Source organism: Paramacrobiotus metropolitanus, unplaced genomic scaffold (genome assembly GCF_019649055.1).
Source record: "Paramacrobiotus metropolitanus isolate TYO unplaced genomic scaffold, Prichtersi_v1.0 Parri_scaffold0000046, whole genome shotgun sequence".
In the NCBI taxonomy this organism is placed as follows: domain Eukaryota; kingdom Metazoa; phylum Tardigrada; class Eutardigrada; order Parachela; family Macrobiotidae; genus Paramacrobiotus; species Paramacrobiotus metropolitanus.
This window is the reverse complement of record NW_026570266.1, coordinates 505,056-574,740: the sequence shown is the minus strand read 5'-3', so window position 1 is coordinate 574,740 and position 69,685 is coordinate 505,056. Positions and strand designations below refer to the sequence as shown.

Sequence of the window (69,685 nt, the reverse complement as noted above, 5' to 3'; positions counted from 1 at the left end):
GCTGCATCGCCAGCCCATATCAAGCAGCTATTGTCACTGGGTATAGTAACTATCGCTACTTGAAATGGACTGGTATTATGTGATACCAAGGAACTGCATTTTTTAATCACGTCAGGGATCATCAGTTACTGACTTACTGTAAATGGCGAAATCGGTTGCTACCCTAGTATTTAGCTTATCGCTACCGTATAAAAGCATAAAGCAGGTTTATACCATTCAAGTTAAACTTTCAAAATTTTTAGCAGAAAAGTCCATAAACTGATTAGAGCGATGAAGGATACTTTTATTATAGGTTTATAGAACTGCAATCATAAATGTATTCCGATGATGATACCGTTGCACATCCATTACTATGCAGAAAACCTTTATTGTTATACAGTATAGACTCATTACGGAGAAAAGATTTTTTGCCTTCTACTCAGTTTTCGATGTCAACGAAAAGGAATGAGAAACGAACGAGTATCGCCGCGGAAATGCTTTTCTGCGATGCACGCGGTGAAAGCAGAATAACTAATAACTATCCTATCATCGACATTAAAAGCCATTTTGCTCGCCATGTATTTCGTGGCAGCACTTCACCGCGCACATTCATCGATCGGAACAGCAGAAAATTGCTAGTTAAGTAAAACAACCGCGCATTGGACTCCACCGGCTCCTAAAAAAATGGTTCAGTGTAGACGGTTGTTTAATCCTCAGAACGATTTTTACAGTCTACAGTACGAGACGTGCCGGGTCCATTACGAGCATTAATTGTGCGCGGGTGTTCAATGCAACCGAGTGTTTAAAATCACCGGTTTTCCTATTACTGCTTTACTGAGACGCTGTCGCAATTGGTCCTCGGTGTACAAAATCAAATTACAGTACTTGAAAACCATATTCAATGTCATGCTTTTGCCTGCTTTTGCGGAAACGTTTCCGTAGTAGTTAAGAAGGGAGGCGACCTCGGTAAACCAGGATAATGGAGTACAGCGAACAGCCTGTATGTCTGTGCATCGGTCCGTTAGATTCAACGCACAGCACAAATTACAAAACGCAAAGCGTTTTAATAAATCATGGACGTCACGGCAAATGATAAACGCTAGGATATGCTAGCATACGCTAAATGTTAGGGTAGCGGTTAGCTTTTACGAGTACAGTCTGCACGGCAGCATTTTTGCATGCCAGAAATTCAGCAGAGCTGAAAAGCACACAGATTACTGTGTCCGCAAAATGTATGTTTTGTCGCTTGCTTTAGGCGGCTCCTCCGCTTCCTCGTACTTTTCGCCAGAATTTTGCTGCAGTGCACACTGGTTTTGCTCTGAGGGTAGATGACGTGATGTACGAGTGCACGTACGAAATGTACGTACACGAGATTCTGCAGTTCTACCTACCAGCTCACACTAGACAAGGAAATTAGGATTTTTTAATGTTTCAACTTTTATTGACAAACTCATGTTACTTATCTGACAACGTCTTACTCGCATCGGCCATGAAAAATGACAATAAAAGTGAGAATGCATTTTACCGCATAAGCCATAAAACCTCGCTTGGAGGGTCGGAAGACACGGTACCGAAATCGACTACCTCGGTACTTTTTCTTGCTTTTACCGATAGCGTTTGGAAAACTACAAGGTACTCAAATGAATTAATTGGAAGTTAACAAAGAAACATTTCTTGGACTTCAATATCTGTAACGAAGCTGTGGAAAATTATGGTTAGATACTGTAGTATCGCGTGCGGTCATCGGGCGCTGTCCAGATAAAAGTCGACGGTACCATTGGCACGGTATGTTCCAGAAAATACTCGGCCATCATAGACTGGGCCTGTCTGCGGAAGAGGAGCTAGCAATGTTCGAATGTTGACCGGCAGTGCGCTGATGTTAACGGGCGATGTGGGGATGATGTGGGTTTGACGTCTTCGTCCTTCCGGGGATGCGGTGTCTTCCCATTGAAACCGAAGATGGATCTGACGGTTTGTAGCAGTCGTTGTCGGTGTCGTCACAACACTCGAGGCCGGTATCCACTGGCCACTGCCATCGCAGATAATTGTGTCACAGCTCCGGTATGTCCGGGCGTCGTTTTGATCTATTTTGCATCAATACTCTGGCAGACAGGGAAGCAGCAGTAGTACGATTTTGTGGTTTAAAGTAAACACATACGTGAGTAATTGAACTACTTCGTGATAAACTCACCTTGCGGAGTTAAAAGTGCGGTGGACATGTGTAGTAAGAATATACTGAACCCTGAAACTGCAAGATGGGATGGCTTAATTAGCTCGCGTAGGATCTGCGGCATGCTGATGTCACTTCGGAAATTATTCAAATAGAAATCCAAGGGAAGGTAGAGTGCAACCACGTACCCGACGCAGAGCCATCTGCATTTAATGAGTTTTGCAAGAGAGAGAAAATGCATTTTGCCCCAGGGACTATTTTGATTCGGCGCCTGCACTTTCTACGAGGAGATATTGTATAATTAGCCAATAAATGCCGAAGGAAACTAACCGTTTGCCGCTTATGACAGAACATGGATGTCTAAACATCGAATATCGGTTTTACCGGATTCCAAAATACTATCTTCCACAATTCAACACTGTATCACCGTACCACAATAGAAAGTACACGCATCGCAACAATACCGGTTGGCTGCTATTCTAGCCGCACATTAAGCCTAAATTAATTAAAATCACGCATATCGCGCATTCTAAGCCTTGCCGCATCCGTTACTGACAGTCAGCTTAATGTTAGGATGGTTCCGACCGTGCCAACCATTCCCTCAGACGACGGATCGCGGTTACACAAGATAGAAACGATTTAGAAAAAAATCAGATTGAAAAATCTTTAGACATCTTGAAGGCACATCTTGTTGTTCGTGTTATAATATTTTTCACAATACTGCACTTGTCGTTTGACCCTGAAAAACTTTTTCTTTATCTCCACACCTAAATGCCGGAATTTTGAAAATGAACGTCGTAAAATTTTGGAAATACTTTAGTACAGCTTTTAATGTGTACGATAACGAAATACGTAGCGAAGGTTAAGAAAGCGGCTTTGCGTAATTATGTAATAAGCGTTTTCAATTCATGGACTGGCATTCTGTAGTTTAGAGAAACATAACAATACCATCTTGAACAAACTTAGCTTTTTATTGAGACGGAATTACGGTATGTACGAAAACTACATGTATAGTCAAGTGACAACTAGAGTGGCATGCATACTCTTAGTTTCAGTACTGAACTACTGTAAGCGAAGTATCAAACTTGCACAACGGTTTTGGTGCAGGCACACTGAACCGATGGTGAGTTAAGGGTAGGAGTATTGTTGGGCTGTGGTGCAAGTGTCCTTCATGACTTTTTGTTCAACTTTTTGTTTCTTTTTTAAGAAATCGCATCAGTTGCAAGGTAGTTTTTGTTGAGCCAAACGGTAAAATACCATTTCTTCGTTACTTTTACAGATCGCTGGATGTATCTATGTCTTGTTAGACTAAATGAATTGCGGTACCTTTATCGCGGTACTCTGCATACCGGATTAATTAAACTTTTGTCAGAGACGGTAAATATAATTACCGGTCTCACTAATATGTGGATTTTTGTTTCCCTGCAATTCAATGCATGCAAAATCCCCAGTTTTGTTTGTTAAGAAACTTTTTCTTAACAAAGGGAGATGTGATGCATGGCAAGATATGCCACTACAATGTCGTACTACATACTTGTTGTATTTGTGTGCTTCTTGTCGTTTACGTATTTAGTTGAAGAATTATTAAAGAGTACGAAAATTCACGTCGTGACAGATTTGCTGGGCCGTCAGATAATGCGCGTCACCTGACAACTCACAACCCAGTATGGTCTGGTGACTCTGGTCTGTTTGACAATTGATCAGCTATGATTTGATCGTCTTCAGGTAAATTACCGACAAAAGAGTAAAATACCTCGTATATTAGCGTCTGCCCGTTGCCGTAACTCTACGTTGGAGTACAGAAAAACATTAGTCGATTTGCGGTGACAAACTGCTCTCACGAAATCCGATACATCCAAACAACTGACGTAGAGTCCGCTCAGAATTAGGCTTTATATATGCAAAATAATCGTCACCGTGACGTCACGTCACTGTTTGGATGTATCGATTTCGTGTATAGTAGATGCAGTTTGTCACCGCAAACCCAATATTCATTCCTCTCGTACTCTTAGAGCATTGCATTGGTCTGTCAATCAAAACATTATACTGAGTGCGTTCTCAGTCTCACTAAACGTTCCGAACAGAAGCCGAGAACAAAGCACTCATAATATTTTTTTTAATGTAGTACTTCTACTTTGAACTTTGTTTTCGCTGAATAACGATGTGCCCATCTCAGTTACTTAACTCCAAAGCAATCCATGTCACAAAACTAGAATAATATCATTCCCGTTTAGCTAACCTAAAGCAAAGGCAAAGGTATACGTCTTCGTTCTCTACAGTCTCACTAAACGTTCCGGTATGCAGACGTACAAGATCTTGATCCAGGCAGAAAATCAAAAACAAATATTATTATTAATTGGCAGTAAGACAAATTTTGGCGCCGTTGTAAAAGGAGAATATACATCACAAAGGCCTTTAGAATAAAGTAGCAAAAAAACTGATGGAAAAACAAACAAACGAGATACATCAGATGCGTTCAACAAACCTTTGTTAACCAAACCGGCTGTGTGTAAAAGTTAATACAGGTATAAGGGTTAATACAGGTACATGTGCCACTGTTACTATTTTATTCAAAAATGGTATATACCTAACGCCTCACAGCCTATACGGTAATACATGCTGATTATCTTAACAGTGTGCAGAATATAAAAAAGTATTATAAACATAAATGATTGGAAAACAGTTTTTCTTTGCGTAGAGTTGGTTTCTCCTGTCATAATTCTTTTTACTGAAAATATTATATTTGGTATATAGTACTGTATTTGTCACTTGTGAGTTGTGAGTAATTTTGCTCTTCATGTGTAGTATCATAGATAGGTATTTCTTGAGGTATCCATACCTGAACTTCCTCGCAAAGAATTTTGCGACGAACCACACGACGTCCAGCAGCGTGGTATGTTGGGGAAGTATGCCACGCATGATTTTATTAAGTGCTCCCAGTAAACACTTTTGTTTACACGGAGTCCTGACATTCTTTTGCTTGTCGAGAGCTCCTAGTATTGCTGACTTTTGCTGTTGTACTTGTAAGCAGAATTTAAAATTCTCCAAACCACTTCAGGCGTCGGTGATTCTGTTATATGCATTACTGTACAGTAGTTCTTGTCTGGTGTCCATGTGCGTTTTAGTCCGGCTCGTTTAGCTGTGCAGTCATGCGATTTTACAAAGTAACTTTGCTGATCAGTGAGAAATGTGCCCTATAAAATGCGTTGCTGATCTGCCCTGGACGTACTGTAGATCAACATTTTGATGTGCTTTTCGAAAATAATTTGTCCATTTCGATTGCCTGGGCAACAAATTGCTTACGTCAATGGCTACTGCTCGGTGCAACGGGAGCGGAAGACATGTACATACGTTCGGGTCGTTACTTGGGATGATCGTTGCTTTAGTGGCACTCTTCAACATGGTACGTTTTGCGGCAAGTGTTGGGCCATTCGTAATATTTGCGGGGGTTTGAAGTTCTTAACATTTCATAATTGGTCAACTGTTTCCGTTCACAGGTCCGGAATAGTAATGCTGCCGACGGATGTCGTTTCCATGAGACAAATGCGACCGGGTTTGAAACCGTGCTGCCCGGGTACCGCGCTATGTTGATCTTGATGAGAATGGATTCAGGACGTGCACGCAACCCCGCAATGGCCCAGATGACGACGACGATGAAACGGACAATACCAGTGGTATACCAGTCACCACCGTTGCAGTTAATGTCACCTCGCCGACAACACGCGGTCCAGCGATGTGCACCTCCTCTGGACAGAAGTGCGGACCTGCCATTTACGCACCGTGTTGCAGCGGACTGCAGTGTGAGAATGTAAAAGCCTCAGAACGACTATGGAATATGCCACAGGAGGGTTGGCGGTTTCGATTTAACTGATTCGGACTCCTCTTGTAATTTCAAATACTCCACGTGCTTCCCGTGTGCAACTCAAGAAACTGCTCCAAACGCTCTTTTGTCGGAGAAGCTGATTACTCTGGCCTAACAAAACCGTTCCTATAAATTCTGATGACGACTGGTGAGTATCAAATTTTGTAGGTAACGATATCACGAACGAGTACTGTAGTCCCGGTAGATATAGGGACAACATGCCAAAAATCTGTCCAAAATTATAATCGTATTATAACGTGGCGCAGGCGTACGGTATCTATTGCAGCTACAAAAGCTGCTTTGAGCCTCACCACATGCAAGCGTCCGCTGTGAATCGTGGCATAAATAATGCAGTACTTGCTTTAAAGCATCTATTTTGTAGATGCCTTTATATTTTCGCTTTAATTTGAAACTTCAGAGCGTTTGTAGTTTATAAATTGTAATGTTGCATTGTGGCATTTGTACAGGCAGTACATCCTGTTACTCACTCAATACAGCGGCACAAATTGCACAACCCAGTAGGAAAACGAGCTTTAGGTGATATTGTACCATTCCTGCAAAAGGCTGGCACAAATAGGTCACATACATAATAATTATTATGATAATACTGCATGTGTTATGATAACACTGTATGTATTATTGTGAAGGATTGTATTATGTATAGTTTACTGTTACATCAACTTAATACTTATTGTAGAGGCAGCCAGTATTCATACTGACTGCTTCGTACAGATGTACGTCACCACAGCACATAATTATTATCAGTAACCAAGTAATTCTGGAATTAGCAGGGTTGTGGTAAGGTACACGCGACCAGGGTCGTTTTATATAAGGGGCGAAAATAACGCGGTCCACCGTTCTAGTTGACGTCACCCGCATGGAGTGTAACGTTACGGCAGTACATATGGTTACATCAGGCGTGGTACATAAGCACCATGTTTAACCACAACGTGAAGCACCGGCCGGGTGACTGCAGCAGTACTGGGGAACTGTGGACCGTGTCTGGTTTTGCCCCTATTTCACCACATTTATCATGATTTATGTACCAGTCTGACGAGAAAGTGAGCACACGTAAATAAAGCTTGTCACGTTGAGCTTGTATGTAGGACTACACTGTTCATACCGCTATTTGATATTCTACACGTTGCCTGTTTTTGTCTTATCAGACAAATGGGAGATACTGAAGATCCATCAGGCTATGGATGCCATACAGGAACTAACTGCTGGGTGTGTTCGATTCGCTGAACGCAAAAAAGTTAAGCCTGAGAAGGATTTCGTCACATTTGGCAAAGACGAACAGTTAAGATCACAGCGTTATAACATGCCGTTGGAACGCTTGTGACGAATATGTATGTGATTGCTTAACTAGATGCTCGGCGCAACTCGGGCGCGTTGGTGGTCGGCAAGATATTACTTTTACCTCTGAATGTTTAAAAGATCGTGGTAGCGTGCAACGATATCTGCTTCGGACATTGGGGCTTCCATATGAGCACACCCGTCTGGACCGCGATAAATACATCGTAGTCAACTCGGACAATATACTGCCAGGTACAATGTAATGCTGGAGCGCCTCAAGTTGTTTATAGTCTTCTTTGCAAAGTTTCCATTGTCATACGCACCTGCAAAGTTTTACGAGTACCCATCTCAATACTGCCATCGCCAATGCGCAATCCCCATAATGAACCACGTTTACGGTTAAGCCCATTAAGGTTACGTTTGCCCACTTTCAAATTGATTACAAGTGACCCAGCCCATATTTTTTTGCTTTTCTTGTGTGGCCGGGCCTAATGGTTTTTGTGTGACCGGCCGTTTTTCTATGATTCTGCTCCTACAGTTTGTTCGATTTAAATTCTGCTGTCGAAGTACACATATGTATGCATGCACTAAATTTTTATTTCCAGGAAAATACCTTTTCTGAAATCGTGTTTTAATTTTTCTGATGATGGTTAATTTTGCATTGCTAAAACACAAAGTGAAATTATCACACCGTTTTTAGAGTAAAGGAAATGCAACACCGGATAGAGACAAACCTCCCTCTGTCGACGTATTATGTCTCTAACAATGAATGTCAATATTTTTGTAGACCATCGATCGGAATTTGAGAAACATGCTGGTCCAACCTTTGGACTGCCTTATGATTACCTTTCCGTGTTGCATTGTGGAATCAACGAGTATGCAATCGACAAATTGTTTCCCACCGTTGTTCCACTTCTGTCCCGGACTCCACTCGGAAAAAGCTCAAATCTCAGCCCGTCAGATGTTGCGAAGCTCTCCCAGTTGTACAGTTGTAACAACAGTTAGTATGGGTGTTCGCAGCGCGGATGTGCGATTAATAGCTGACGCTAATATGTAACGGCAGCAGAATATTTTTTCCACTGCACTTTGAAGCAGAGCATATCGCAGATCCTGCACTAGTTTATTAATATAATGAACTGCATGTATTGTCTTGTCCCATTTTTTTTTCGTTGAACAATTTGTGTCCGAAATAATTCAATCATATTATTTCCTGTTTTGTTGTTGCTAACTTGCTGTGGAGTTCTCTCACGAAGATTCTACGGTTCACTGCGTTCTAGCATTGTGCTAGCACAATAAAATACTCACATTCTTCTGTCATTTTTTCCCTCGGTTTTTCGTTCGCACCGTGCAGCGTTTTTGCCTGCACAAGATGCTCAAAAAACTTGGACAAAATGTTGTGTGTCCTTATTGCTTTCGGTTTTCAACATTTTCGCCCTCAGACTAAGAGACTGGGAATACCTAGAGTGGTCTAGAGCCTAGAGTACATTTTTTACCGGTAGATTTTTTACCGTCTTACATTTTTTAGAGTACATTTTTTACCGTCTTATCAACCTTTTTACCGTCTTCTTGAGAGTACATTTTTTACCGTCTTATCAACCTACCGGTAGATAAGACAAGACGAGTCAAGACAAGTCAAGACAACTTTATTCCCCCAGAGCTTACGAAACCATGGATTAGAACAGGTAGATTAATTCTTCCAGTTCTCTAGAACACCCAACCGTTCTCAAAGCAGAAGGAGCGTTCCCACGCTGGTTTTTACACTTATACGCCGCCACAAAAAATTCAGTAGCGCGCGCTTTTCCTGTTTGTTCAGTAATGGTCCGGCCAACTTCACTAATGAACTGATAAGTACTGCCGCCACAACTTCCCATAGTGTCCAAGGCGACTGGTCGGAAAAAGTGTCGATCAGTGAGCTACAAGTGACGGAGAGATCGGTACGATAGGAATAATGACCGTAATAATCTATTGCTCAACAACAGAGCTGAGCTAATAATCTTAATGTGGCATAGCCAAGTCTACGAATCAGCGCAAACGAGAAAATGCATCTCCGACAATAAATTTAACAGACGATCTCCGACCACTGCAAAACTCAGAATGACACTTACGATCTGATGCAAAAATGCTGCCACACACGGATTTATATAGGCGCAAGGCATGTCCGCGTAGAAAACCAGACTTAACTCAAAACAACAGAGAACATTCTAGAAAGTAGAAGGAATAATAGCAAGTACGAGTAAAGGGATTCAGAATGTACTAATCACTACGAGAACGGCTATGTTCCGCATAAGTAGAGACACCTCTATCGGGTATCCGCGGCATCTGCTGTAGATTCCGCAGCTTCTGATGCTGCTACGTACGACGTAGTAGACAAGTAATAGTGAGTAGACAAGACGCGAGTGAATAGTAGACAAGACGACTTTGATCCAAAGATTTCTTTTGGCAAAGGCACAAGACGAAAACTCCTTGGCGATAACATAAGGAGTGTCTTAATCTGTTACGCCAACTACAGACAATTCGTGCCGCATATTTCGTGCGACTACCACTTATCCTGCGCAAAGTTTCAAAGAGATCTATTTCGTCTAAAAAATTTCTTGATGGCAGAAAAATTCCTAGATGTTTCCCATTTTCGAAAATTTCCATTTTACCGCTTGCCAGTCGCGAAATGTCATCTGCCATTTCCGGTGGCCATGACGACTGTAGAACAGTATCTGTACTTAAACTCAAGTAAAAGATGTACGACTTGTACACCATTTACTCTAGAAATTGTTTAAACTCGGAAAGGTGCGAGAACCAGTTTTTTGGCAAAGGAAATGCCTCACTGGGTCTTTGACAGAAATACCTAAATGCCTTGACAAAATTTACTGTAGTTTTGCAATCAGTGTCCCAAGAGAAAGACAGTGTTTGACTGCGTTGTACACCAACCTAACCCGTGTTGCACTGAATGGCGATGAATTGTGTGGGCCATTGATTTGTGTACAATGTACATATCTAAGCTAAAGCCATATCTTAAGCTGAATATACTGTTATATACATATATGAAAATCTTGCCGAATATACTTACATATCTTAAGCTGAATGTACATATCTTAAGCTGAATTACTTGGATTTTATTAATTTATTGCTCAGGATTACGCTGAAATTCTGACGTATTAACGCTTAATCACCCAATGAGCGTTCGCCACGCAGTTTACCTCACTGAAAATCAAATCAAGACAAGCAGATAACTTTAGTTGGTTGATTGTCGATGTTAACAAGTGGAGTAAAATTGGTATGATATGGACTGGCGTGGATTACGCCCGGAAGTGTCACAGGCACTGCGAGTGTTAGAGTTGGCGGGACCGTGCTCGTGGGCGTATCTGTCATGGCGGAAGACGACGGGTGCTACGCTTTCGTGATTTTGCTGCCGTAGTGGACGTTTCCGAATCGGCGCCAACCGATTGTGCGTGCTTCTGGTGTAATGTTTCAGTAGTATCTACGAAAGGAGCCCGTCTTGGTGAATCAGGGCATTCGATTGTAGCGCACAACTTGTACGTCTGCGCATCGTATGGGCTCAGCAGACAGCACCAGACTACAAATAAAAAATCATGAAGATAACAGCGAATGCCGAATATAGCAAAATAATACAATAATAACTAATAGGCACTTGTTGACAGCTCCTGCAACAATATCAGTCTGTCCGACAGAATTATCAGCTCTGAAATAAGCCATCATAAAAACAGGGGTTCCACGAAAACAGACCCAGAGAGAAAATAACTGGGCGTCTATGAAAAAGCAATAACAGAGCGTATTTATTTAATTATTAGGAAATGGTGGCCGAACAAGACAAGGTGAGAAAATTGGCGCTTATTACAAACGCGGCCAATAGTGATTCTGTAAAGTGAAAGAAAAATATTTGTTTGTTTGCTGCATGTAATACTATTCAAAAGGCGCCCTTGGTGGTGACTCGTGAATAACACTGTCTGGAGTAACACATGAAACTGGAGTATCTTACCCTCTGGTGCAGTGAAAACAGAGCTTGTGTCGACGCCGCCTGTTCGTCGTGAGAGGAATGCCACGGATATCGCTACCACAGAAAAGAGTAAGGATAATTTGACAGGGTCTCTTTGCATCGTGGATTGTTGTCAGCAATTTTGTTATTAGCAGTGCAGCAATACTTTTGCTGTTAAATTAATGCAGCGTTCAAAACGCACAGCCGTCTGTTAGAGCAGCTTTGGTGGGATCGCCTTCAGGCAGTTTATCTGCATTCGATGCCGGTACTTCCGTGTCTGTGTATCACTCCAATAATTACAGCAGAATTAAATGTACTTGAATTAGGCTGAATACGGCAGGCATATCATGGTAAGATGGCGAACATGCACTGCAACGCTGTACGTAGTTTTGAGTACGACAGATCTTCCCACCTCTCGTCGCCGGGGTCTGTGGCATCTGTCATCGGCTTCGACATGACATGTACCTACATGTCATACCGACGTTTATTATATACAGTTTTATATTATCTACATGTCGTAACGACATGTTGTGCAGCCGTCGTATCTGTGGTATAGTAAGTGTAGTGGACATGATGCCACGAGAATCTGTTATGTGCTGTGACCTCTGTGTGTTGCAATTGTCCGTCTGGCATGGCAACTGCGATAGCTGTAATGCCCTTGTAGTCCTGTTGACAACAATCAGTTGGATATGTGCGCCCTCAGTGGCGGGTTAACATTAAAGATACAGTACGTATCACCGCCACCTTCAAGTCTTGACAGTATCGCTGACGACATGCAACCGTTACAAGGTATAACGAAAAGCTGCAGTAACTGCGGTACACTATTTCTAAGATATCACTGTGAGCCGTATGAACTCACGCAAAGATTGTCTGTTTCAGGCTAGAATCCATATGACTTGCTAGTTTATCTGCACTTGGAAGCTTGGATACCCGAGGATCTAATTCCCGCTTGATCCAAGATGATCATTACACCGTAGCCCGTCTCATTTAAACGGACACTGCTCGTAAGAAAAGTGTCGTTACCGTATACAAGCGAATGAAGTGAGCTGCTACAGTAAGCTGAATTCGGTGCTATGTACCGGGCCAAATCCCTTAAGACGCATAAAAGGGATTTAATAGGTGCCGCGAAGTTCCATAAATAGAATATCAGTCTACCGATTGCTTCAGTTATTTATTGAAATTCACAAGCATTTCGTGCTTATGCCGTTGTGCGGAAATGTACCTGTACAAAGGCTGTAGCTATTAACTTTTCATAATGGGTACACGATGGAGCCGCACCGCCAGTCCATACCAAGCTGCTTTTGTCCCATGTTTACAGTCGAGTGCGTCTTGATATGGACTGGTACTATGCGGTACCAAAGAAGCCGTCCTTTGGAACCACACCACGAATCACGTTTAAATGGTAAAATCGATTATTTAGCTGGTCGGTACCGTACAAAATATTTGAGTAAGTTGTAGTCTACGCCAAAAACTTCTATTGGTCAACCATGAAAAGACTTTCATGCAGTCAGTCAGTTTCGTGTAAATTCGCTAAATATATAACATATCAGGCACTTGGCGAATTTTCTTACTATTATTCTTGCGATTTGGTTTTCGAAGGTCGACGAGATGGTAACGAGTGCCACATCACTGTCGAATGTCTTCGTGTAATGCACGATACTGAATATATAATAATAAACCGATCATCGATTTTGAAAAGCTGCTTTGCTAGCTACAGTAGGTAGATATTTCGTCGCTGTACTTTATTGATCGGCAGATTCGGCACAGAGTTTCGTCATGACTTGAAAGAGATGGTGACACCAGGTGATGCTCGGTGTATACCAATAAAGTACTTCTCCTCTTAGAAACCAGATCAAGGCAAAAATAAGGACAAATTTAGTCGGCTGATTGGCTAGTGTCGATATCAATAAACAGAGTAACATTGGCACGATACCGGCCGGGAGGCAGTTGACTGCCTGGGATTATACCACGAAGGACCACAGGGACTATCAGTGTTAACGTCGGCACAGTAGTGTTCGTGGGCACCGTTGTCGTTGTCGGGAAACGAGCCTTACGTTTCCGCGATTTTGAGACTACTGTAGTGGACGTTTTCGTAACGGCATCAACCCACTGCGCCTGCTTATCCGGGAAAGCTTTCGTGGTAGCAGGGGAAAGAGCCGTTGTCTGTTCAGCATGACAGTCGATTTTATCGCACTTCCGGTATGTCTTTGCATCTTCCTCGCTCAACAAGCAGCAAGACTACAAAGAGTACAATAATTACGGAGACTACTTCGTTAATAATAGCAGTCAGTACTCTGTACTACAACTTTTGCAAAGAAAACCGCCTAATAAAAACGATGGTTAATCTGTTTCAGTTATGACGTTTTTACTCTAGTTTCTGAGTTATTAGAGCAATTTACTCTGTAAGAAAATGTTATAGCACCTCACCTTCTGGTCGAGCAAAGGGATCATCCAAGCTGAACGTTTTTCTGGGCAAGACTGCCACGAGTATCAGGGAAAAGAGTATGGATGTTTTGCGAGGGTTTCTTTGCATTTTGACTCATACGTTTTCTTCTAATGTTAACCGCAACATTCAATACCGTTGTGTTTAAACCTTCCAAATATGCTGACACAGCGCCTAACTTCACAATGTAATACCGGTGTGTCAGAGCAGCCGAATTTATTCGGCTTCAGGCGAAAGCATCTGCATTCGATGACGTTACTTCCGTGTCTGTAAAATTAATAATAACTGCAGGATTATTTCTGGATTGCTTAGTAAGAACATAGCCGTCTTGATTTACTTCAGCGTTTAAAGACAAAACGTTTTGCTAGTAACTGGGATTTGCAACAGTACAGTCATAAAACTAATGTCACGATTTTTGTAAATGTGCGAGTAGATACGAGTACTGCATAAATCAGTACATCAATCAGTACTCGTACTACTCGTCGAGTCGTCAGTATGATTTATGCAGTACTCGTACTTGAATACTGTATAAATCAATCGGCCAGTGTTCTTGTAAGGTTACAGTATGTAGATCACAAAACATTTTGCATTCACGCTGCATGCTTCGCCCTCATTAAACTTCTAGTGTTAGCAAGGTTCAGCGTACCGATAACTCGCCGTGGAAAAACGCAACAACTATGGCACAATTAAGTGCCTCAAAAATATCAGTACCGACAACCTCGGACTGCATACGTTTTTAGCTGCCGTCGCGCTCGCGCCAGACGACATGAACGTTACCTTTTCCCGATGCAGCCGCGTGTGTAGCAGCGAAGAAATAGCTTATCGATAGCTTATCGCGGTAATGAACGCCAGACACGCGCCATCCTTCTGCGTCTCGCCTTTCCTCTTAGCCCAAGATGATGAGCTATAACGGGCAACGGAACCGGCTGATACTGCTCGAAATATTGCTAACCCAACGACTGAAGATACCACAGGAAATACAACGCTATATATACAGAACCGCTCGTACAGGAACAGGAAATACAAGAGGCGGGACAACCAAGCACATACTCGTACATACTAATACATGAGACAGGAATCCCCGTTACACTCCCCTCTTACCAAACTGAAAACAGAATGTTTTCAGGAACAACAAACAAAAACATATACAAAAGAAAATTCAAAGCTTGCAAAACATTAGAGAAATCACGATCAGATTTTTTGGGAGTACAAACGTAGATTTAGTTCGAAAACATTAGTAATAAATTAAGAGGTAAATAGGGCAAATATGATCCGAATTCCGAAGCGTTCCACGTAGGACGATAGTTACTGTATCCGTCCGGTTCCACGTACGACGTTAATTGTTGTATCCGTCCGACGATCCATCCGACGTTAAAGAATGACCACTTAGTCCATGCAGACATGCGACATCGAGGTTCATAATGGTCTTGGGAAAGGAAGTGTAATATCGATGTCCACGACGTCAGTACACCAGTTGAAAATCATTACAAACTTCTGGTTCTGAAAAACTTGAACGCACATTGACGCAACCCTACTTATATTTACAAATGCTTTTATAATTTTCAGATAACGCGCTAATTTAATTTAACGATTCAGTTGTTGAAAATTGCCGCAAATACAAATCAAATATTCCAGAAACGCCACCTTCAAAATAAACCTTGCGACAATCTTTCGGTCAATGAAGTATATAGTAGTTCGGTCAATGGCGTAATATTGCGACAATGACGCATGAAGGACAATGACTGGAGCGAGATAAGAAGACAATGCGGATGAGATGGGGAGAGACAAAGGCACGAGAGCAATACTACGTAAAGCGAGCGCATTACAATGGGGTGAATTCGAGTGATGAGTGCAAGACAGAGTTATGAGGATCAGCAGTGCAGACAGGATGATAGGGGCAAGAGAGAACCTGTGCTCTGTTTGTATGAAGTGATGCGACGGGGATGTATGGATACATGAGAACTGGTGAGTGTACAAGAGAAAAGATAGAGCGGGGAGAGAATCGGGCCAAAGTTACTTTCCTAATAAAATCAAGAGGTGCTTCATCGGGCCAAATGGAAAATGAATATCCAGCGAATGCAATGATCTTCCCTGTTCTGGCTATACAGAATTGCTGAGAATAGTACGACCGGCTAAAAAAGATAATCGACTGGCAAAACCAAGATTAAAAAAAAGGAAAATAGGTGACAAGATGTGACACATGTTTGGCTGCTAATAAAATTATAATAAGAAATAACAAAAGAGTGGCAAGAAATAACAAAAGATGCATACTGTTAATATTACGGAAGTGGCAGTACTATCTGTTAAGATTCTGTTCTTGAATTATTGAAAAGATGTACTTACGCCTTTACACTATGACATATAAATTAACGAAACAAGTACAAAAAGATTAAATCACGTCGAGAAATGTACTGTCGTAATCTGCTGCTTTACAAAAAAATTATTCGCTAACCAGAGTTAAGTCCAAACCAATATCATCAGAACAACAAACAATGCATGACTTCAGAACAAAAACTTTGTTATACCCGTACTAAGGAAGGGACACCCATTTTTCCAATACCGCGATATGCGCACGAAATATACATTTTTTTTTAAAAACAAATTTCACGTTTTAAAATAAACAAAATACTTACCGTCAGAAGCACTGTGCAGCAGTGATGATGGTAGACTACCAACAGGCGAGCTCGACCGGTGGAACACAAGTTTGCTATTGAGCATGAAGCAGTTTTTTTTTTTTAATTACGCGACTTTCCAAACAATTCATCATTAAAATCGTCAGATGTTTAGGGCTTGATTGAAAGAATTAAACCAACAGGGACCGTTTATAGGCGCACCTGGATGACGACACGATTACAATAGAGACAGAGGGCACGGACAAGGGCAGGCGTTTATAGCCGTGGCCCGTCTATATGGTCGAAAATTAGGTCACGACGCAACGAAACAAGGATGGGCGTTTATAGCACGCACCCGTATATGAGCGAATATAAATAGATTTGCTCGTGCAAAAGCCCTTTTCCATAAATTTTCAGTGATCTTCTTAATTTCGTAGATCTACTTTAATTTCATTTTGCGTAATTAGCGTAATTCGGTTTAACACAAATACTTACTTGAGCTGCCGTGGTACACAGTGGTGATCAAGCTGCGTCTTCTGTTCGGCGGAATTATTATTCAAATTAATGCGCATTACTGTTACCATAAACTTTGCACAACCTTAAAACTGAACCAATCAATTTTTCTCTTTGCAGTCGAAGCAAACATTCATAATTGTCTGTTACCAAAATCAATGCGCATATTGCAGTACTACCACATAACCGCACCAGTTAATGGAATTTCGAATAATAGTTCATGTTTTTTGTGCCAAGCATGCCGTCATGTGTTGTGAACGCTGACATTTAGATTTAGGATCTTATTTTCGTGGAATGCGATAAGTTGGAATTTATTCTTAACTTTAAATGATGGTACATCTGGTTTTAGTGATTTTATTGAAAATTTTATAATTTAAGTTGACATTAACGATCTCTGGCTGCCCAAAAGGAGACGACAACATCTGGCGTTTTAAGTCATTAGCCGAACCAGCGGCGGAAAATTAATGATAGATAAGATTTAAGCGGTGCTGCGCATATGCAATAACAATTTAAATATATCCCAAATTCATTTCTGCACATTACATTGAGATAAACCATTACCGTTACCATCGCGAGGCTTTTCACATCTGGCCATCATCAAACAAATATTCAGCGAATCAGCGCTGTCAACCTCAAAATTTTCTCACTTATCTGCCCTTTTCTCAATAACAATAAATACTGCTGCAGCCTTCAAAATCAACGGGCAGGCATCATTAATAACTCAGTACAATAATATAATATTAACAAAATTTTCAAAGAGCACTTTAGTTTACAAAACCGAAACAAATTTTCACGTACGAACGACAATTAGACCAGAAAAGTTAAATCTGCCATCTCGAATACGCCGGTTGTGCACTACCGGTGTCCTGAGATTCTGCAGACCTAAACTGTTGCGCCTGAGATGGTAATTTACCGGATGTGTTAAAGTCAGTTGCTGCGTTGTTGGTGGATGCTGTGCTGCACCGAATGACATCGGATAACGATCTTCAGAATCTTGTTCTGCCTGTGCATACTGTGCCTGCGTAGAGTGGCCAGCTCCAAACGGGCAAGCATACGAAAGATGATCATAGTTACCGCAATTAAAGCATCCATTGTCTTGGCTTGGCGCATCTGTGAGTCGAAGGGTTGACTGGTTCGCATTACCCGTTAAGTAATTCTGAGAAAGATCGTAACTGCCCTGTGATTCGTTATTCTCCTGTAAACACTTTATTTGTTCAGCAAGATGCTTTAGTCTTTCATCCAAACCTTTCATCAGGTTATGAGCGACAATCTCTATCTGATTAGAGGTAGGCGCTGTCGGTTGGCTGTATAGCGACAAAAGATTTGACTGATCTGCAACATTATTGAACGCCTGATATGAAGAATTTTGATTCTGCATCGCGAGCTTGTATTGTTGCTTAACGGACACATCACGTAAACGATTGAAAAATCGGCTACGGTTCTGGGGCTGTTAGTCACGAATGCCGGTTTAAATTCAAGGGCAAGGCTTCGAAGAGACGAACTGTTTTTTCTGCTTCGGTAGCTGCGGGATTACTGGCTTCCACGTAATCAAGAACACGATGGACAAAAGTACGAGGATCTGTAAATGCTAATGTACGACAACCTTCATTCATAAGATCAAGTTCAAAACGAGTTTTTCCGAAAGCTGTTAAAAAATGAGATCGAAGGTCTGGCCATGTGATACCTGCTAGTTCTGCGGTATACCAGCGAAGAGCGTTATTCCGCAAACAGAGCGCAAAATGTTGGATTCTGTTAGCTGGTGTGAAGTTATTAGCAACGGCCATCGTCTCAAACTGTGTTAAAAAGTCCTGAGCGTCTTCGTAAGAAAAACCACCAAACTTCGGCAAATCACCCATTTCGAGAGATGTTATACGGGTAACTGCAGCGGCATTCTGGTTATTCAAAAAATTCAATAAATTCTGATGTGCAGTAGCGTTATTCTGTAGGCTTTGCTGTAAAGCTGCATTCTGCTGAGCGGAAGCGGCATTAACGGTGTTAAGAATATTCTGCAGTGCTTGCGGGTCTAGAGCCATGATCCTGACTTGCTGGTAATTAGTACTTATTATTGCAAACAGCCTGCTAACTGCGGAAAGCTGACTATACGATCGTTAATTAATTACTTAAAAATGGCGCGTTACGGAATTCGAAAATGGTATTAGGATCGGTAACAGTTGAAATTGTTCTTTTGAAAAAAAATTGGACGTGATACATAAAGACTTACCTGTTGAAACAGGAGGCGGAGGGGTAGCGGTGGTAAAGTTAAAGGGCACTGTTCAACAGGGAGGCGGAGGGTAGCGGTGGTAAAAGTTAAAGGGCACTGAAACTGTCGACTTGAAAAAATTTCGTTCTCGGTATGCGACTCCAAGTATAACGGGCAACGGAACCGGCTGATACTGCTCGAAATATTGCTAACCCAACGACTGAAGATACCACAGGAAATACAACGCTATATATAGAACCGCTCGTACAGGAACAGGAAATACAAGAGGCGGGACAACCAAGCACATACTCGTACATACTAATACATGAGACAGGAATCCCCGTTACAGAGCCCCAACAGGAAATGAGGCGGGACAACCAAGCACATACTCGTACATACTAATACATGAGACAGGAATCCTCCGTTACAAGCCCATCGCAGACGAGCAGGCAATGTTCTTAATAATATTGTTATTAAAAAACGTTCGGAATGGGCTCCAAGATTAGAATTTACACCCACGGCCAATCCCTTCCAAGTCGGGTTAATCCACAGACTGACTAGCCCAACTTCAAACGGACTGGCTATGGGTGTTCAAAATGACCACCGTGAGTCGCCAGGACTGTTCATTTATTGCGAGCTTATAAAAGGCTTCTTTAACGTTAACGCAGGCAATAAATCAATATGTACCTGGCCAACGAGACACGGCCTGACGAAGACTCTATTCACAAAACGTACTGTAATCGTCTACTTTGTTGCTTCAAATCAATTTGGCGATGATTTTACACACAAGTCGCCGCTCGGTACTGTGATTTATATAGGCAGACAGCACGTACAATACCATGATCAAAGATGTAGGTGGATAAACTAGACAATCAGCTCAGCGGAATTGCTAGGGGCAAATTATGGAGTACAAGAAGTTAAAGCACGCGCTTCTATCGTAACAGTTTTTTTGTTACAATCGACTGATAGTGGCTGTTTTACCAGCTGATGAAGTGTAATAAATCCTTAGTGGCTAGCAGAACATTTTCATACGCAAAACTTAAACGGTCGATCCATCAAGATTTTTGCATTTTTCGGGGTCGAACATTTTCATCCGACTGATTAACTGCCGCTGAATACCTTTGCGACAAATAGCCGTCAAACACTAGATCCCAGAAAAAAGCTTTTGCATTTTTTAAAAAAGCATCAGATGATGATTGCATAATAGAAGCGTCTGTTGAACTCGCCTTTGCAAAGTGGTTAAGGCTTTAAATATCTCGGCTGCCTTGCGGTTTAATAAAATAATCTAATTTAGCGATGCCTTTAAAATCAAAAAATTCTGAAGGGGGTTGTGGCGTGCTGTTGAATTATTCTTCAAAATTAATGAGAGCTGCGCAACATGGGTACTGGTACTTCATAGTTCATAATTACATATATCAGTCCAGTTAACATAATACTGCAAATATCTGTTTACAAAAACGAAACAAAAAGTACTACAAAGCCAGTTTGCAAAAAAACACCAATTAATTTTTCGGGGCATTATTTAAACTCCATTTCTCGAAAAAATCCACGACAACCGCTGCTGTCCGTATTCTTTCCATCCTTACTCGGCCAACAGTGTCCGAGTTTATGTACCTTGTAATGCTGCACAACATCCGTGAATCCCTTGCACGAATACTTTGTCACATCATAACCGGCCAGGTCCTTCTTTACTCCATCCTTTCGGCTGCATCCATCCCGCTCAGCCCACCACTGCACCCACTTAGCAATATTTGGCACCGGACCGCCGTTCGCCGCAGCATCCCCGTGATACTTGCTCGTGGCATCCGCTTCGCCATGGGCCTCCAGGATCGCCCGCTTCTTTGGACACCCACTCAACTTGTTGTCGGTGTAGAGCGCCGCCGCCGCCATGCCGAACGCCGCAAACCGGTCGCCGTGATCTGAGCATGCCAGGGTGTCAACGAACCCGCCACCGTTGCTTTTACCCGACGCGTAAATCCGATTGGGATCAATGCAGTAGCTCGATTCGATATGGGCGACGAGATCCGTGACGAACTGGAGATCACTAACCTTTGGATCGGCATAGGATGCGCCTTGCCAGGCTTTCTTGATCCCGGCAGGATACACGACGACGTACTCTTTGCCTTTGGGATTAGTGTAGTACATGGAATTCTCATATTGTTCTTCCGGGGTTGCGCCACGTCCGTGGAAGTCGAGGATTAAAGGTCGCCGTTTGTTATCGTCGGTGTTGTAGCTCAAAGGAACGTTGACGGCGTAGGTTCGTTCGCGGTTGCCAGACACGATGTGGTTGTTGTTGATGAAGCCGGCTTTATGGGATTTTCCACAGCCAGATTGACGATCAGTGGATTTTCGTGCACGTACATTGATGGCATACAAATCCGAACACATTATCGCGATGATTAGTATGGTCTGCATTCTTTGGAGATGTTGACAAATCCGGACAAACACAAACGGAAGGAAAAAAGTTCTTAAAGTTTGTATATTAAGACGAACTGTGGTTGTGTGTTTAAATGATGACAACGCAGAAATTGCCGCAGACTTTTACGATGCTGTTTGCGCTAATCGAAACAAAATTTACAGGCAATAAAATCTGCTGCTGCTAGGCTTCTAGTATCGCTTGAATTATTTCTCGTTTGATATACGGATTCTTCGTAAAGACTTAGTGTTGAGTCAATCGGCCAAGAATTTTGTTTGTACAAAGTTTCAGCATGTACAGTAAGTTGTACCTGTAAGTCCTGTAACGGATGCATCGCTTGCTCACGGTTTACCGTACATGGCTGACTGAACAGGCAAAAGTTTGCTGTTCGTTTAACCATATTATGCGTAAACGTAGTGGCTTTTTCCACTCCAAATGGCGAGAGCTAAATTTACGGTTCTTTTAACTAGTTCTTCCGAAAAGCCCGTAAAGAGAAATTCTCGAAAGCATATCCGTTTTTTCTACGATGTTCTGCAAGCAGTTAAGTTTATTTCGGTTCCTTTGCGGTCGGAGACATTGAGTTCGATGCAAAAACAAATAATAAACAAAGTTTTACTAGCAGGAACTTACTGCCATCGAAGCAAATTTAGCTGTATTGAAGAATATACGAATGGCTTGAACAATCACAGCAATTATAATGCGGTTATATAGATGTAGGCATCTGTTTTTCCCTGAAAAACATGGATTAAGAAAACGCGGATGGATGATTGATGTGCCCCATAAACAGAATTGTGTTGGTGCTGTTGTGGCGAAGGATAAAATAAATGGCCGGTCTGCAATGAATTTTGCTTCTCGAAAGCTGTCATCACGACCCATGAGATCCATTACTACCACAGTCGCTGCCCCGGCTTCGGTTCCTTCCTCGTTAACATCTGTAATCAGATTGTACCGGAATACATGGACAGTAATCCCGTCAACCTGGCTGGGGAAAACACTGAACATGTTCGGTATCAGTTTCTGCTTCTCAGGGCGCATAAGGTTACTTTAACAGGCGCGTACATACAGTATTTGAAATTGTTTGAGAATTCTCATCAAATCGTTCTCTATTTCTGGCCCTGGGGAAATCAGTTTCCCATGTATTTGTATTAAAGTTCTACAAAGATCAAACCAGGGCACCGTCACCGATTCTTCAGTCAGAAAAATTTTAGTTTTTATTTCAGGATGACGAAGAAATCTTAGAGAACAAAAAAAGGCTATTTTCATCTGCCGTGGTCCAGAGGGTGTGGCCAAACAGTTCCTTATTCCTTCAGTCATGTCTTATACCTAGTTACGTTAGAAATAAGGTAAGGTAGAGTTTTCAAATTTCGCTCTACTTCCGGCTCCTCATTAGCAGAGTGGCTCCATCACGCCAGTATACTGCTTTAGAATTCGTTTATGTACTGTGAAAAAAATTGAACGCATGAAAAGTGGGAAAGGTTTTACACTCATTAAAAAAACTGACGTGTTCTCAAAACTCATTCTTAGAAAACGTCGGAAACGCTTATTTTTTAAGTGGTGGCATTGCCAGTCGTAAGTTTATCACTTTTCTATTGCCAGTACATAGCATTTTTCTACCCTATAGAATCGGGTGAAACTCGAGTAAATTTCAGGTACCGGTGAATAAGGACTACCGAGCAGCGAGTACAGTCAGCATACAGTAAATTAGCCTGCTTGCGTATGAAGTAGCCTCGCATTATTGAGTAATAACGTACGAAGCAGTGCCTTTATCACTTTTTAAGTTTTTGTGACCACGCCCTGTTGACCACAGGAGATGAAACTGGCTTTTCAATATACCCTAAGGTTACTCCGTTATTTTGCAAAAATGAAAGTTTTCTTAGTTACTGTAATGTGCCAAGCCAAATGATTTTACCGGCGCGACGAACAGAAAAATGCAACGTAAATCGAACTTGTGTGAGTGTTACTGTAATCAAAGTTGTTAGTTGTTACACAGTGCCAGACCAGAATTTTTAAAAAGAACAGTAATAGAAATGTCATTCTGTTCTTAAGATCCCACGTACCAATGACGGCCGTTTGCTTCATCTTGCTTATATGCAACGGCATTCCGGATATTCCTAAAAAGTTGGCATCCTTTCCAAATGCATTGGGCATTCCCAACTCCTCCAGCATGGTGCGCATATCCAGATTCTCTTCGATGCGAAATTTTGGCAGCTGAATGGTAACGGCCCGCACACTATACATTCCTTGTGATGGCATCGAGCAGTTTCCGGTGTCAGCAGATTTTGTAATTCGTCTAAAGTGCGATTCGATGGTTTGCCGAAGAGCTTCTTTTTTTGCCGGATAATATAAAGAACGCACTGCAGAAACCGTTAAAATACGGTAGTTCCAGAAACTGCGCTCCGTGGCAGTGCTTCGCTTTCGCCATAATTGCATTTCAGAAGGACGCGCATGGTCTCCGCCATAATTACTAACCCCGTTGCCGTGGTGAAGGGTCTCTTTGCAGTGTGTTTTTCGTTGAACGGTTGGCGCCAGCTGCTCCTAAAGTAAAGTGCGTTGACCAATATCAAGCGGGTGAGGGATGACAAGTCGTCGAGTTCGACGGCTGTTGGCACTTTTTCCAATGTGCGGCTTGCAACGAACGCGTTAACCTGTCGAACAGCTTCGTCGGGGTCATTGCAGATAGGAACGGATTCACACACTGCACTGAACAGTGTCTTCAAATCTATTCTATACTGCGGGTTCACGGTGAAGCTATCCTCGATAAAGCAGCCGTTAGCCATGTGGAATTTGTAGTTTTCGGGAGATTTGTCGTCTTCATCGTCGGAATCTAGGGACAGTGGTCCGTAACTGTACAGTTCAAAATTCCCTCAGCTGCAGTACTAGTTAGGTTCATTTAGAGCAGTAATGCTGGGCACCGCATCTGCTCCAACGACAAGTCAATCTTTAAAACTAAAGTAAGGTTGGCAGAGAAATTCTAAAATCAAAGATTCACAGTCCATGTAATATTTATGAACGACTCAATAGTTCTGCTTAGTACTATCACCTTCTTGGTTTCTTCACGCGCGCGTGTAGCCGGCAGGAAGGTTGACGGGTTGATGGTTGACGTTCAATGAAGGTCATCAACCTTTCTGCCAGACCTCGTCAACCTTTCCCTAAAGGTCATCAACCTTTCTGCCAGACCTCGTCAACCTTTCTCTAAAGGTCATCATCCTTTTTGCCCGAGCTCATCATCGTTTCTCTAAAGGTTGTTAACCTTTCTGCTGAAGGGCATCAATCTTTCTCTAAAGGTCGTCAACCTTTCTGCTGAAGGCTTCGTCTTTTAACAGAAGTCGTGCACATGTTTTGCTAAAAACGCAGCACGTTTTGGCTAAACGTTTATTGTTACTGCGTTATAAAAAAATTATTATTTCGGTATTTCATTTCGACAAACTGTTGTTTCGTTTGCTTAATATGCAAAATGGATATAAGGGTAAGGCTACCAAGTATCATCCTGGCGTCTTAGCTGATTACGCACCAGTATCCGGCAGGAAGGTGGACGGGTTGATGGATGACTTTGTAAACCGAGGAAGGTAGATTGAAGAATGGTGGGCAGACAATGAAATCGCATCCACCTCCCTGCTGAAGCCAGGCAGAATGTTGGACGACTCATCCACAGAATCAGCCCAAGCGCGTTCACCTTTTCTGCCAAATCATTGTTGGTTTCAACTGATCCAACAATGATGCCATTGTTTGCATTCTGGCCCATTGTGAGATGAGTGCTTGCCGCCACTTCTTCGGCAGAAAAGTAGACGCAGACATGTCAATCTATCGCTCTGCCTGTACAGCTTATAATTATAATACCTAGGGTAGTCGTTTTCTCATATCCCGAATGAATTATTTATTTCGGATATTTAAACGGAACGTTTACTAGGTACTTGAGATGTACGAGGAGCAAATTATTTACTAGAAACAAATTATTTAGGCTTGCCAGGCACCTACTCAGCTGACTAATTAGTTTTTAGTAAATATTTTGTTTTCTCGCACAACGCAATGGTTAACTTTCAGTTTAAATTCCCGAAATGTGCACAATTCAATTTGGATATAGAAAAACGACTAATATGGTACAGAAACTGTACAAGTAGAACAATAGACATATCTACGTCCACCTCTCTGCTAGAGCAGTGACGGCATGCATTGATCTCACAAAGGGCCTGAATGCACACAATGGCGTCATTGTTCGATCAGTTAAAGCCGGCAATAATACGGCAAACAGACAGACGCGCTCCGGCAGATTGGTGGATGCGATTTTATTGTAAGTCACCTATCCTTAGTGCGGGTTAAGGACGTTCAATGAAGGTAATCTACTTTTCTGCAAAGGCAATCAACCATTCCGCCAAGGTCAGCAACCTTTCCGTAAAGGGCATCAAGCTTTTTGAAAGGTCATCAACCTTTTTTTAAAGGTCATCCACTAATCTACTGGCGGCATCCATTGATGGGTATGAGGCCATTGTACTCCTTTTATTGTTTCATTGTGAGTAACACCACTGAATATGACTGTCTCGTGTACTCTCGGCTGTATGAATGATAAATATTTGCTTACACATTAAGCCTGCTGCTTGTATGTTTGATTAAACAAGCAGAATGGTTTTTCTGATGCAAGAACCAAACTAAATATCAGTGATCAATGGTGCAGTACTTCGATCAAAGAATGCCGTCATTTGTTCCGCAGACATCACTGTTATCGTCAGTTCGAGGCGGGTTCAGTGAATCACTTCGCTGGCTTAGTCAACATCCAGGCCAAGTGTTTATGAAAACCATTAATTTGCTTTTCAACGAGCGAGAGGAGCGATAAGCAAAATGAACTACAATGGGTGCATTGTCAGGGTGGGTGCATGGTACGTCAGTTCTCGGAGTAAGAGATGCCGTCGGCAGATTCGTGGATAACCTCTGGCAGAAAATTGGGTGTCCTCTCCAGTAAGCAGATGACCTCTGGCTAAAAGTAAACAACCTTTCCAAAAATGTTGATAATTCTCGGCAGAAATGTGGATTACTTCTGGTGGAAAGGTTGATGACCTTTAGAGAAAGGTTGATGAGCTCTGGCAGAAAAGTTGATGAGCTCTGTCAGAAAGGTTGACGACCTTTAGAGAAAGGTTGACGAGGTCTGGCAGAAAGGTTGATGACCTTTAGAGAAAGGTTGACGACCTTCATTGAACGTCAACCATCAACCCGTCAACCTTCCTGCCGGCTACACGCGCGCAGACGAATCGTGTGCGAAATCTGTATGACACGGCATTGGGAATTATATCGTGGGATCCGTGGCCTTTCGAAGCTGGCACATTGTTTACCTTTCCGGTGAGGAAGTTAAATAGTTGAATCATACTTTTTGTCATCCACTTATCCGCGTCTCATTTGCAAGTACAGATAGTATGTGGCGTATATACAATACGAGAATTTTCCTCGATTTAACCTTTAAAAAATCCCTTTTAAAAGCACACTACGTACTACAGCGTACTACAATTAGATAGCTTGCTTTGCAGTTTTCTTTTAAATTTCAGAAATTAGAAATAGTAACTGCTAAGTATATGAAAAATATAATCATTATTATCATTGAGAAGGAAAAGAGAAAGAAGCGACAGCACCTGCATTGCATGACTGCTGGAAAAGAAGTTCGTCCTGGAATCTTTGTAATGAAATTAGTACTACTGTACGAAAAAAAACATGCCTTTGCAATAGTCGTCACCATCTTCGGTTTCCTGAGCCTTGATTTGCTTTAAACAAGATGCCAAATCGTCGAAAGTATAATTTGAGTTGAAACCCAGCAAATTTGTTATCTCTTTCTTCGTGTCCGCTCTCGAGCCAATATACGCCATTAGTAAAGCAATCTCGGTCGAGAAAGGCGAAAACAGTAAATTATCGGTACACGGGCATTTTTTATATATGTATTTATAAGCCATTAAGCCAAAATGCAAACGATCCGAAGAAATCAGTGGCGATGCCATAATGCCAAATTTCAGAAATGATGAATTGACAAAGATCAGGATAACGCGTATATGTACAGGGTACACAGACGAGCGAATAAGCTAAGTCTGAGCGTTAGAGGCGGCTCGCAATCTGACTCATTACAGCAAACGGATCGATATTTACAGCGCTCTCGATTTCTACCCCCGGCATGCCACTACAGTACTGCGACTACTTAGTTAAACGTAAACCGGCTAGTATAATTTTGTACTATTTCATGCAATGGAAGAATCTGAACGATCATTATTATAACGCTCAAGGAGAAATGATTTTCAGGCGGCTCTCGTTGCAACACATACAGTATTGCTCCGGGTCCGCTTAATCGCGGCCAGGTCAATTTTATTAACTCAAAATATACATTGAAACACTGCTGTTCGGCTCGCACTATCATTCAATGATCAGCACATTAATTACCGTTTATTACGTCAGGCGGAGAAAAAAATAATTTGTAATCAAAGGCAATGAGAAGATTGCGCTGGGGTCCTTAAACTACAGTCTGTAGGTATACTTCTTCTACAGAACTTACAGTACTTCTACAGAAAATGCGATAATGCCTCAGCAAAAGATAACCGTGCCGTTTATGGCCGCTTGTTGTTATTAGAATTTAGGGGCATACTGATTATAAATTTATATTTATGAACCATGGCTTGAAAACAAGCGAAACTCGGCCATTGTACGGTTATCTTATCATTAGCAACAATTTGCTAAAGATATGAAGAAAGTAGAATGGTGCTTGTGGAGCTACTTTCGTTTCTGCGTATTCTCCACGCTGAAATAAGCAGTAGAATAACTGTGCGTATAAATGTTGACAGGACTTTGACAGTATGCGAAATAAATGTCGCCTTGTACGGTATGCGCAAAATCAAATACTTTAGCCAATTCTGCCCAGGAACTTGGATGCGTGGCGTGAGTACACCCGGCGTCCGTCTGCATTTCGATGCTTAAAATCTGGAGTTCCTGCTTCCGCCTGACCCGTGATTACCAACCCGAGATCAACCCCCAACCCGTCCATGATAAGAACTGCTTTTGAGCAGGATATTATTTCCGTACAACAATGCCGTAATGAGCTGGAAGAATAACATTGCCGCCTTCAGTCAACCCCTTTCAAGTCGGTATAATCCACAAACTGATTAGTCCCACTTGAAACGGACTGACCATAGGTGGCTAGAACGACCACCAAAAGTCGCCAGACGACTGCTGTTGTAATGCGAGCCTAAATAAGGCTTGAATGCACCGTCTAGCGCCGGCGCAGTCAATAATCAAAATTTAATACACTGCACAAGGCACGAACGAACACAGCCGGAATGTAGCAGTATGTATTTATATAAATACTCAGGAAGTCGGTGGCATCTCTTCAATCTTTTAATCAGTTTAATGTTCTGAAACGTGGTTTATCGTGAGGAGAACCTAACCCTGCGATAATGGAAGTAATTGATATTGTAGATAATGCAGATAGTGCTAATGCATTTGTATATAATGGTATCATTTCACATATAATCGTCGATATTGTGACTTAGGTATATACTGTAACTTGTAAGTTAGCTTGAGTTGTGTGTACAGAACACGCACGGTACAACATCCAGCCATAAGTAAGTACACAAACTACTCGCCAGGGCCCGGTCACCGGCTCCCGGCTCCGAAAAGTTTGATTTTCTGCAGGAAGACAGAGTAACCCTTGGGTATACTTAAAAAAATATTTTCATCGGCCATGGTTAAGTGGGCGTGGCTAAACTAAATTCCTTTGGCCTTAATTGACGATTCTCGCCCGGATGGCGCCCTGTGGCGGTTGGGAGCCGTACGCTTAAGCTACGCCGGGAAGTGATCGTAGGCCCATACAACAGGTGCTCATTCCGGCACTTTTTAAACAGCTCACGTTTGCAAACTATGCTGTTTGTTAATTGGGTAGATACAGAAAAATTTACAGAAAATCATCCTCTATAAACGAGGCGACAAATGTGTGATAAAAATATTTACAGTTTTCTAAAATTAAGCGGCAGTGCTCTGGCCACGGTATTACACCACCGCCCATATGACAGCGTACGAGCAGAAACACGAGAAGGTAACGAGTGCCACATCATGGCTGTGGGAATGTCTTCGTGTAATGCACGGTACTGAATACATAGTAACAAACCGATCATCGATTTTGAAAAGCTGCTTTGCTAGGTACAGTAGGTATTTCGTCGCTATACTTTATTGATCGGCAGATTCGGCAAAACAGGAAGAGTTTTGTCACGCCCAATGAAAAATTGCTAAGAGAACCCGCAATTTTAATGAATTTCTCTTAACTACTGAGCGGTACTTGTGTGTTACAATCTGGATGTGTTATTACTTGTTCTCCATCGGATGGTGAGTGTAATTCAAGGCCTAAAAGGCCTTGACATGTAAGGCCTGAAAGGAGTGTGTAACAAAACAGTGCACTGGTTTAGGATAATTTTGTTGGATTTTAGTTTTTCTTATGTTCTCTTATGTTTTTCTGATGTTTTGCGTTAATTCATATTGACTGCTGTACCGAGTAATTTAATAATTCAATCGTAATATTACTGTGCGCAGTCTTTTTGCAATCGACATGGAATTTTACTCCTATTAGACGTGCACGATTGAGCACCTTTTCATTCTGCTTATGCGCACAGTAATTACTGTGCAACTAATTAGTTTAACGTATCCCGGAAAATCACAAACGAGCTCGCGGTGCTCGCGGCCGGTGTTCGCGTCTGTCCGCGATGAATGCGGCGGTCCGTTTCGCTTTCGCCTAGCCACTCTGCTGGGAGAAGAAAACCCGACCGCCGCAACACCAGGTGACCGAAATAGGGAAACGTATTGTAACCTTTAATAAGTAGTATCATGATACGGGTACAAACTATGTCGGGTTCAATTAATGTCGATCAGTGATTTTTCGTGCACGTACGTTGATGGCAAACAAATCCAAACACATTATCGCGATGATTAGTGTGGTCTGCATTTCTTTGGAGATGTTGACAAAATTCGGACAAACACAAACTTAAGGAAAAAAAGTTCTTAAAGTTTGTATATTAAAACGAACTGCGGTTGTGTGGTTGTGTGTTTAAATGATGACCACGCAGAAATTGCCGCAGACTTTTACGATGCTGTTTGCGCTAATCAAAACAAAATTTACAAGCAATAAAGTCTGCTGCTGCTAAGCTGCTGGCAGTCGTATCGCTTGAATTATTTCTCGTTTGGTATACGGATTCTTCGTAAAGTGTTGAGTCAATCGGCCAAGAATTTTGTTTGTACAAAGTTTCAGCATGTACAGTAAGTCTGTACCTGTAAGTCCTGTAACGGATGCATCGCTTGCTTACGGTTTACCGTACATGGCCTACTGAACAGGCGAAAGCTTCCTGTTCGTGTAACCGTATTATGTATAATCGTAGTGGTATTTTCCACTCCCAATGGTGAATGCCAAATTTAGGGTTTAACTTGAACTAGTCCTTTCGAAAAGCCCGTAAAACTAAATTCTTCGCAAGCATAGACTTTTTTCCCTACAATGTTTTGCGAGCAATTAAGCTTATTTCGGTTCGTTTACGGATGTCGGAGACATTGAGCTCGATGCAAAAGCAAATAATAAACAAAAATTGTACTTGCAGGAACACACTGCCCTCGCAGCAAATTAATCTGTATAGAAGAATATACAAATGACTTGAGCGATCACGTCTAATGAGGTTATACAGGTGTATGCATCGGTTTTCACTGCAAAAAATGGATTAGGAGAAAGCGGATGGGTGATTGATGTGTCCCATAAATAGAATTGTGTTGGTGCTGTTGTGGCGAATGATGAAGATAAATGGCCGGTCTGCAATGAATCTTGCTTCCCGAAAGCTGTCATCACGACCCATGAGGTCCATTACTGCCACACTCGCTGCCCCGGCTTCGGTTCCTTCCTCGTTAACATCTGTAACCAGATTGTACCGAATACATGGACAGTAATCCCGGTCAACCCTGGCCGGGGAAAAACATTAACATTCGCACAATTTCTGCTTCTCAAGGCGCATAAGGTTGCTTTAACAGGCGTATCTGGAAATGCGTTTGAATAATTTTCATCAAATCGTTCTTTATTTCTAACCCTGGGGAAACCAGTTTCCCATGTAATTATACTAAAGTTCTACAAAGATCGAACCAGGGCACCGTCACCGATTTCTCTATCAGAAAAGTTTAGTTTTTATTTCAGGATGACAAAGTAATCCTAGAGAACAGTAAAACGGCTATTTTCATCTGCCGTGGTCCAGAAGGTGTGGCCAAACATAATTTAAAGCGAAAAGTAAACGGTGCTGCAGCCAACAGAGAGATTCCGCCAATCAGTTTCTTATTCCTTCAGTCATGTCTTATACCTAGTTAGGTTGGAAATAAGGTGAGATAGAGTTTACGAATTTCGCTCTACTTCAGGCTCCTCATTTAAGAGAGTGGCTCCATCACGCCAGTATACTGCTACAGAAATCGTTTATGTGCAGTAAACTGACCGCATCAAAAGTGGGAAAGGTTTTATACTCAATGAACAAAATAATGTGTTCTCAAAACTCATTATTAAGAAAAAGTCTGAAACAATTACTTTTTAAGTGGTGGCATTGCTAATCGTAAGTTAATCACTTTTCCATTGCCAGTAGCTTTTTCTACCCTGTAGAATCGGGTTAAAATCAACTGAATTTCAGAAATCGGTCAATTCACTTTTAAATTTTATGCGACCACGCCCTATTAACCATGGGAGATGAAACTGGCTTTTCAGTATACCCTAAGGTTACTCCGTTATTCTGCAAAAATGAAGGTTTTCTGAGTGAGAAGAATGTGCCGGTGTCCTAGTAAAACCTAAACGCTTCTAATAAACGCTTTTTCATGACCGCCGACGGGTAAAGCAGTTAAACCCGCCACGTGTGTCAGTGAGATTTGGTTTTAGTTTTCGAAATTTTTTAAAAATCTTGTTTTTTTGATTACAAATTTTCGTTTGGAAAATTGAATTTTTCTATAGTGCTGTAGGGCTGGAAAATAAAATATGGAGATTAGTTTTAACCTTAAATATGCCGTGTTGAAACAGGTTTGTGCCAAGCCAGCTAATTTTACCGGCGCGACGAACAGAAAAATTGTCTTAAATCGAAATTGTGCGAAAGTTACTGTAATCAAAGTTGATAGCTGTTACCCAGTGCCAGAACACAGTGTCAGACCAGTATTTACAATAAGTACAATAGTAGGGAAGTCTTTCTGTTATTAAGATCCCACGTACCAATGACCGCGGTTTGCTTCATCTTGTTTATATGCAGCGGCATTCCGGATATTCCTAAGAAGTTGGCATCCTTTCCAAATGCACTGGGCATACCCATCTCCTCCAACATGGTGCGCATATCCAAATTCTCTTCGATACGAAATTTCGGCAGCTGAATGGTAACGGCACGAACACTACACATTCCTGTGATGGCATGGAGCAGTTTCCCCGGTGTCAGCAGATTTTGTAATTCGTCTAAAGTGCGATAAGATGGTTTGCCGAAGAGCTTCTTTTTCTTGCCGGGTAATATAAAGAACGCACTGCAGAAACCGTTAAAATACGGTAGTTCCAGAAACTGCGCTCCGTGGAGTGCTTCGCTTTCGCCATAATTGCATTTCAGAAGGACGCGCATGGTCTCCGCCATAATTACTAACCCCGTTGCCGTGGTGAAGGGTCTCTTTGCAGTGTGTTTTTCGTTGAACGGTTGGCGCCAGCTGCTCCTAAAGTAAAGTGCGTTGACCAATATCAAGCGGGTGAGGGATGACAAGTCGTCGAGTTCGACGGCTGTCGGCACTTTTCCCAATGTGCGGCTTGCAACGAACGCGTTAACCTGTCGGACAGCTTCGTCAGGGTCATTGCAGATAGGAACGGAAACGCAAACTGCACTGAACATCGTCTCCAAGTCTCTTCTGTAACACGCGTTCACGGTAAAACTATCCTCGATAAAGCAGCCGTTGGCCATGTGGAATTTGTAGTTTTCGGGGAATTTGTCATCTTCATCGTCGGAATCTAAGGACAGTGGTCTGTAACTGTACAGTTCAAAATTCCCTCATCTGCAGTACTACTTAGGTTCATTTAGAGCAGTAATGCTGGACGCCGTCTCTTACAACTACACGTCAATCTTCAACACTAAAGTAAGGTTGGCAGAAAAGTACGGAGTACGGTGACCCGCCATTTCGTCGACAAAAATTCGCCGACCCGTCACGACGCCGAACCTTCTAGATAAACCTTCTCAGTTTTCTGATTTTCTTATATGGTTTCTCAGGTTTCTTAGTTCTTAGGTTTTTTAGATTCTTAAGTTTTTTTAGTTTTCCTACATTTTATTAGGTTTTGTAGGGTTTTCAGCCGTCGCCCTCGTGACGGTCGACGTTGTGGGTCGAAATTGTGTCGGTCGACGGCGTGTTAGTCGACGAAATGTCGTTGAGCCCAGATTACAGATAAATTGCTTTGCAGTTTTAATGCAGAAATTAGGAATAGTAAGAGCATGAGAAATATGATTATATGAACGAAACGGAAAAGACAAAGAGGCGACAGCACCTGCACTCCATGACTGCTGCAACAGAAGCTCGTACTGGAATCTTCATATCCGTATCACAGTATGAAAAAACACACCTTTGCAGTAATCGTCCCCGTCTTCGGTTTCCTGAACCTTGATTTGATTCAAACAAGATGCCAAATCGTCGAAAGTATAATTAGAACCGAAACCCAGCAAATTTGTTATCTCGTTCTTCGTGGCCGCTTTCGAGCCAGTATAAGCCATTAGTAATGCAATCTCGGTCGAGAAAGGCGAAAACAGTAAATTATCGGTACACGGGCATTTTTTATATATGTATTTATAAGCCATTAAGCCAAAATGTAAACGATCCGAAGAAATTAATAGCGATGCCATAATGCCAAATTTCAGAAATAATGAATTGACAAAGATCAAGATAACGCGTATATGTACAGGGTACACAGACGAGCGAATAAGCTAAAGTCTGACGTTAGAATCGGCTCGCGATCTGACTCATTACAGCAAACGGATCGATATTTACAGCGCTCTCGGTTTCAACCCCTGCATGCCACTACAGTACTGCGGCTACTTACAGTAGTTAAACGTAAACCGGCTAGTATAGTTTTGTACTGTTTTCATGCAATGCAAGAATCTGAACGATCATTATTATAACGCTCACGGAGAAATGATTTTCAGGCGGCTCTCGTTGCAACACATACAGTGTTGCTCGAGGGTCGCACATCAGTTCATAATATACATACATTGAAACACTGCTGTTCGGCTCGCACTATCATTCAATGATCAGCACATTAATTACCGTTTATTACGTCAGGCGGAAAAAAAAAGTAATTTGTAATCGAAGGAAAAGAGAAGATTGCGCTGGGGTCATTAAACTAGGTATACTTCTACAGAAAATGCGATAATGCCTCAGCAAAAGATAACCGTGCCGTTTATTGCCGCTTGTTGTTACGAGAATTTAGAATTTAGGGGCATACTGATTATAAGTTTATATTTATGAACCATGGCTTGAAAATAAGCGAAACTCGGCCATTGTACGGTTATCTTATCAATAGAAACAATTTGCTAAAGATATGAAGGAAGTAGCATGGTGCTTGTGGAACTACTTTCGTTTCCGCGTATTCTCCACGCTGAAGAATAACTGTGCGCATAAATGTTGGCCATATGCGAAATAAATGTCGCCTTGAACGGTATGCGCAAAATCAAATACTTTAGCCAATTCTGTCCAGGAACTTGGATGCGTGGCGTGAGTACACCCAGGTCCGTCTGCATTTCGATGCTTAAAATCTGGAGTTTCTGTTTCCGCCTGACCCGTGATTACCAACCCGAGACCAACCCCCAACCCGTCCATGATAAGAACTGCTTTTGAGCAGGACATTATTTCCTTACAACAATGCCGTAATGAGCTTGAAGAATAACATTGCCGCCTCCAGTCAACCCCTTTCAAGTCGGCATAATCCACAAACTGATTAGTCCCACTTGAAACAGACTGACCATAGGTGGCTAGAACGACCACCAAAAGTCGCCAGACGGCTGCTGTTGTAATGCGAGCCTACAAAAGGCTTGAATGCACCGTATAACGCCGGCGCAGTCAATAAATAAAATTTGATACACTGCACAAGGCACGGACGAACACAGCCGGAATGTAGCAGTATGTATCTATATTTACTGTATATAAATACTCAGAAAGTCGGTGGCATCTCTTCGCTCTTTTAACCAGTTTAATGTTCTGAAACGTGGTTTATCGTGAGGAGAACCTACCCATGCGATAATGGAAGTATGTAATTGATATTGTAGATAATGCAGATAATGCTAATGCATTTGTATATAATGGTATCCTTTCACGTATAATCGTCGATATTGTGACTTAGATATACACTGTAAGTTAGCTTGAGTTGTGTGTACACGCACGGTACAACGTCCAACCATAAGTAAGTACACAAACTACTCACCAGGGCCCGGTCACCGGCTCCCGGCTCCGAAAAATTTGATTTTCTGCAGGAAGACAGAGTAACCCTTGGGTATACTTAAAAAAATATTTTCATCGGCCATGGTTAAGTGGGCGTGGCTAAACTAAATTCCTTTGGCATTAATTGACGATTCTCGCCTGGATGGCGCCCTGTGGCGGTTGGGAGCCGTACGCCTAAGCTACGCCGGGAAGTGATCGTAGGCCCATACAACAGGTGCTCATTCCGGCACTTTTTAAACAGCTCACGTTTGCAAACTATGCTGTTTGTTAATTGGGTAAGATACATAAAAATTCACAGAAAATTATCCTCCATAAACGAGGGCGATAAATGTGTGATAAAAATATTTACAGTTTTCTAAAATTAAGGGCAGTGCTCTGTACGGTATACACCACCGCCCATATGACAGCGTACGAACAGAAACAGAGCGAATGCGTAGTTCTCCTGTTGGCGCGCCGTAAAATCCCGGTGTGTTAGTGACGTCAAAATGATACAATGCCAGTCCGCAATCCCGGCGAGAATCACGAATGCATGCAGCATATGTATTGGGACTACCGTATCAATTTAGCGCAGTATGTTAGAGATTGGCATAAGTGATTAGAAAGGATCCGACAGTAGTCGGATCTTTTCTAATCACTTATGCTAATCTCTAACATACTTAGAAAGGATCCGACAGTAGTCGGATCCTTTCTAATCGTTCTAAAAATTAGTTCTGTTAATAATCGCGAAAAATTAAAAAATTCTGAAACTAGTGCATTAAGAACGCGTATTGTATTTGTGCAAACATGTGCAGGATACTCTACCGAGTACCGCGGGACGTATTGTATTCCGATTTCCTAATACATACTACTTTAATACTATATGTAATTTTTCTCGGTGGTTTATTTAGCAGTAGTAATTTTTAGAATTATGAAAATTATCTGACTACCGATTACAAGTACTTGTGAAAACCTCAGACATTGTCTTTATATTCATACAATCTTACCGACCAAAACGTATTTATGCGCCGTTTTTATAGACTCGTCAACGCGTGGTCAGTTTTAATCCAACTTGGTCTTAAAAAATTCCATATTTTCCATAGGTTTGCCAATAGATTTTTGTTTTTTTTTATTAACCCGTGGTCAGAAGATGGTTTCACCAGGTCTTAAGAAGATGGTTTCACCAGGTCAGAACGTCAGAACGTTAGAACGTCAGAACGTCAGAGCGTTAGAACGTCAGAGCGTTAGAACGTCAGAGCGTTAGAACGTCAGAGCGTTAGAACGTCAGAGCGTTAGAACGTCAGAGCGTTAGAACGTCAGAGCGTTAGAACGTCAGAGCGTTAGAACGTCAGAGCGTTAGAACGTCAGAGCGTTAGAACGTCAGAGCGTTAGAACGTCAGAGCGTTAGAACGTCAGAGCGTTAGAACGTCAGAGCGTTAGAACGTCAGAGCGTTAGAGCGTCAGAGCGTTAGAGCGTCAGAGCGTTAGAGCGTCAGAGCGTTAGAGCGTCAGAACGTCAGAACGTTAGAACGTCAGAACGTTAGAACGTCAGAACGTTAGAACGTCAGAACGTTAGAACGTCAGAACGTTAGAAAAGGCGAACGTTAGAACATAAGAACGTCAGAACCTCATGACGTTAGAACATCAGAAAATCAGAATCTTCATAACGTGAAAAATTAAAATTGTCAGAACTTCAGAAATTCCGAACGTCAGCCTTTACATATTTATAATGACCTTTCCAAAACAAAGCCAATACTATCCAGTACTTAAGTGCCGAGCGCGGATGCGCGAGGCTACCTTGTACGGTACATTGTTACGGTATTACATAAATCCTTTAGTACAGTGCATGTACTGCATGTATTACCAATTTACCACTGGAACTTAAGTTTGGCCACGCCCACTCAACCATGGCCGATGGAAATATTTTTTAGGTGTACCCAAGGATTACTTTGTCTTCCAGCAAAAAATAAATTTTTGCCGGGAGCCGTTAACCGGGCTCTGGTCGTCAGTTATTCAGCCCAGTGGAATTGCTAAAAGCGAATCATTCAACAGGCAAATTGCAATGCTACCGCAACAGTTTTTTGGGTTTAGATCGAACAGCGCCATTTTAACAGGTGACGAACTGTAAAAAAACCTTCCGTGGGCAGTGGTTTCATATCGCGAAACAACAATTATTGCAGCTAGAGCTGCGCTCCGGTCGATGTTAAAAGTCCTGAACTCGTCAAAACCCAGGAATACAGCTGGAAACACTAATCACCTTACGCTGTAAGGTGATTAGTATTTCAAGCTGTATTCCGGCAGCCTGGTGGCGATAAAAAATTCTGATTTAGAGCCGCCTTACTTATAATTTATAGCTCCTGAAATTGAAATCCATTAGACTAGTAAATGATTTGTGGAAATAGTGGTGATAAATCAATTTTAAGTTACAGTACAGTCAGGATTTCCTTTTTTATTGTATATGCGTACGCGCAAGCGGTGTGACTAAGATAATAATAGTATACAGATATGATAGAAAAGCCTTTTTTAACTCGCCGTATAGGTGGTTAGTGTGTCCAGTTGTATGTCGCTGGTTTATGATGCCGAAGTACTCCAGTTCAGAGCCACCTTTACAATAAATGAAAAGTTATAACATCCAAATCTATTTTACTGAATACCTAAATTGTACATTTTCAGATGATTCGGGTTGATATTGCAACAATAGTGTTGTTGCTTTAATCTTAAAATGCAATGGGAAGACCACTTATTACCTCAGTCCAGTGAAACTTTGACTGTTAATAAACAGAAATCAAGCAAAACTGTTACAAAGGTAAATTTCCATAACGGATTTGAATCAATTTTTCAAGGCGTTACCTAAACTCCATTTCTCGAAAAAACCACGACAACCGCTGTAAAGTCCAACGAACGGTCCTTACACACCTTCTTTTTGCTGTCCGTGTTCTTTCCATCCTTACTCGGCCAACAATGCCCGAGTTTGTGTACTTGTAATGCTGCACGACACGACACATCACCACATGACCTGCGGAGCAAGTTCGCTCGATAGTGAATAGTAACTGAATATTAAGTGTCCCCGGTAGCGTCGGAAGAAGCCGCCAACATACTATACGGCACGGTAGTTGGCTTACTCCCTCACTAATTAGTGAAGACAGGTACACTTTTATTCTTTCGTTGAGGGGATCATAATATTGCAAGCCTTAGTACAGCTTTTAAAGCGCGTTTATGCAGTATTAATATGTTCAGACATTTGCACTAAATTTTCAGAGGTAATCAAATCCAGCGGTTTCGCAAATTCTTTGACGTACACGTAGCGGTGCTCCTTAATCTCTGCCACGGACAGATTAAGGAAACACAGATAGGGTACATCCAGCAGCAAACACAGCGCCACCACATACAACCATTTGCGGTACAACAACGGCCTACGCTGCGGGAATACTACCAGAGTCCCTTGGAACCCGGGGATGTCGAACAATGTTTGTACGGAACATTGTTATCGCGAAAATGATTAGCTTCGCGGACATTGGTTTCCATGTGGTTGAATGCTGCGGCAGTGCTGTCATCGGCGAAACGAAATATTTTCCAGAAATGAATTATTTGAACGGTCGTGTTCGGTGTGTCGGGAAACGGAAATGCTGGCGGGTCAGAAGCATCCTGTACGTCCGCGCATCTGAATTCTTCCTTACCGCTCCAGGTGGTTTCTGGGACTTCGCGAGTCCCGCCTTCGCCAAGGTCTTCCGTAATCATATGGTGGCAGTCAATTGTCCATCCCAGCCATGGCCGGCCTGAAAATAACAGAACAGTCTGTACTATGCACACATTAGTGTTGTCCTATTGGAAATATCTCTGTTTCCGACACCGAAGATTTGGCATAGAATCCTCTTTTTTAAATAGAACGAAACGCATAAAATGAAACGTATGAAGGAGAGATCAGTACGATAGGAATAATTACCGTAATAATCTATCCTACCAATTACTCAACAACGGAGTATGAGCTAAGTCTACGAATCTACGCGAAGCGGGAAACTGCATCTTCGACGATAATATTATTAATAACTCCAGAGACTCAGAATGAAAGAACTGATCCATTGATGAATAACTCAGAATGAAAGAACTGATCCATTGATGCCCAACATATTGCCACACACGGATTTTGCCGGAGCAAAGCACATTCGTGCAGAAAAAAAAACTCAAACCCGAATCAGTAGAAATAATTCTAGGAGAACAAGGTATAATAGCAAGTACGCACTAATCACTACGAGTACGGCTATAAACGGAACAACCAGTAATGTCATTTAAGTGCAAGAGCGCTTGAAGAACATAATTATTTTCTGTTGAGACCTATGGTTTTAAGTTATTGAACGTTCCGATTTGTAAGTTTCAATTTGTGGAAATTACCAAGTAAGGATGCCCTAATATACTGTATTTTTTATTAAACATTTCGGCAAATTTTCTCTGCCACTTGCTAAACCAACAGGAATTTCAATAGAGAAGTTGATACATTCAAATAAATCATGAACTCTTCCAGTCATACTCCGACAAATACTCATTTAAAAGTTTTTTTGTAATTTCAATTTTCAAGATAACTTTAAAAGTGTGCTTTTGTCAATGCTGTTGTAAAAGTATGTGGTTCAACCGATTATTATTTGGACGCGTTTGAAAATAAAGTAGTTTAGAATGAAAATTTAGAGAAAGCTCAACTTATAGCGAATTACTGCGGAAACCGTACAACAGCAGGCGTACCTGATCGGACCGTCTGGATCCTCTCGTACAGTTCGGAAGCCGATACAATTTCAGAAGTCTGTAGGGAGGTACGTAAGTCGGGCCAGCTCACGTAGTAGCTAATGTACACTAAGTAGGGAATGCATAAGAGGAAAACACATGAGAATCCGATTCCCACGTTGTACAGCTCAAGCCGGTCTACGTAGTCCGGCTTACTTAACAGATAAATTGTTAAGTATGCACCTGCCGCCATGCAAGTGTATAGAAAAAGTCGGAGGACAAAATTTCCCCAACAGAACAACACAGGACCCCGACGAAGCCTTCGAAATAAATCCCCCAGCAAGAAAGTATGGTCACCGCGCACCTGGTCAAACCAATTCCCTGGTTGGTGAACGGAAGCTGCTAACCGGTAAAGTAATTTCCCGTCGACATCCTTTCGGTCCCCCATAACAATGATTCTGTTTCCAGTCTCTACAGTACTATTTATGTACTTCTTTCATGGACGACGGCGAACCCATATCAATCGTCTGACCTTCCAAATGAAGATAGCTGCCCATCGGCTAAACTCTTGAACTACCGATTTATGAATATGTTTCAACGCAAATACTGTTGCAAAAATAATACATACTCCGACTGTTGTACGGGGTGGCGCAAGTAGGAGACCATACCCGCTTCCGCTCTCCACATAATACGTAATGCGTTGCTCACTTGTACGAATAATAAGTTTTTATGAGTAAAGCTTCTTTATGTTGAAGCTAGACGAACCAAGCGCACTAGACGCACAATATGCATGACGATATGACATTGTGCGATTTGATTTCATCAGCAATTCGATGATATCATCATATTTTTCTACAATGGCAGCAGCGTCTCGTTTGTGGAAGCCTGATTTATTCTGAGTTCCAGTAAAACTTTCATCAGCTAAACGGAACTTGCCGCAAGGCAAGCTGATTTTTTGTCATTGTTTCACGTTCAGTTCCGGCAACGAGCATATGACGTACGGAACAAGTTCGGTGTTTTATGAAATGTTTCGGAAGACAGAATATGCGAGGATCACGTCAGAGGCGGGCCCAGTCAAGCAGGACTCGGTGCAAAACGAAAACACGAAATCCTAACCCTGTCACAAACACCACGTAATAAAATAAAGTACGTGCAAATGATAAAATAAAACAACTGTCAAATAAAATAAACGTATGTAACATTAGCCAGCCAAGTGACTGTACGCTTTGCAGACAGGGATGGCTTATGTACGATTTTGGACACATTATCATCTTTTCACCCCTGATTGTTTAAATATTTTCATATCAGTAAATGCATATTTGTACAGACTAAATGTACTAAATGTACAAACTGTATGTAAGACTTGGTGAGTGCGAAGTACGGCTTGTGACACTAGTAACGCCTGAAGCCTGAAGACTGAAAACAGGTAGTGTCACCTGTTACGTGAGATCATGGAACGCCGTCTTTGCCATTGCAATTTTGGTCTATCGACTTGACGGGAAAAAAAGGACGCTTTCTAGAGCATTTGCGCATTTGAATTTTCGATGAGTAACACTGCAACGGTAGCTATCTACTTAGTACACTAGTTTAACATACTAATTTAGCAGCAGATGAACTTTTGGTTATACACTCAAGTGACCCAACTTTATCTTTTAAGCGGTGTTTTCCGCAAAACTAATTTTGTTCCGACAACGCCATTTGAGAATCAGAGAGAGGCACATCCAGTGGTTGTCCGAAGACTTTGACGTATCGGTATTTATACTCCATAACTTCGCCAACGGACAAATCGAAAAACCACAGATAAGGTACATCCAAAAAGACGCACGCCGCCAGCACATAGACCCAGTTGCGGTATAAGAACCGCCAACGCTGTGGAGAAACATACAGCTTATCTTGGAATCCGGGAATTGTGAGAATCGTCTCCATGTCACAGCTGCTGTCGCGAGGTGCTTTAGACGAACGGAAATTGGCTTCCCTTTGTTTGAATGCGTCGGCAGTGCTGTCATCGGCGAACTGATAGTCTTTCGAGAAACGCATGATATGCTTGGTCGTTTTCATAGGGTAGGCGGTAGAAAATGACGGCGGGTCGGAAGTATCCTGGACATACGCACATTTGAACTCCTCCACACCGCGCCAGGTAGTTTTTGTTATATCACCGCCGCTTTCGGAATCGTATCCATTAATATGTTAACAGTCTACCTTCCACCCCAGCCATGGCCGGCCTAAAAGCACTCCTACAACCGTAATGCAGATTTCAAAACACACAATCTGGCAGGTTCGACCGTAGCGCTACCAGGGACCAGGCGGTAATTGCTCTTGCTCTCTCTACCGTTGCTCGTTAATTCTGTTACGATCGAGGCTACCCAAATTCTATTGTATTGCCGAAATATTTAACTACGACGTTTTCACATTCTGGGCATTTTCACATTGTAAATTTGCGTACCGTACCAGGAGCACGGTATCTATGCTCTGCTTTGTTTCACCTGACAAAAATTTTTAAAATTTATTGCGCGATAATTATCGTTCTTAGACAAGCTTATACACGAGATTAATAAAAAAATATCATTGTTGTTTCAGATGGGTTTCCAGTGGGAAGCATCGCAGAGGTTACCGAGTTTCTGGTGTCCGGTACATACTGTGAAAATGTCCAAAATGCGAAAAATGACGAAGTATGGCTGTATTCAAAAACTGGGGTTTATTTGAAAGCGGTGTTTACTCATCTGATTGAATACAACGAGGCTCTACTATGCAACATTAGTGAAAAAATCAGTATATTCTTAACTAAGTTGACGGACAGGAGTAAGAAGGTGCTTTTTTACTGTAACAGCTGACACCTGATCGGATACTCTGTATCGTCTCATACAGATCAGATGGCGCTGCAACTGCAGAAGATTGTAGAAAGCGATTGTCACCAATGTGAGTTATGCAGACAGAAATGTACGCGAAGTAAAGAAGCCGCAGCCCCAAACAAAGGGGCACTAAATCATCTAGGTGATAAGACTCCGGCCTCCTCAACCGAAAGACTGTCAAATACGCCAATCCCGCGAAGCATGCGTAGAAGATTAGTCTGCGTGCCACCAAGAGAACATGACCGGGCCCCGGAAAAGCTTTCGGAATAAATTTTCCATGAAGACCATAAAATCACTGTGCGCCGCACCTAACCACTTTCCTAGCTGAGTACCGATATCCACTAACCAGCCAAATAATTTCCCGGTGACTTTCTTCCTTTTTTCCCCAATCGTAGTCCCGTGTGTAGTCTCTGCAGTTCTATTCAAATCCTTCGCCTCGGGCGACCGTGAATCCATGTTGATCGTCTGCATAAAAATTATTTATTGTTGATAAACTCGGAACTCTGAATCATTGTTACTTAATTTTATAAACTCAGAACAATCTTCTGGGTCATACTGCCGCGTACTATCAGCTCATGCCAAACAATGCGGCTTACGTGCACTCATACCGCAGACGTGCTAGATATGCCGGTGGGCCATTAAATTGTTTTTGCGATTCAAGCAGCAGCTACCATTACTTTTTTAACAACTTTGAATCAGCTAAAAGAAAACCACGCCGCAAGGCTAACTAACTTTTTTCTGTGATAAACTGTTTGCATGAATATGTACATCAAGCTTACCATACCATTACCATCTACTCGAGTACATATTTCCGGACAGTATAATTCGTACCGTGACTGCACAAATTTGTAAATTACATAGCTAGTATTTGTAGTACCTTTCGTACAACGTAAAATGGTGGAACGTTTTTATTCTTCATATATTCACGGTACAGTAGTCATCTACAGACTGTTCCACAGGCAATCGCCATGTAGACGATTTACTTCGGTAGGCAATAGGCATATCGTATGCGTATGTATATGGATGTTTCATATTTTTTATTTTCATAATCATACCATTCTTGGGCAGAAAATGATAGGAGAAAAGCAGATATCGATATGGATATTTATGTGTAGTGGTAGTACGTATAAAATGTAGTCGAAGCCAGTTAATGAATGCTACTAATCACGCCCTGAGCTCGCTAGCATAAAGCATGCTGTTATTTGAAATTTTATTCTAAAGAAAGCGGTTTAAGAAAGGCATCTAAAACCACTTCAAGATTGATTAAGATTTAAGAACCAAGAAGAGCAAAGAAGAGCCAGGACTGCTCTAAGTAATGCTGGCCGGGTCTTCATGATACGTCATCCTGTTGATAGGCGTAATACTGTCACCGTTCAGTTCAAAAACGGTCCACAGGGTACCCGGCGAATTAGGCACATTGAATGTCCGCGCCGGGGTACTCGAGTCACCAAACAAGACTCTTACCACTGCTCCAGAATTGCCCATTTTCACACTCGAAGCGCTGCCCCTGTACGTATAATCCTGAATGGAATACCGATAAGTTCCCGTGGTCTGCTGATTGATGGTAATGGTCTCGGGCCCATATCCCGTGGTGATGTCTGTGTCCAGAGAAACGAACGGCGAAGACGTGTCGCTGCCTTTACCCTGGTAGGACACATGAAAACGACTGGAAGACCCACTAACTGGCCCGGTCATATGCGAGTCAAGATCGCGAGGATCGTTGGTACCCCAGCTCAGAACGACTCGAATTTTTCCCGCGGCCACGATAGGTGAGATCACTCCGTTTTGGTTGTCCTTGCGTTGCCCACCGAGGACGATAACCGTCAGGTGGTTGTTGGTGAAACCGGGTTTCGACATCACGGCCGTATAGTGACCTGTGCTGAGGCTGGTTACTTCCCAGTATCCGTTGCTGTCGCTTACGGCTGATGCTTGAATAACTCCTAAAACCAAACGCAGAAATGTCACTGGAGTCTTTCCCTGTTGATAAAAATGGATATTTTGTTAAACCGCCATCGGGTGTGTTGCGTTTGGTCATTTACAACAAAACTCGTATGTAAAACATTCTGAATCAAGACTTACGGTACAAAACATGGTAGACAAAAAGTTTAAATGCATCGTCGTACACCTAAAGTCTGTCTGTGGACAACTTCTTAAAAATTTGTTGTAAAAGGCACAAACCTAGACAAAAGCTGCACCATACCAGTTTTAGGTCATATCTGTTAGGCTTTACCAAAACAACTGAACAAAACGTTTAGAAAATTCTGGGAAACTTCTAGGAAACAGGTTTTTTTTTCTGGTACGATGTACCAAGCCTTTTCTTAAGCGTAAAGGAACTTTACCTGATAGAACGTTAATACCGCTTCGGAATTCAAGGGTGACACCACTTTCCACAGCCCCACTGTAGGCATTCTTTGTGGTTCCAGATGCCGTTCCCACTCCAACGTACGATACGTCGATAAAAAGTAACGCCTCAAGGATAGTATTCTCCCCGGAGAACACTTGGACGCCAGACATAGTGGCCGAGTGGTAACCTGGTGTCTGGAAGGTCACCGCGTAATCGGCCGCTGGAGGGAGCGAGAGAGAGTACTGTCCATTGGTGGCGGAGAGCGTTGTTCCGATCTCTGTCCAGCTTTGTTGGACAAAGATCCGTACACCGCTAATTTCGTCCATCGTCACGGCATCTTTGATTACTCCGGACAAGGTACCGGGCGGGATGGGGCTGGCAGCGGTCGTGGGAGGCGGCGGAGTGACGCAGTCTTTGGTGCAGGTCGACGGGTCGTTGGCGTTGCAGATTTTTACACGGCAGTGTACGAAATGGTGACCGGTCGCTGAGCCTGGCAACGACAGACCTAAGGTATGGGCAAAGCGATCGTGGTGGTTGGATGAGGGATAACGTTCGATGGGGTCCGTGTCGGTAGGGCACCTTTAAAGAGACTTTCTGTTTAAGTAACTCGTTTACAGTCTACCGGTATGTTAACTGCGGATCATGAAAGCTATATCGCTTGTTTTTGATTAGTATTTGAAGCGGCGGCGAGCGGCTGGACTTGCTTTGTATGCGCATGTAACCGTTTATCGGTTACCGTATACTATTTGTTATTAATATTAATTAAGTAATTCCGCATACGACATTCTGCTTATTGTCTCCCAGTTTCTTAATACTGTTTTAAGTTGGAGGGTTTTAATTCCGTCAGCAACTGAAACCGATATTGGAACTTTAAGCCCAAAGTAAACAAGCGTCGGGAATGTATTGATTTTTACTTTGGTGATAAAGGAATCATGGACATGTCGCAGCATACGAACAAAATAGAAAATTCGTAAGCTTACCCGCCGTGAAGAAAGGTGTAGCGGTTCTCTAGATCATCCGCTGCGGCGGTTGCCGTGTACCAGCATTCTTCGGCCGCCACTTTAAACTCAGGGGCTGCAGCCAGCGCTTCCACTTCAAAAAACACGTCACTCGGACGCCACATGCTAGGTTCTCCAAGAGGATGAAATTCGTCGTTGTTGAACACGTTTAGTCTGCGCTCAGAAAATCCCGCATCAGGTAACGGCGACCAACGTATACGCACTGCATATTTCTGTACGGGTACTTACCTTATGTTGAAGTCAATTTCCGATTCCAGCTGAGCTAAATTGGCCCTGGTGTTCGTGATTCTATTACTTTTGGTAGAATATCTGGGAAACAGGCTTCTGCAAGGTCAGAAGTAAGGCATAAAATCGAACGTAACCGAGTGCTGCAGTACGTCTAGCGGCCCAAGTGAAGTTTCGGGACACCGGTACTCTTTTCGCGACAGCCGTTCAGTATTTTACCTTCCAGCCCAAAACGGGAGTATCGCTAAGGGATCATAGTCAGTTGAGACAATGAGGTCTTCCCGCGGAAACTTGCACAGGAACGGTAGGCGAACTACGGGACGAGGTGGAGCTGGAGGGGGTTTCGGCACCATCAGCACCACGTTGGAAATACCACCAGCAGCCTAATACACCATATGTTGTTAATGTGCTTATTTTTGGTCGAGATGTCTTACCGCATCAGACACGGATCCACAGGTTGAGTACCCGCCGGTAAATTCTACCCGATCCGCCAGTACCGTGGCTCGGCAGCCGGAGTCGCTGAGCTGGTAAGTGTCGTGCGGGTAGAGTGCAGGATTTTGCAGCTTACTGAACGGCATGGTTAGCTTGAAGCCGTCCGTTTTGCATTCCAGATTGTAGTACGGCACGGCTAGAAAGGTAAGACTGTTAGGTAAATGAGGGTTGCGGAATCGGAAACACCCGCTGCTGAGGTTTTCCTTACGCATTTCGGCACAGTATTTATGGTGTTATTGATCACATCTTTGAATAAACTAGGATGGGTGTCACCGTGCCTCACAAACGTGGCCTTCTAAATTCCTGAATTTTTATCGATTAATTACGCCGCCTGCTTCGCTATGACGCTTTAAAAGGCCCTTCTAATTTAATAAGAAAGTGCAGGAAAATTTCTAAACGTACAGAAACTTGTGGTCAGCCTGCAGATTACAGCAGAAGAGATTTTACCAACCAACTTGCAGATTTTCCTTGGCTTACCTCGCAATTCGATGCTAAAACCGTAAACCCCACCATTTACTTCCGCCAATCCGCGTGGCTGGAATCGCACACTAAACTTAGACTTGTCGATGGTGTTGACCGGCTGGTGACTGGTGCAAACGGTCCCCACAATACTTCCAGTGGGCAGTACAAACTCCACTTTGTCGGACATGGTGCAGCCACTGGGCGCGCTGTTGCCGAGAAGGTTGACAGATCCGACAACCACCTGCACGCTGTGGTACGCTGGAGTTTCCACATTCCAAACACAGGCACTGTTGGGGTACGACGATGAGGGAAATCCAGGGGTCGAGAGCGTATACGATGTCGAATACTGGAAATTGATCGTCCCACCGCACGCAGAAGCGCTGGCTACAATCGCTACAAAGTAACATCTGTTTTAAACCAATACTGCTCGAGGTGCTTTTCCTGCGCTTTGTGGAAACGCCCAGCTTTGTAGGCTGGTAAATCATGCTTCCACGGAGGTGTTTAATTCTTAAGGTGAAGAACTTACCGCTTAAAAAATAGATGGCGATCCAGTATCGCTCCATGACAAATCAGCCAGCAAGTTTATTTAAAATTATTCAAAATTGTAGAGTTCGTTTGTAATTGTTGGACAGCGCGTCTTGTTTTATTTTATATGCTGCTTATTTTATACGCATACTTATTTGATATGCTGAGAATTTGCTCATTGTCTTCTTATCACAAAACTACTTCCGCTGCTGTGGCATAATGCGGTACAAAGTGTATTTTCTTAGTGCCGCATCATGCAACAACTAACAAAGCAAGCGAAGTTAGTTTTGCGATAACAAGACAATGGACAGGTGCTCCTTATGTAAATTGTAAAATCGGCTTGGTAAATTTGGTCGAAACGGTATTAGCTAATCGCCTTCCCGTTGAAATTTTAACGGTAAAGAATAATCAGCCGTTTATGAGCAATCATCGAGTCACCACACCGCTTCCGAAATCAGCTAGTGGCGTATTTTTAGCCCACGAATGTTATCTGAATATTTACCAATAATCCAGTACGAGTAACAGTGAGTAATGGTCCTTATCCATAAGCAGCGCCAAGCAGTTGTTTATTATCACTTCAAGCGTGACCGTTTTATGGCTTTCGGCATGGCTTTTATTAGTCCAATCACGTTCGGTGCGATAAATTACTAAACAAATGGAAATTACTGACTTACAACGTCGTCTAACAAACCTGACAAGGAGTACAAAAAAGATCTCAAAAATAACACTGAAACGAGCGGTAACCGGTGTATACTCCTTTATAAATTTCGACTACAGAAAACAACTCAGTGAACATAAAAATAGGAATTAACGAAGCTCTGAATGTTAAAACCACAAAAGAAAGAGCTCATGTAACTTATCCACTCCAAAAACCTAGTTAGATTTAGTAACCTAGTCAGATTTGTGTCTTCTGTATCTGTATATCAATGTGCACTGCTACAAAGGGCGGGAACAGTTGTCGTTCGTTAGCAATAAATTAATTACTAATGAGAAAGTAGTGCAGGTGTGTTGCTTACCCCAGCAGCTAGTGCACAGAGTACACAACACTGCAAGGTGCCGTTATTTCCGTGTGCCGTGACAACTCTCAAATTGTAATTTTTGTATGCAAACCAATCTCGGTTATTTTTAGCGCCATGCTATGCCATTCACTCTATCCCGAGGGAATCTATACTTTCTCAGTTTCTCGTTAATGTATTCGTTTCATTAATTATTTGTATCGGGCACTGGTTCTTTGACTTTCTTTTCGGTTGTGTAACCCGTAACCATTACGGAGTCCTCAAAAACCATGACGGACCCTAATCCCATTCCCACCGAAGTGGTATGGACTTTGTGAAATGTTGTACATTTACGAGCAGAGGTAATCGGTTCAGTCTCTTTGAAATTCTTTTCCAGGAACATCTCATGAACATGCGAAAACTCCTGACCACATTGGGCCCCGATAACAGCTCCTCCGTAGCCGAGAACTTGATCCGTTTAAACTGTTTCGACACTGCGGAGCGTGTTAGAGCCACGGTGGCACTGATTGTGGACAAGGTTTTCCAGCACAATCATCACGGAATGGTTTTGGTACCAGGTTTTTATAGCGTCGTCCGTCGTAGGCACTGGACGAGCCACAACTCGCGGAATCCTGCGCCCGACTGTGCTCCCAGTTCGCCGACGTGGAAGTGGCCGATCCCCCAGGCGAACCGCTGCGCTTCCGGAAAGTGCTCGTGAATCTGGTGCAGCAGGGTTGGGAAAAAACCGACACAGAATACGGTGCTTTGGAAGCTAGCCTGCGCCGGGAAGAAGGGTCGGAATTGTTGCGCAAGAATGTAGAGAGCGCTCACAATCGCTATCTTTGCATTATTCGGTAAAACCCAATAATTACCGTATCCTCCTTACTGGTTGTCGATTGTTTTTCTTTGCTGTAAATTTCTGGCACAGTTGCATGTCATTGGTTTGCTTGTGGATCGTACGATTATCGGTGTATTGCAACAGCTGCTCCCGGCGGGGGATGCTTTCAAGGATGTGGAGAACGTTAGCGAAAGGAGAATCGAAAGGAGTGCGTGTGTTTAATGTTGCACATGTGTACTCCACACATGAAGGAACAGGTATGCCGTTTATTCGACTCACCGGCGCTTTACCGAATAACACTGCGTCGACCGTAAAAATACCGACCGCACGACGCCGACCGTTACGAGGGTGACCGCTTTTTAAAATTGGGAGACCACAACACAATCTGAGAAAACTAAGAAAGCAAGAAGAATATAAGAAACCTAAGAAATCTAATCCAAGAGGCCAGAGGAAACTAAAATAGTTTAATAAAACGCTAACTTAACTTCGTGGCGGGTCCGCATCAAGTCTATTCGGCTAGACAAAGTGGCGGCTCGCCGTCTATTCGTCATCAACTTTCGACCGTCTGTGCATATCGCTCATCCTTCTATAAACAGGCAAAGTTGGATGTTTTCTGCGAGCGCCTGGAGACGATCATCACGGCCAAGACGTCATCGCAGGTTCGCTTGTTCCAGCAGAAGACTGCAGTTCTGATGACCCCTAGCCGACTTCTCCAGCTTGCTGCACCCAAGAAGAAAGCAAAGAAGAATAAAGTTAAAGCGGGGAAGGAGCCAACGGTGGCGGTTAACGAACCGACTGTCAATGCGCCACCACCACAACCGGCCACTCGCGGCACCAGCGCTCCTGCATCCAAAGCAAAAACGAAGAAGAATACTGTGAAATCTGGGAAGGAGCCAACGCCAGCGACTATGAAGCCGCCACCTCTACAGCCGGCCACCGGCGGTGGGCGGATGAAATTTAATGCGCCACCGCGTGCGCCTTCGACCAGTGACCGTGGTCAGTCTCCGCGCCAAGGTGGGCGGCCGGCAGCACAGTCGCTAGAACGCGATGGAAAGCGGAAGCCATTGGACAAAGATAATCACCGGATTTAACTTTGAAATTCGAGTCCGCTTTGAGTTCGATAGAATTCGGTCCGAATCCGATTTTTTCCGTTGGCTTTTTTCGAAACTAAAGGCATGTGATCATCGTAACTGAACGGTATCCAAATCGGATCGGATGCAATCCGATTATTTAGCTCTTGATATTTTTATGGTGCTTTTATTAAGACAATTCAATAGCACTATACTGAATCCAAGTTAGTGACTTGTTTTTACATTAGACAGTTAACTCTTCGTTATCAACCTTTGCTACACCGACTTGTCCAAAGCAGTGACTGACAATCGTAAAAGAGGGCGATAGCAAATTATGTAGTGCTGGGGTTTTCGTGAACTTGTCTTTCGCTCGTCGAGCTAGGTATCATGTACGAGTACAAGGGGTGACCATAACGCAGTAATCGAAAGGATGTAATCGTATTATGGGGGCTTTTACTCAGTGGTTAAGGGACCTACAAAAACTTCAAACAGTCCTATATGAGTCATTGAATACTCGTAATGCATGTGAAACGTGGAGTTAGGTTCAGTTTGCGCTGCATACATTAAGTGTGCGCAACCGCCACCAACAAGCATCACATCGCGGCTTGTTGGCTTTCTTTTAAATTATAACGGGCATTGAACTGGTACACGCCGTGAATGCCAGGTTTACCGTTTTGCAAGAGAAAAGTGCTGTATTCACTTTGCAAATGCAATATTATGATAAACGGCCCGGACACCTTATCAGCTAACATTTATTTATCAGTCGCACAACTGCCATCAGCGCAAGATTTAGCAGCTACACGGTTGCTTGCGATATTCGGTTCAGACGTATCGTAGTTTTATATCGTTAAAGGCGCTGTTACCGTGTGCATATTAATTTTTATCTTCGTCTGCATGCTTATGTTTATACAGAAGCATACTTCAGTATGGCTAACGACGCCAAAACACAGCTTGATGAGTGCTATACGTTGCACAGACGGCGAAACATTTTGCAGTTGGTAAATGTTCTAAAGCATAACGTCGGTGTCAGTGCGCTTAGCTGTGTTTAACTTTTACCGATAACTTGAAAACGGCTGCTTAGCAGATTGTTGAATTTACTAGCATCAGTATGATCATACTTGTTATGCCTGAAGAAAGATTTCTTGTTAGTGAAGGTTCCAAAGGCATAAATGCCCATACGCCTTTGCTACTTTCACGTACAAGATTTTTTTTATGGGTGGAGCGATTCCGGATACAATATATTATTCCAGTTTTTGTGTTGCCCTTCGTTTGAAATTAATTCATTTATTTGCAAAAGGAATTATGTGAAGAGGGGAAAGAGAGCAGCCAAACAACCACATGCATATGATCTATATTAATACTGTAATTGAGATGCCTGGTATTTGAAACGATGTGAAAGGCGTATCTGTAATCGTATCTTTCGGACGTCTGAATTAGCTAAATCGTGATCGAATTGGTCTTCCCTGTTTTGCGGTTAAATCGGATATTTTGTCAAAAGAAATTATTTACTTACCGTTTTCGACGTTTACGTGATTCGGAAGGGAAAATAACAAACAGATTCGAAGAAAACCGGGCGTGCGTGACTATGTTAATAAATTTTTTGGCTCAAAAAGTAGCAGCTGTTAAATTATGTGTTCAAAGTAGATAATCAGATTAACTTTTTGTGTACTTAATGTAAAGTAGTATTTCATTTAAAACAGAAGGAATATGTCATACCAAATATTTCCCCACATACACTGTCCGTTATGGGTTCCTGGCACAAGTTTTAGAGTTTGTTCACAAGTCAACATCCGGGCATAAGAAGCAGGCATATCCAGCGCCTTTTAAAATTATTTCACACAGTAAATCTGTACTTTATCAGCTTTTCCCAAAAACGATTATTGCTCGTAACGTGAAAACTCCGTGTCACGTACTCTCGTGTGCCTTTACACACATTCCCTTGGAAGTACAGATATATTACTCCCACTGACGTAAATGAAAAATTTGAGATTAAACTGATATATCAACGAATGGAAAAAATGTTAAAATTAGTTTTGCGCTACTCGTTACGCATTATCACAACACTATGATTACAATAATCAGGATGAAGAAACAACGGTTAACTGTGCTGCCAGATTGGAGCCCTAAGTTATAAGAATATCCCGTAAGAACGGAAGAAGAACCAACTTAAAACCAGGATTAGAAACAGTTTAACCAGCTTTCGATAAGGTCGCAGTCATGCGGCAATCATGCTGCGCTCATAGTAAGGTTAGAACGAATATCCACAAAATGTTGAGCCGGTTAAACAACATTTATTCGCTCTAATAAATTTCCCCCAAACAGGTAGGAACTTCAACGGTACAGTCAAAGCCGCGTATGCCGGTTACCCGGCCAATATCTGGATGCCCAATTTTGCCAACTGCGCATCGGGACAATGGCCAGGTCTGGGCAGGAAGTGCTACGGTGCGCCGATAGAGATCAACATGCACCCTCCCGCCGTCACGGCTTGGCTGATTTTTTTCTAAACGAAGCGGTACTCGGCAGTTGGCACAAATCCCGGGTTTACCGCTTTTGCAAGAGAGAAATGCTGAAGACAAGTTGTTAATTCAACATGCGTCATAATCGGTACAGAAGCCTTATCAGCTACGATACTCGATAGTTGTATTTATTCAGCAGTCGCAGAACAGCTTTCAGTGTAAGATTCAACAGCATCAGACACCGAGTCGCTCGCGATGTTTAACATATACCGTAGATATAATAATGTGTACTCAGAGCTTCTTTTCTTACCGTATGCATCGACGTTAATGTTATCTTCGTCTGTATGGTTATCTTTTACATAGTATTATAGTTTTGTAGAAGCATGACAAACAGCAAAAGACTGTGTGGTGGGTGTTTTACGTGGCAGTCACTGGAATTCATTGTGCAGTTGGCAAATGTTGTAAAATACAGTATAACTGTGTGTGCGCTTTGCTGTGTTTAATTTACCTTTACTGGTCCTTTGGAAAGCGGATTGGCGGATTGCTGAAAATTTACTGGAAACTGTATTATTCTACCTAGTTATCCCCGAGGAAAGATTTCTTGCTAATAAAAGTAGCAAAAGCGTAAAGCGCGTACGCTTTTGCTACTTTTATGCACAGGGATTCTTGTAAGACTGGATGGGTCGATTGCCTTTTGGAGAAAAATAGTATTTCAGTTCTTATGCGACTGTTCGCTTGAAGTAAGATAAACGTTTTTTCGGCAAAAGTATTTTGGGGAAGCGATGGAAAGAGAGCAGCCAAACTACCAAGTGATCTGTAATTATAATACAAATGCCTGATATCTGAAACAATGCGGAAGATGCATTTTTCGGGTACGCGACTAATTAGCTAATCGGGAGCGAAAAGTTCTGTTTTTTACGTTTCAAATCTATACGAGACAGCACAATATAAAGCTGATCAATTACGTAAACCACGATTCTGCAAGAAAAATTTTTACTTGTCGTTATCGAAAATTATGTCATTCTAACGGAAATACATAAAACATTTACAGAAACGGGCAAACGTAAGTATGCTAGTAGTTGCCTAAAAAGAAGCAGCAGTTCAAAGCAGTTCAGAGCATTTTTTTATGTACAGGGTACGTATGTTATTTCGTTTCAGTTATAAAAGAAACGAGACACACTAAATATTTTCACACATAAGATTTGCCCAAAATAAACCCGTTGTTTGTGCTGTATTGAGACAAGAATACACTGCCGATTGTTGGTTTCCGACGAACCAGTTCTACTGTACAAAGTTTATTTGCAGGTCAACATCGGAGGTTAAGAAGCCGGAATGTCGACCGGCTTTCCAAATTGCTTGATAATTCTGTACTCAATAATCTTCGGCCAGTATAAGCTGCAAATGTACAATACAGATAAGGCACATCCATCAACAGGCACACGGCCAACACATACAACCGTTGGCAAAGTGGGAACGGTTTCGTCAATGTGCGTTGCGCTGAAACTGTCATTACGTCTCCTGTAATCCTGGAATATGCAGAACTGCCTGGATGTCAATCAGTTTATCGCGGTGACGATCAGCCTCCAGAAAATCTCTCTTCTTCCGTTTATACCTTTCAGCTGTCATAACTTCGGCAAAGACAAAATCTTTCGACACATTTATTGGGGTAACTTTTGAAATGGCAATAGTGGAAAGTGACGGAGCGGATATGTCTTGAACATCAGCGCATTTCAATTCCTCCTCACCGCTCCATGTATAACGCATTCTGGCATCGAGAAATAGCTGGTATCCGGCATGGTAGCAATCCATCTGCCAACCCAGCCAAGGATGGACTAAATTCAATACAAGCGTATAAGTAATATTTTATTTTAAGTTTTAAATGTTAATGAAGTATATTTTGATAACTTTGAAACCTTGAATATTTAGGCACACAAAAGGTAAAGCGATATTTAATCCTATGCACGTTTTCATTGCTGTATGTACCTGATCGAGTGCTCTCGATATGCGCGTAAAGATCAGACGGCGATACAACGACAAATTCCTGATTGACGCAGTAGAATGCATGGCTGCGGATGCAGAAGAATAAGTAGCCTAGATAAGGGAAGGCTAACGTAAACAAAACTCCTTTCCAAGCGTTGTCTTGTTTCTGCTCCAAATAAATTATCAAATGTATGAACCCTGCGAACCACGCGTAGAAAAGTTGTTTGCCGATAATTTCCCACCAGGTCAAGAACATGGATGTGCGGCAGAGCCTCGAAAATAAACTTTGCGCGGAGACTCCAAGATTACCGCACAGAGAACCAAGCTAGCGAAGCATTTTTCTATGGCTAAAAATGAAAGTCATTAACCAGCCAGGTATTCGTGGGATAACGTCATCCCATTTGCCGGGTGGAGTCGGAAGCGGCACCGAGCGCTGGCGTAACAGCTAATAATTCATGCGCTGCCTTCTTAATCCATCTCAAAATACTTTGTATACCGAATCCATATTGCTCGCATGGCTGCTGTGATCTCTTGTGGTCTTATCTACTAACCAGGGCACATTTTCCGGGTGTAAATTCAAAAAAATCTCGTCTTTTGTAAAAAGATAGTATACTACCGTAGTATGTTTAAAAAAATTATTCCATCTGCCAAATCATTTGAACATACGATAGTATACTGTCTTTACAAGAGATGAGATTTTTCTGAATTTACACCCGGAAAATGTGCCCTGGTAAGTGAAGAACTAGGTATTATCGGCACAGAAAACAACTAAACTGGTGCTTTTCGGTATACCGGTATCTTCTAGGATGCGTATGAAAACATCAAAAGCAGCGATCGAAATGTGCTATATTATAGGTGTGGAAGGAACGTTGAAGACGCCGGTAATGCTGCGTTCTTGGCAACATTTCCTTCAAAATATTTAAGACTTCTAAGCGCTATGACATTCTTCAGATACATAAACAGACTTCCATATGACCAAGAGCATGTTTAATTGTGATTGTTATTCACTGCGCAATATGCAATACACGAGTTATTTTCGGCTGCGCACCAGATGCCCTTGTGCTCGTAAATCAATTTAAGGAAATTGATTATTGCGAGAAGAAGGAGCCTAGGCGCTCACTGATAAAACCTGAAAAATATTACCGCCACCAGCTGACAGCATCGACCGAAGGATTTTGTGGGCAACGGTTATCTCAAATAGGAAAGGGAAGTACTGCCTTAATAAACTGACCGGTTGTTAACAAATATCGAAGTACTCGTTATCGCACTTATCACAACACGGATTGTCCGGATAAACAGAAATGACAAGTAGTTATGAAAGAAAACGTTCGTATTGATTGTACAGATGTGGCTAAAAACAAGTGTAAGTTTGACTTTAGCACTCACGACAAAAAAAGTGATGTATAATATTGGAGGTTATACAGTAATTATCAGCTTTAACGCATCACTGGCTTAAAACATTCTGAACAAAGCTTCTCGTTTCGAAAACGGAATTTTTGGCTAACTTATAGTCACGGCCAGCGGTTTTCCGAGCTGTTTGATGCACCTGCACTGTAGGTATTGTCGCAAAATTGACGGACGGATTTTCTAGTCCGGTGATAATCCAGCTACGGTTAACCGGCCGCGTGCGTCCAGCGGCTTGCCAAACTTTTTAATAACCGTGTGCTTGACGATCTTTGACCAGTATAGATTGCAAATACATAAGTAAGGTAGGTCCAGGAGCATGCATAGTGCCAAAATATACAAATATTTGCCGAAGATGAACGGTTTGGTTGGTGCTGGCTGCGCTGAAACTATCATTGCTCCTTGAAAACCGGGAATAGTAAGAACTGCTTGCAGGTCATGATGTAAATCGTGATGGCGATTCGCTTCCTGGAAGGTCTTCTCCTGGCGTCGGAATGCTTCAGCCGTAATCCCATCAGCGAATCTGAATTCTTTCGACAACTGGATCAGGGTTACTTTTACGGAGTTGAGTTCCTTGATGGTAGGAAGCGGCGGAGATGAAATGTCGGTGACATCAGCACAGGTAAACGGCTCTTCTCCGCTCCACGTATCACATCTTACACTTCCATTACTAATATATTCCATATGGTAGCACTGCATCTTGCAGCCCAGGCGTGGGAGGTCTGGAATCAGCAAAAATAATTGGTCATTGGCGATGGCCTGGCTATTAAAACACTGTATTGGCGGTAATGTTTCTTGATATTGACATTCAGTTCATGAAAATTGGTACTGGTAACTGCTGAGAAACGAAATGACACTCCAGATTAGAAGTCATTGTAGCCTTGACGTTTGATAAATACAGGCCAACAAAGCGAACGTGTTTTCGAAGACGAAAAAATAGATTACTGTACTCCTATCGTGCATTTTTCGAGCGATGTTTCACATTGGCAAGCAAGACGTCTGGCTCCGGACACAAATAATCTCCGACAGTACTTAGCAGCTTCTCCTAGGACGATAGGAGTCCTAGGAGAAGCTATGAAGTGGTCAGTTCTTTGGACGTCTGATTAGGGAAAGACAGGCGAGCAGATCCACGGTCTTTCTCAAACAACGCATTAGTTTGGCTATCATGAAGGGAAATGTAAGCCAGTTTTGCACTTTGCCAGGAAGGAATAAGATTGTTAATGGAGAGTTTGGTTGTTTTTTTCAATCTTAATACAGCAGTGTGTACGTAGTGTTGTTGACCTACTGTGAAGGTATGACGCTGTAAAACCAAATAAAATAATATTCATACATCTCCACTGGGTTCTTATGCTTTAGACGCCATTCGCAAATTTACATACGGAGCTAACTGCTAAAAGTGCTTGACCCCCTTACGTACTGTACATTTTTCCTTTGGTTAATTAAATGTATTTTAGGTGGCCGGTAGCTTTTCTGATTTGCTCTTATAGAGTTAATTTGAATCAGATTAGACGACAAAATTTCCGGACACAAAGTAGCTGGTGCCATCATATGGTCTCCGGTTTTTATTTTCTAATAACTTGTAATGGCTGTTAAATGGAAAGGTTACATAAAGCGTAGCAGTCTAATGTAGCGAAATTCAATAATAGAGCTTCAACTCGAAATGCGCTTGGTAAAAAGTCCTTTTGCGGCTATTTTTTGCAACAAATCAAACTGGCAATCCTCAGTCAGAACTGCCAACAGTTTAACGGAATTGCGGTGTCTGCGTACCTGATGGGGAGGGACCAATAATGTCGTATAATTCAGCGGGTGAAATAACTGCAAAATCTTTAAGAAAGCTGGCGAGTGCTGTGTTATAGGAGTAGCTCACATACATTATCCACGGGGAAAAAAAGAAAAACACTAAGAAAATACCAAATACGGTTTTTCGATTATCATGGGGATCTGGGATGGTTGACAACAGAACAAACAAGTATATCCATCCCGCGAACCAGACATAGAAAATTATTCTCACGACAATCTGCTTCCCGGATATCAACATAGGGGCACGGAACAGCCGAAGAAACAAATTCCACGCGGTAAGCACAATACACGCTCCCAGTAATGCCGCACGCTCCCATAAACTGTCGACACTGGCCCACCATGTTTGTCGACCAGGCTTGTAACTTTTGCAGAACTACCTTCCATTTTGCCGGGCGAATTTCGGCAGTCTCACCGAGCGCTGAAGCAGCAGTTTCATGCGCTTCCTTTGTGAACTTATACCCATATTTCCTATTGACTGTATAGGCTGTGAGCTTGTTGAACGGAAAATAAGGTATCTAGAATTTTTTTTGAAGGAAAACTTTGAAAACTGCCTTTCAGTTTCTTTTTCACTGAGTGAGATGAACATCGAAAATGACGACTGATTAATTTGTCGCGTGTTTGTGCGGCAAACACCATGCAAAATGCCGGAGGGATGTTTTGTTGCAAGCACATGGAAATTCAAGTTTTTTTCTTTTATTTGGTATTTATTGTTTGCTAGAATCCGTGTGAACGTGGCTTGTCTGCACATCGACGTACAATGCGCATATAAATTATGGCACAAGAAGACATATTAGACCGTTAATTTCTTCAGCCATTGGATGATATCATTCATTTTTCGGCAGAGATAAAGCGCGCTGAACATGTCTTAGCACTAAAACTTAAGCGATGATGCGGGAGCGTTAGAAATTTCGTCAGCTAAGCCGGAACTGTGCCGCTAGGCTAACGCATTTTTTGTCAGCTTTTTTTATTCAGCTTCAAGCTGAGGAGCATATGACACAAGGAGCCAGCTCGGCATCTTCTCAGTCATTGTTTTAAGCGACATCCACTAATGCAGTCACTGACCAAACCAGTCAAGAGCTCTATGAATACTGCAAAAGAAAATCACAGCGCTATGTCTACGATGCCGTTTGCTAGCGATCAGAGCGGTGAAACACAAAAAAAAATCGTTAACAAATCGCAGATATTAGATCACTTCCTGTAATACAAGTACTTATACGAGCTAAAAAAACCAAACTTATGACAATTATGCTAATATCTTATCTCGCCTGTACAGTGTTTACTATAAGTACCATAGTCATTTTTACCGGATAAAAAGTTTAAAGTGCAGTAAGGAAGAAACGTGTCGGTTTTTATCTCTCTGGCTTCCTCGGTATGTTCCTAATGCCCGTACATGTACCTCAACAAATCGATACTCTCTTATGCCATTGCTCGCTGTTTTTAATTCCTGTCTATAACAATGCTTATGCTGCTTTCGTTGCCTCTTGTTCCCGCTTGTTAATTTTATCACCGACTCGGCCAACAATTTTGCAGACATAAAAGTTAAGAATTAGTTGAACAGGTGTAGAATATCCCAGGTGTCTCGTCGGTCAAAACGATGCATTTCTGGTACTGACTAAACCATTTCATGGTATTGCGTTGACGAAAAATTTTGGAGCACTGAGCTAGGTGTAACATACGAGCATCAGACAATTTGATATCAGCTGCTTATTCGTCAACCAAATAGAACAGCCTCTTGATCTTATCGAAAAAATCACTGCAATTTTCAGATGCGTATCTGCCAAGCATTACTGCTTACATGAGAATACTTTCGAAGACTTCGAAAGTACGCTTATAACTTCGATTCGAAGTTATAAGCGTATGCTACGATTGCCATTCAGCGTGTGCAGCAAATTTTCCGACACACTATTAGCAGGTTCTTAACAACCAGAAAGGTGGCTGAAGCCACTTAGTCAGAATGAATAACAAAATTTTTACAGCAGTATTGGTGATTTCCTGTATGTGGTCCATCTACACCGTATTCGGTCAAACATGCGCGGAACTGGAAGCACAGTGTACGGCTTACCAAAAAAATGAAAGCTCCAGCGTGATGCACTTACTGGGAACAGACCCGGAATCGAGTTCAGTATGGCCCGTATCCGAAGAGTTTCTTCAAGAATCCCGTCATCTTGCCGATGCGCACTGCCGGTGTGTTGTAAATGGTTTCATATCACTTAATAGTAGAATTATTGTTAATTAATCGTTCCGATCATAAACATACATTATAACACTGGGATTGCAGACCGTCCAACAACAGCGGTCATTGCCAGAAAGAACTATTTACCCGTTGCCCAGAAGAAGGCACAACCTCACTGACGGACGGCATATCATCGAGGTGTTAATCTCCTTCGCCGGAATCTGAGATAAGACCGTCGGAGAATTGAAATTCCATCGCGCTGCCACGCACTGTCTGCAGAAAGCGCGGACGGTTCTCCAGTAATATTGCTTCGTGGGGCCGGAAGGCGGTGGCGTTAAGACAGGAAAACGCTGCGGCTGCTCACCGGGCATTCTGCCGGTAAATTTGCACCGAATAGCGGCGTTAGAAGAACTTATCTGCTAATTACCGACATAACATAAAATTAATAAGCTTTATCACAATTTTACTTTCTCTTCTGGCTCGTGTAAATTTAGGCATTTTTTGCAGAAATCTCAGCGAAGTGGAGGGACGAATGAAAGGTTCCGATGGCCCAGAACTGTTTTGCAAAATATGGACAGGACGCTGTGGACACGCTCAAGGAGGCCTACACGCAAATCCACACGGCGTACTGTTTGAAGTGATCGTCTGCTCGTGAAGTTTTCATCAAGCTGCAACAAAAGCAGTCCTGATTGCCCCTGAATGTTATCGTAAAACCGATCGACAACCAAACGTCTACAGTAAAATCTGGCAACTAATACACCGACGGTTAAGACGATTCCGCATTTAATTCCCAGGTGTTTTTAATTGACAGCGCTGCTCTCAGGGGCAGTAAAATTGTTTCTCTCTCCTTATCTTTGCCGGCCTATTTGGCCTCGATTCACGCTACCCAAGGCCTCGTTTGCCGACTACTGCCGCATTCGGTAGGAGTAGCCGTGACGGATCGCGTGGTCTTTGGAGGTACCTGTCCGACGATGCATCGCCTCCTTTACCCGAAAGCCGACACCTGCAACGCGCATGGGACACTCCGTACTGTTTGGTAGAGCAGGCAACTATGCTACACGAAGGACGGCGCTAGCAAAGCTCGGCTGTCAGCTGTTTCGACTCTGGAGCCGGGCGCCTGGATACACGCACTTCCATCGTCTTTATTTGGAAACCTTTTGGATGATGAGTCGTTTCGGATCGCCGTCGCGATTCGGCTTGGCGCACCCGCACCATCCGACCACTAGTGCAAATGCGGAAGCGACGTTGCTGCAGACGGTCACCATGGCTTGAGCTGCAAATTTTCAGCGGGCAGACGGGCTAGACATGACTGCATTAACGACATTTTGCGACGCGCTCTTGGCTCAGCAGGCATACCCGCAAGGACTGAACCGAGAGGCATGCATCATGAAAACGAAAAACACCCCGATGGCATCACTACTTTCCCATGGACAAGGGGACTGTGTTAGGCATGGGATGTTACCTGTGTTGATACTGTTGCCCGCTCGTATTTGGATCAGACAGTAAGGCCGGAGCGGCAGCAGACCATGCCGAAGCTGAGAAGCAAGAAAGTACAGTTTTCTGTTGAGGCGATATGAATTTACGGCTGTCGGCTTCGAGACTTTCGGTAGTTTTGGTACATCTGCCAAACGTTTTGTTAACGAAATTGGGAAGAGGATTTCGCAACCAACCGGCGAGATTCGTAGTCTTGAGTTTTTGAAACAGAACATCTCTTTAGCAATTCAACGTGGTAATGCTGCTTCAGTAATCGGGACGGTTGAGAATGTTGTTTTGTTTAACCGTAATTAGATCTTGATATTATTATCACGCTACTGAATATAGTGGAAACAGTAATCTCTCTCCTCCCTTCGGTGGATTATTCAAATTATTAAATACAGCTCGATAAATGACTGCTCGATAAAGGAGCGGGAGAAGGACATGCATTTCTGCACTTCGCTTAGTTTAACCCATTTTGACGGCAGGTGCCAGAACTGCTTTCATTGGTGCTTGATATTGAGAAATTGCCGAGCAAAATTCTCGGCAAACATTCGCGTCAACATTACTCCTCAACGGCATTAAATAAATCCAGACTGTTGCAGCAAAGTGCCTAAGCGTTGCAGATGCAGTAAAACCTGCCTGTACCTACACCTTTGAAGCAAATACACCGGAAAAGTGAATACGCTGAAATCTTAACCAGCGCGTCCCGCAAACTATAAAATAAAAAGAATCCTGTACACCGTTGAGTGAATAGACCGGCATAACAGCCTTACACATATTTTCGTTCTTCGCCGCATGCGAAAAATCCTTTGAAAGGAACCTGGCTGGCTGAATACAGCCTGGCCATATCAATCCCGTTTATGACAAAACATCCTCGTTCACTGATTTTCTAATGGCAGAACCCGGTTAAGCTGACAGATGTAGTCATATAGCGAAAGGATAGCAACGGACAGTTGAACAATACAACTGGTCAACTGGACGATGGATTATTAAAGTCAATTTTTTTGTTTTGTCTTTAAGGCGGAAACCATGTATGTCTCCTTTAAAGGCAGTTACGGCGAAAGCTTAACAAACTACACGGAGAGCAGCTTCTGCAGATGCCGTCTTTCTGCGGCTGCAGCAGCGTTCGTTTTACACCGCCCGGCAAGAAAAGTACGCTTTTAGGATATAATTTTTGCCTTACTTTTTTATGTTTTCTTACGTTTTCTTATATTCTCCTACCTTTTCTTAGGTTTCCAGTGTTTTCTTATGCTCTCTTATGTTTTCTTATATCGTTTTAGTTTATTTGGTTTTCTAGACGGTTTTATCAAACCTGGTAAACTACGAGGTACATATTAGTCTAAATGACGAAGTGCTCGACGTCGAAACTGTCTTGCAAAAAAATGTCTCGCTGTGTTATGTCTCTGACCAAATGTCCTGCTTCTTGATGTCACTGTCCTCGGCGAAATGTCACCGTGTCGAAATATCCGAGCTACCGCTGCAAATAAGCAGCGTTAAGCAAAAGCATTCATTGGTAGAAGTATATATGTGAAAGATACGTGAACAGATCTGTCATGTCCGATTGCATATAACTCTGCTTAATGATTGTCGTCAACCACGTGCTCAAATTGCATAAATAGGTTTCGAGTATCAACGAGCCGCCGCAACAAATGTCGCGATAACGGATTTCACGCGTGATGCCGACTACCGAGAAGCCGCGTTCATGGCCGATCGGCTATTTAATTTCCTTATTCGTTACAACAGCACCAATACCGTTCGATACATTTTATCAATCATCAATCGGGCATATCAATCAGCAATTGTGCAAAATTTCTTTGGCGTTAACCAGGCGGCATGTAACCGCTGCAGCTCAGCTGATGCAAAATCTTGGTAATGGCTGGTTCGATGGTCGTTAACGATGGTTCCGTTAGCTGATTTGGTTTAAAAGAAAGTGCGGATATATTGTCATCTTACGTTCTTTATTAATGATGGTTTAGTGGTGGATTCATTCGGTTAAGCCCGGTTATCGTCCACCTTCCGGCTCATATACTCTACACTCTGGCTCTATTCGATTTCCGGGTTTCTAGTAAGCAGGCATGCATTGCATATCGTAAAAACTAGTTTCTATCCGTTTAACATCACGGCGCGAAGTTTTACTCGTTTCCGGCAATCTTCCGTTGTGATGATGCGTCTTACGCTAGATAATGTTTTAGTATAACGTAGTATAAAAATGACGTATAATAACGATTTGGATTAATCAGGTTCACTTCCTTACCAAAGTTATCTCAGTCAAACGGGATTACTGGTAGATACACTGGATAGGTGCAAGTGTAGGAATGCCGGGCTCAAAAGGACAAGAGAAGCCGATTGCTGTTCATGCTACGGTGCTGTTAGATAAAGGTGAGAACATTATCGCAGTGCGGGGACTGCTAAATTTTGAATAATTATGTAAGTATCTGGAAGCAGAATGTTATCCATTTAATCATTCAGCGAACGTTGTGCAGAGCCTTACGTGATGCCGGTATATTACAGTAGTTTTACAGTTATCTTAACACTCCACAGTGTTTTGCGCCCTTCGATCTTGACTTGGCTGTTGACAATCTATTGCGGAGGGGAAATTCATGCACTCTGGCTAATACAGATTTCATTGCTTTCCAGGAGGCCATAAATTTCCAGCCCGGTATATTTTCGCTATACTAGCCTTCGTTGGATTGTTTAACTCGTACGCATTACACGTCGACCTGAGCGTGGCCATTGTGGCAATGGTCAAAGCCAGAACGATCAACACCACGACGCTCAATGCCTCAGAGATCCATCAGCGTGAAGATTCGTGTCCGTATCCTAATGCCTCCCGTTCGAACAACAACGTACTCGAGGTAGGCAGCAAAACAACTTCTGCATGAATGTACAGCGGAACACTTTGCATCGGTACAGACGACGACGGTACTACAATGTACATACTATACTAGATACATACTTTTCTCCTCGGTATCGTTTACTTGATCCCATGACCTTTGTGTGGCTGAGTCATCACATTCGGAAATATAAAATCTGGTAAATTTATGCTATTTTTATTGCTACAAATGCTCATTCACTTTTGTAGCATACAGCCGGAGAATTCGAGTGGGACGGTACCACACAGGGCATCGTGCTGGGATCATACTTTTACGGTTACATCCTGACACAGTTTCCCGGCGGCTGGGTGGCCAACCGTTTTGGAGCCAAATATGTCCTGGGATTGGCGCTGCTCACATCGGGGCTGCTGTCACTGGTGCTGCCCGTACTGACCCGCTGGAACCTGTGGGCGCTGATTGTGGTGCGTTTTCTCCAAGGTTTTGTGGGGGTAAGAGATAATATTCCAGAAATTCGGTGGAATACCGAGCAGGGATCAATAAACTGATGCTTATCTTTGTAGGGAGTCAGTTTTCCTTGTGTGCACGCAATGTGCGGCAAATGGATACCGCCCTCGGAGCGCACCATGGTGCGTTTAAGACTTTGCGTTACAATATCAGTTTACGAGAATGAAAGCGTTCCTGTAATCCGTGCGTGAGTTCGAAGTAATGGCTTAAACTTTGCAGTTGAGCATGTTCATCTATTCCGGAACACACTTTGGCACCGTCTGTACGCTGATAATATCCGGTGTGCTAACGGAGCATCTGGGCTGGGACAGTGTCTTCTATGTGTTCGGCAGTCTGGCATGTGTATGGTTCGTCCTATGGCTCTTCTTCGCCTACAACTCCCCAGAGGAGCATCCCCGTATCTCTGCCACGGAGAAGGCCTTCCTAATGGCCGTCATCGGGAATCGATTTTCTCACTCCGACGGCAGGCCGCAGAATATCCCGTGGTCACGGATCGCTCGCTCCCTGCCCTTTTACGCCATCTGTGTGGCCTTCTTCGGACAAGATTGGGGTTTCTTTACCCTGCTGACTAATCTGCCGTCCTATCTGGCCCGGGTGCTGCATTTTAGGATGGAGCAGAATGGATTCATCGCGGCAGTGCCGTACTTAGCGCTGGGCTTACTCATGCCGGTAAGGTCATGTCAGATGCCACAGCTTACAACTAACTCAAAAGTGTTGAAACGATGCTTTTAAAACATCTCAACTGAATGGCTTATTCAGCGCTTCGAGGGAGCAAACAACTGTTCTGGTTGGAAAGCATGCTGGGCCACAAAACAGCTATGATTACGATTGCCAGAAGCGAGAAGTACCAGATAAAATTAATAAAGTCAAATCGCAGGCCTTATTATAACGCGGGGCCGTATGGGCGCCACGCGTATCCTCGACAGCGAACAGCGGTGAACCCGGATGAGGCTTTATTGCCGAATCTAATGCGCACCGTGGCGCAGCAACACCAGACTAACAAGGAAGGATCTGCAGCGAGTGCAACTGTGCTGCAGATCCGTCAAAACAGCGCAGCAATGTGCGGGGTGGAAATCCCCAGAAACAGCGAATAGCTACTCAGGAATGCGGAGCGTCCCGCCCTACATTATTTAGTTTAAAATGTGCTGTACGAAGAGAAGAAAAACCAAAACTAAAATCAGGTTTAGAAGCCGAATTGACCGCTTCCGATAAATGTGTGCAGTCATGCTGCGATCACGGTAAGCTGGTCAGAGCAGATAGCCACATGGAAAACCGATTTAATACTGTGCATTAAACAGCATTCACCCGCTTTAATACCGATGAGTGAGCCTGTTTTCACCTTTTATGTGGATTGTAGGTCCTGGGCATCGTGGCCGATAAGCTCATCAACTCCCGTACCCTCAGCAGAACCGCAGTCCGCCGCACTTACCATCTAATCGGCCAACTGTCGGCCGCCGGCTGCTTGATCGCAGTGACCCTCGTCGGCTGCAACGTGGTGGCCACGGTGATTCTGCTGATTTGCGCCGTAGGTATGTTGGCCTTCTCCGTGGCATCCTTCGCCATCAATCACATCGACATTGCCCCGCAGTATGCCGGCATTCTCATGGGCATTACCAACACCATCGGCGCCGTGCCGGGCATCGTCGCGCCCTACCTGGTGGGCGTACTGACCAGTGGACCGGATGGCAACACTCTGACGCAATGGTCCATTGTCTTCTATGTCACGGCAGGCATTTTCATCGTCTGCGGCATCTTCTACGCCTGCTGTGCATCGGGAGAACTACAGCCCTGGGATGAACCAAAGAAGGCGCAGGATCCGCCCAAGCCTAACTCAAGCAGCATCTGCTTAACTCGAGATTTTTAAATTCCTCCCGCCAAGAACTCCTGTAATTAGCATGTTTAGGACTTATTCAACAGCGACTTTAGCAGCTGGATAGGTTCATGTTCATGTAGCTGGTTGGGATTTATGCAACAGTCTTTCGAAATATTACTAAGCCTAGCGCATTTAAATTTTTGAAAGTAAATTATGTTTTGATATACACTTATATGAGCGTAGCGGGGCCTGAACAAAATGGCATTTGGTTAATCAAGGTACGCTGGGTTTTTGGGTGTCGGAGTGGCATTGGTTGGTTTCTCCCCAGAACAATGCTTCTAACATATAAAAGTTCCATCAAACCGACCTTATTCAGAATTTTGGCTTTTTACTAAGTCGTTTTAAAAACGTGGGTGAAGCTGCAGGATGTCACAGAACAGAAATTCGAACTCTAAGCTAAAATACTGCTACTATCAGCTGAGTCCGTAGATTATAGCATGGCGCAGCAAAGAATGTGGATGCGGTTTCATTGCACATCCACCATCTATCAGTCCACCTTCCTGCCGGTTACATACGCTGGCGCAGCAGTTGTGTGCAGTCCCTTCTTTTCACAAGTCGCCGGATCCATAAGGATTTTATTGGCGGCAGTCCGCATTCTTAAATCGTAAAACAGCTTACAGTTTGAGGAAAATCACCTTGATACCGTTCAGTTTTGTTGTCACAGTGCGTGATGTCGGTACTATTGAATTATCATAATTATTATCAGCGTATGTCATTACTACACTGTATACCGAAGAAACAGTGAACAAGCCAGTGCCGGTGGACCGCTTACATACTGCTGTGATCTTGGTAACACCAAACGCTGTTTTTTTTCTGTCATTGACCGCAACCGATGCTCATCATCACAGTTGTTATCATACTTTGAATGTGGCACGATCGATCGTTGGCGAGCTAGCACATACGGCCACATTGTGCTTGACGCTTTAAGGCTGCTAATTTCAACAGCTTTTGTTTGGATGACGTTATTTGTGGCTGTGTTTATACAGCTAGCTTTGTGAAAAGTTCTAATAAACCGGCTCTAGCCGCATTTTTTTTTAAATAAGGATTTAGGTAGAAAACGCTGAATAGTACTTATAAGTTAACCTAGTAGCGAGAAGGAGCCAATACTTGCACACCACGACTGGAAGTGGAAAATATACAGTGGAAAATATACAGTTTAACTACTGACCGATGGAGCCAAACACGTACATTATACATACGATGCACAGTTCTGTGGACATAATAGCGGCATACGAAGACGTCAGCTTGAACAAAAACAATTCAGTTTCATCTTGAGCAAAAAGATGACCGGTTTTAGCTTCCTCAGCAAATCATTTTTCCAAGAATACTCGTAAGTCCCCTGTGGATATTAAAAAGCCGGTACCTCTACCGGTTTTCCAAACTGTTTAACGAATCTGTACGTGATAACGTTTGCCCAGTACAGGTTGCAAATATACAGATACGGCAAATCCAGGAACAAACATACAGCCATCACATACAGCCGCACACGGAACAGGAACGGCTTGGTCAGTGTCAAATCCCGTGACACTATCAGCGTCTCTTGGTATTCAGGAATATTAAAAATCATTTTCAAGTCGTACTTGGTATCTCGCCGGCAGTTAGGATACTTGAACGTTCCCGCCTTCCGAACAAACCATTTAGCCGCCATGCGATCGGCGAAGAGTGGCACTGCACTGGCAACTGCCACCGGCAGTGGCAGCTGCCACCACGTGTTCTGGCAAGCGATAAAAGGTGGCAG

The 69,685-nt window shown here is 42.8% G+C and overlaps 8 protein-coding genes across 9 annotated transcripts; 3 read left to right on the top strand and 5 right to left on the bottom strand.

Moving 5' to 3' along the window:
- Positions 1 to 7,182: 7,182 nt before the first annotated feature.
- Positions 7,183 to 8,616, top strand: LOC129591511 (high choriolytic enzyme 1-like). The gene is made up of 3 exons (XM_055487182.1): positions 7,183 to 7,310; positions 7,381 to 7,559; positions 8,095 to 8,616. The coding sequence occupies exons 1-3, from the start codon at positions 7,210 to 7,212 to the stop codon at positions 8,310 to 8,312; spliced, it is 498 nt and encodes a 165-aa protein (XP_055343157.1). The 5' UTR covers positions 7,183 to 7,209; the 3' UTR covers positions 8,313 to 8,616.
- Positions 8,617 to 20,488: 11,872 nt separating this feature from the next.
- On the bottom strand, positions 20,489 to 21,566 carry LOC129591522 (uncharacterized). The gene has a single exon (XM_055487192.1). It carries the CDS (start codon positions 21,476 to 21,478, stop codon positions 20,582 to 20,584), a length of 897 nt encoding a protein of 298 aa, XP_055343167.1. The 5' UTR covers positions 21,479 to 21,566; the 3' UTR covers positions 20,489 to 20,581.
- A 9,448-nt stretch (positions 21,567 to 31,014) lies between these two features.
- Positions 31,015 to 34,335, bottom strand: LOC129591505 (plasminogen activator inhibitor 2-like). The gene is made up of 3 exons (XM_055487176.1): positions 34,072 to 34,335; positions 32,701 to 33,468; positions 31,015 to 31,380 (listed from the first exon to the last, which is right to left on the bottom strand). Exons 1-3 carry the CDS (start codon positions 34,301 to 34,303, stop codon positions 31,193 to 31,195), a joined length of 1,188 nt encoding a protein of 395 aa, XP_055343151.1. The 5' UTR covers positions 34,304 to 34,335; the 3' UTR covers positions 31,015 to 31,192.
- A 4,297-nt stretch (positions 34,336 to 38,632) lies between these two features.
- On the bottom strand, positions 38,633 to 41,475 carry LOC129591495 (uncharacterized). The gene is made up of 2 exons (XM_055487167.1): positions 40,650 to 41,475; positions 38,633 to 39,691 (listed from the first exon to the last, which is right to left on the bottom strand). Exons 1-2 carry the CDS (start codon positions 41,074 to 41,076, stop codon positions 39,345 to 39,347), a joined length of 774 nt encoding a protein of 257 aa, XP_055343142.1. The 5' UTR covers positions 41,077 to 41,475; the 3' UTR covers positions 38,633 to 39,344.
- A 3,026-nt stretch (positions 41,476 to 44,501) lies between these two features.
- LOC129591421 (uncharacterized) lies at positions 44,502 to 48,697 on the bottom strand. Its single transcript, XM_055487055.1, has 8 exons — positions 48,546 to 48,697; positions 48,035 to 48,412; positions 47,500 to 47,693; positions 47,285 to 47,448; positions 47,069 to 47,164; positions 46,802 to 46,993; positions 45,817 to 46,400; positions 44,502 to 45,417 (listed from the first exon to the last, which is right to left on the bottom strand). Exons 1-8 carry the CDS (start codon positions 48,580 to 48,582, stop codon positions 44,786 to 44,788), a joined length of 2,277 nt encoding a protein of 758 aa, XP_055343030.1. The 5' UTR covers positions 48,583 to 48,697; the 3' UTR covers positions 44,502 to 44,785.
- Positions 48,698 to 49,667: 970 nt separating this feature from the next.
- On the top strand, positions 49,668 to 51,305 carry LOC129591524 (uncharacterized). The gene is made up of 4 exons (XM_055487193.1): positions 49,668 to 49,862; positions 49,937 to 50,077; positions 50,143 to 50,634; positions 50,974 to 51,305. The coding sequence occupies exons 1-3, from the start codon at positions 49,830 to 49,832 to the stop codon at positions 50,395 to 50,397; spliced, it is 429 nt and encodes a 142-aa protein (XP_055343168.1). The 5' UTR covers positions 49,668 to 49,829; the 3' UTR covers positions 50,398 to 50,634; positions 50,974 to 51,305.
- Positions 51,306 to 57,055: 5,750 nt separating this feature from the next.
- LOC129591478 (uncharacterized) lies at positions 57,056 to 59,660 on the bottom strand. Of its 2 annotated transcripts, none has more exons than XM_055487145.1 (2): positions 59,055 to 59,660; positions 57,056 to 58,009 (listed from the first exon to the last, which is right to left on the bottom strand). In XM_055487145.1, exons 1-2 carry the CDS (start codon positions 59,323 to 59,325, stop codon positions 57,471 to 57,473), a joined length of 810 nt encoding a protein of 269 aa, XP_055343120.1. In that variant the 5' UTR covers positions 59,326 to 59,660; the 3' UTR covers positions 57,056 to 57,470. The 2 variants fall into 2 exon arrangements, with proteins under 2 accessions (XP_055343120.1, XP_055343122.1); XM_055487147.1 differs by lacking the exon at positions 59,055 to 59,660 and adding an exon at positions 58,238 to 58,273.
- A 4,947-nt stretch (positions 59,661 to 64,607) lies between these two features.
- On the top strand, positions 64,608 to 67,938 carry LOC129591448 (sialin-like). Its single transcript, XM_055487107.1, has 7 exons — positions 64,608 to 64,801; positions 64,977 to 65,115; positions 65,374 to 65,591; positions 65,819 to 66,058; positions 66,131 to 66,196; positions 66,294 to 66,743; positions 67,432 to 67,938. The coding sequence occupies exons 2-7, from the start codon at positions 65,052 to 65,054 to the stop codon at positions 67,936 to 67,938; spliced, it is 1,545 nt and encodes a 514-aa protein (XP_055343082.1). The 5' UTR covers positions 64,608 to 64,801; positions 64,977 to 65,051.
- The last annotated feature ends 1,747 nt before the right edge of the window (positions 67,939 to 69,685 follow it).

Coding starts and splice junctions, on each gene's coding strand:
- LOC129591511 (XM_055487182.1), top strand. CDS start 7,210: ATGGATGCCATACAGGAACTAACTGCTGGGTGTGTTCGATTCGCTGAA. Junction 7,311..7,380: donor ACATTTGGCAAAGACGAACA/GTTAAGATCACA, acceptor TTGCTTAACTAG/ATGCTCGGCGCAACTCGGGC. Junction 7,560..8,094: donor CTCGGACAATATACTGCCAG/GTACAATGTAAT, acceptor ATATTTTTGTAG/ACCATCGATCGGAATTTGAG.
- LOC129591522 (XM_055487192.1), bottom strand. CDS start 21,478: ATGCAGACCATACTAATCATCGCGATAATGTGTTCGGATTTGTATGCC.
- LOC129591505 (XM_055487176.1), bottom strand. CDS start 34,303: ATGGCTTATAAATACATATATAAAAAATGCCCGTGTACCGATAATTTA. Junction 33,469..34,071: donor CGGGGACGATTACTGCAAAG/GTGTGTTTTTTC, acceptor CACTGTCCTTAG/ATTCCGACGATGAAGATGAC. Junction 31,381..32,700: donor GAAGCAAACCGCGGTCATTG/GTACGTGGGATC, acceptor ATCTGGTTACAG/ATGTTAACGAGGAAGGAACC.
- LOC129591495 (XM_055487167.1), bottom strand. CDS start 41,076: ATGGGGGACCGAAAGGATGTCGACGGGAAATTACTTTACCGGTTAGCA. Junction 39,692..40,649: donor GATCCAGACGGTCCGATCAG/GTACGCCTGCTG, acceptor TGTTATTTTCAG/GCCGGCCATGGCTGGGATGG.
- LOC129591421 (XM_055487055.1), bottom strand. CDS start 48,582: ATGGAGCGATACTGGATCGCCATCTATTTTTTAAGCG. Junction 47,165..47,284: donor CTCCCGTTTTGGGCTGGAAG/GTAAAATACTGA, acceptor CTGACCTTGCAG/AAGCCTGTTTCCCAGATATT. Junction 45,418..45,816: donor CGGTATTAACGTTCTATCAG/GTAAAGTTCCTT, acceptor GTTTGGTTTTAG/GAGTTATTCAAGCATCAGCC.
- LOC129591524 (XM_055487193.1), top strand. CDS start 49,830: ATGACGGACCCTAATCCCATTCCCACCGAAGTG. Junction 49,863..49,936: donor ATCCCATTCCCACCGAAGTG/GTATGGACTTTG, acceptor ATTCTTTTCCAG/GAACATCTCATGAACATGCG. Junction 50,078..50,142: donor TGGCACTGATTGTGGACAAG/GTTTTCCAGCAC, acceptor CGTCCGTCGTAG/GCACTGGACGAGCCACAACT.
- LOC129591478 (XM_055487145.1), bottom strand. CDS start 59,325: ATGTTGATATCCGGGAAGCAGATTGTCGTGAGAATAATTTTCTATGTC. Junction 58,010..59,054: donor TATTGGTCCCTCCCCATCAG/GTACGCAGACAC, acceptor TGCTGATTCCAG/ACCTCCCACGCCTGGGCTGC.
- LOC129591448 (XM_055487107.1), top strand. CDS start 65,052: ATGCCGGGCTCAAAAGGACAAGAGAAGCCGATTGCTGTTCATGCTACG. Junction 66,197..66,293: donor CGCCCTCGGAGCGCACCATG/GTGCGTTTAAGA, acceptor TAAACTTTGCAG/TTGAGCATGTTCATCTATTC. Junction 66,744..67,431: donor CGCTGGGCTTACTCATGCCG/GTAAGGTCATGT, acceptor TGTGGATTGTAG/GTCCTGGGCATCGTGGCCGA.